Source organism: Oncorhynchus clarkii, chromosome 27 (assembly GCF_045791955.1).
Source record: "Oncorhynchus clarkii lewisi isolate Uvic-CL-2024 chromosome 27, UVic_Ocla_1.0, whole genome shotgun sequence".
Classification (NCBI taxonomy): domain Eukaryota; kingdom Metazoa; phylum Chordata; class Actinopteri; order Salmoniformes; family Salmonidae; genus Oncorhynchus; species Oncorhynchus clarkii.
The window spans coordinates 45565886-45624297 of NC_092173.1; the positions used below are offsets into that span (position 1 = coordinate 45565886).

The following is a 58412-nucleotide window of genomic DNA, read 5'->3' on the forward strand; positions in this document are numbered from 1 at the left end:
AAAGAAAGAGAGAAAGAAAGAAAGAAAGAAAGAGAGAAAGAAAGAAAGAGAGAAAGAAAGAAAGAAAGAAAGAAAGAGAGAAAGAGAGAAAGAAAGAAAGAGAGAAAGAAAGAAAGAAAGAAAGAAAGAAAGAGAGAAAGAAAGGAAAAGAGCCTCTGGTTTTAGCTAGTCTTAATGTCTGGACTCCTTTTCTGTTCTGATGAATGGAATGTTAAAAAACCAATAGAAAGATCTGGAAACAGTTACCATCCTGTGAAACACTGCGTTCCCCTGGTCATAACATCACCGCAACGATAGTGTTCAGAGGGACAGAGGATAGTGGAGGTGATGAATACTAAGGCTCTACGTCCCAAATGGCACCCTAATCCCCCTAGATAGTGCACTACATTTAGACCAGGACCCATAGGTCTCTGGTTAAAAGTAGTGCGCTATATAGGGGAATTAGGGTGCCATTTGGTACGCAAACCTGTAAATACAATGGTATAAGGAGCTAACAGCCAACCACACAAACCATCTGACAAGCTAAATAAAAATAGTTTGCGTGTTCTTTCGTCCTCAGTCATCAAATTATATTTGTAACTTTTTCCCCCTTTTTTTGTAATTTCTCAAGGTGTTTTTTTTGGGAGGTTTTACTTACTGATTCTGTTTATCAATCAGTTGTGTAGATTCAAGTTTAGACTGTTTCTTTTGTTGCTTTTCAACACTGTAAAATTACAATGCTAGTGTTTATTTGGCACAGGCGAGTGACAGATATATAGGCTTATATTGCATAGCCTGAATCTATGGCTCTGGTCCGTAGCATATAAATAAAAATTGAATGAAGAGCCTGATGTTTGTTATTGTACTTCCAGAGTTAGTGGTGATGAGGATGGTTTTAAAGGGTTGGATAACTAACATGGTTTTAAAGGTTTGGATAACTAACATGGTTTTAAAGGGTTAGGGTTGGATAACTAACGTGGTTTTAAAGGGTTGGATAACTAACGTGGTTTTAAAGGGTTGGATAACTAACGTGGTTTTAAAGGGTTGGATAACTAACGTGGTTTTAAAGGGTTGGATAACTAACGTGGCAGGTAAATTATAGTTGGAAGAGTGATGAGGATGGTTTTAAAGGGTTGGATAACTAACATGGTTTTAAAGGGTTGGATAACTAACGTGGTTTTAAAGGGTTGGATAACTAACGTGGCGGGTAAATTATAGTTGGAAGAGTGATGAGGATGGTTTTAAAGGGTTGGATAACTAACATGGTTTTAAAGGGTTGGATAACTAACGTGGTTTTAAAGGGTTGGATAACTAACATGATTTTAAAGGGTTAGATAACTAACGTGGTTTTAAAGGGTTGGATAACTAACGTGGCAGGTAAATTATAGTTGGAAGAGTGATGAGGATGGTTTTAAAGGGTTGGATAACTAACATGGTTTTAAAGGGTTGGATAACTAACGTGGTTTTAAAGGGTTGGATAACTAACGTGGCAGGTAAATTATAGTTGGAAGAGTGATGAGGATGGTTTTAAAGCCACTACTGTGGGACTCAGTGGCGGTTGGTGCCATTTAAGTTAAGGGAGGACAATTTATTTTATTTTTTTCATGAGCATGGCCTTATTTCTATTACAGCATATTGGATGACTCTCATTCATATTCTATTCACCCAGTTCAATGTAACATCGATAGGTTTAGGTTACTGTCATTCATATCCACCCAGTTCAATGTAACAGCGATAGGTTTAGGTTACTGTCATTCATATTCACCCAGTTCAATGTAACAGTGACAGGTTTAGGTTACTGTCATTCATATTCAGTTCAATGTAACAGTGATAGGTTTAGGTTACTGTCATTCATATTCACCCAGTTCAATGTAACAGTGATAGGTTTAGGTTACTGTCATTCATATTCAGTTCAATGTAACAGCGATAGGTTTAGGTTACTGTCATTCATATTCCATTCACCCAGTTCAATGTAACAGTGATAGGTTTAGGTTACTGTCATTCATATTCAGTTCAATGTAACATCGATAGGTTTAGGTTACTGTCATTCATATTCACCCAGTTCAATGTAACAGTGACAGGGTTTAGGTTACTGTCATTCATATTCACCCAGTTCAATGTAACAGTGATAGGTTTAGGTTACTGTCATTCATATTCACCCAGTTCAATGTAACAGCAATAGGTTTAGGTTACTACATGATACTAGAATGTTCCCCTGTACCCATCATGAGGTTGATACAACCTAGACTATGACTGAAAGTTTACAATGTAGGTGCACACAGGCCGAGAGGCAAGTTGGAGTAATCAAGGTGACAGACGGTGACACTTTCAATACCGGCTTGCACACTCTTACCGGCATCTAGCTGATCTGCTGTGTAACGAGAGTTTCTGTTGGACAAATTCAGGTAAGGTCCCTTCCCTGTTTCGTTCCGCCTTGCTTCCATTTAAGAAAAGTTTTGCTACAGAATTGGCAGAATGAATACACCCCTGATCATCTGCACTCACAGTTCACTTTCATGGTAGCCACATACAGCATCATCACTTTGATTGTTGAAACTTCATTCTCTCCTCCTCCTCTCTCCTTTTCCTTTCGCTTGTGGACTTCAGTGCACAACAAAACAGCTGTCTGTGACCAGGCGCAAACACCTCTCCAAGCCAAACCTTCATATCATAACCGCTAACCGCTACACAACCTACATTGCTGTCACCATATTAACGTTATAGTCACCAAACTAGAACTAACGCGTTAGTAAACCCACAATCCAATTGTAACGAGTGTGCTGAGAGCCGGGAAGCAAGTTCAGGGAGTGAGTGTTTTAATAAAGAAACACAACATAATACAAAACAAGAAACACGAACAACTCACAGGCATGAAACGGAAACAATGACACCTGGGGAAGGAACCAAAGGGAGTGACATATATAGGGAAGGAACCAAAGGGAGTGACATATATAGGGAAGGAACCAAAGGGAGAGACATATATAGGGAAGGAACCAAAGGGAGAGACATATATAGGGTAGGAACCAAAGGGAGGGACATATATAGGGCAGGAACCAAAGGGAGAGACATATATAGGGAAGGAACCAAAGGGAGTGACATATATAGGGTAGGAACCAAAGGGAGAGACATATATAGGGTAGGAACCAAAGGAAGTGACATATATAGGGAAGGAACCAAAGGGAGAGACATATATAGGGTAGGAACCAAAGGGAGTCATATATATATAGGGTAGGAACCAAAGGGAGTCATATATATATATAGGGTAGGAACCAAAGGGAGTGACATATATAGGGAAGGAACCAAAGGGAGAGACATATATAGGGTAGGAACCAAAGGGAGAGACATATATAGGGTAGGAACCAAAGGGAGAGACATATATAGAGAAGGAACCAAAGGGAGAGACATATATAGGGAAGGAACCAAAGGGAGGGACATATATAGGGAAGGAACCAAAGGGAGTGACATATATAGAGAAGGAACCAAAGGAGTGACATATATAGGGAAGGAACCGAAGGGAGTGACATATATAGGGAAGGAACCAAAGGGAGGGACATATATAGGGAAGGAACCAAAGGGAGTCATATATATATAGGGTAGGAACCAAAGGGAGTCATATATATATATAGGGTAGGAACCAAAGGGAGTGACATATATAGGGAAGGAACCAAAGGGAGAGACATATATAGGGTAGGAACCAAAGGGAGTCATATATATATAGGGTAGGAACCAAAGGGAGTCATATATATATAGGGTAGGAACCAAAGGGAGTGACATATATAGGGAAGGAACCAAAGGGAGAGACATATATAGAGAAGGAACCAAAGGGAGAGACATATATAGGGAAGGAACCAAAGGGAGTGACATATATAGAGAAGGAACCAAAGGGAGTGACATATATAGGGAAGGAACCAAAAGGAGTGACATATATAGGGAAGGAACCAAAGGGAGGGACATATATAGGGAAGGAACCAAAGGGAGTGACATATATAGGGAAGGAACCAAAGGGAGAGACATATATAGGGAAGGTAATCAGGGAAGTGATGGAGTCCAAAAGTTAGTCTGACGACGCTCGTAACGATGGTGACAGGTGTGCGCCATAACGAGCAGCCTGGTAACCGGAGGCCGGAGAAGTAGCACACGTGACACCAATCCATGTGTACAATCACGCAGTGCAGTGTACAGCAAGCAGTTTAGCAGTAACACCTACGGGCCTTGTTGGCAATAAAAATTAATAAAACTGAACGCTTACCTTGACTTGGAAGACTTGCAGTGTTGGATAGCCTTAGCCAGCTAGCTAACATAAATGACACTCCTCTCAGTTTGACTCAGGTTGTTGAGGAGGCTAAATTAGCTGCATTAGCTAAGCATGTGAAAGATAAACTAAGAAGAAGAAAGAGTACAATGAAATATAGCTAGCTCTCTCTCTCTCTCTGCTGCTTCTGATTAATTTGTTCAAACTGTTCAACTATTGTTTTTCTCTCTCTTTGAGTCAACTACTCACCACATTTTATACACTGCAGTGCTACTTACCTGTAGCTGATGCTTTCAGTACTAGATTCATTATCTGATCCTTTAATTTCGTGGACAACATGTCAGTTCATGTTGCAAGAACTCTGATAGGTTGGAGGACGTCCTCCGGAAGTTGTCATAATTACTGTTTGGGTTCATGAAAGGGGGTGAGAACCATGATCCTCCTAGGTTTTGTATTGAAGTCAATGTACCCAGAGGAGGACGGAACGTAGCTGTCCTCCGGCTAAACCATGGTGCTACCCTAGAGGGTGTTGTTGAGGCTACTGTAGACCTTAATTGCAAAGCAGTGTGTTTTAATCAGTTATTTGGTGAAGTGAATATATTTATTCGAGATTTATCTAAAAAGGATAACATTTTTAGTGTTTCACTATAAAAAAAAGTGTATAAAATGAAACACTGAGTAGCATGGTCCTCCCCTTCCTCCTCTGAGGAGCCTCCACTGGTAGGACGACAGTATTTCTTGCCTGTATAGACAGTAGTCATACAAGGCATTGTTTTATTCTAATGTGGCTGTGTATGCTTACACTTTTTGGATTTGAAAAAAAAGGAGAACAGATGATTAAATGTTTATTGTAATGTCAATATTGACAGAACAGAGGTCAGTACTCCGTACTTTCCCGCAGTACTCACTTCTTACACATGGGGGCGTAATACTCCCAACTATTTGTATTTTATTTAACTTTATTTAACTTTTTTTTAACAGTAAAACCTTCCCTTCTATACCTGCCTATTCCATTCTATTCTAATACATTCTATTCCATTCTAATACATTCTATTCGATTCCATTCTAATAAATTATATTCCATTCTATTCTAATACATTCTATTCCATTCTATTCTAATACATTCTATTCCATTCTAATAAATTATATTCCATTCTATTCTAATACATTCTATTCCATTCTATTCTAATACATTCTATTCCATTCTAATAAATTATATTCTATTGTAATAAATGATATTCCATTCTACTCTATTCCATTCTACTCTATTCCGTTCTATTCCATGGTTTATCAATATTGACTACATGTCAATATTAGGGCACATTCCTACAGGACCGAAGTAACACATTCTAGCCTACTCAACAAGCGTCAAACGTCCTGGAAAATGCCTATGGAATGAAATCTAAACGTTGTATGGGAACAGACATTATTGGCAGGGAAAGCTGCTTCCGTTGGTCTTCTATTTGACACATTTGGGAACTCTCTTTTCTTTTATTCTTTCTCGCTCTGAGTAAAGACAACGCCTTCTTCCGTCGAAACTTGACAAGGGAAAGTCACCTGGGACAACCCAGCTGGGCAGGGCAGAAAGGAATAGTCCAATGGAAGTCGTATCACAACGCTGATTAGACTACAACAATATTTTCATAACTTATCATGTACGTCAGTATTGATTAAATCTTCGTTATTGAATATAGCCTACTGTCTTGAGACTGATAAAGGGTCAAATCGTCTCATAGTTCCGGGTTTGTGGAAATTATTCCCGAGTATTGTAATAACTTGAGAAACATGGACAGCATCGAGTTACAGCCGGTTCAATGCTCTGTAAGCCTTGACAACAACAATCACCATGCTGAAAATACCTCTAAGCAACAGGTGAGTTTAAATCGAATCGATGAATGCCATATTCATAAATAGAAAGAAAAAAGGTAGGCTGTTATTGAAAGTCGATAAGTTTCGGTTCAGTTGTAGGCTACGTCAACCTTGACAACACAACGCAGCTTTTCAAATGCACAAAAGTCCAATATGGTGTATTGCAGACCGACATTCGGCGCGTTTCTTGAATTGGGCGTTCCTTGATGTCAGGAAACGCCCATTAGTGCATGCCATTGTTCAGTTCATTGATTGGTTGGTCAGTTCAGGTTTTACGTTACTGATGGTTTGTACCATTGTGACTACAATTACAGCTCTATCTAGTTGTCGCATTTGGGATAACAGTTGTTGACAACAGTAGCATTGTTGCTAAACCTAACCCTTTTCTTAACCTTAACCTCAGTCTCCTAACCTGCTACGTTAGTTCTCCTAACCTGCTACGTTAGTTCTCCTAACCTGCCATTTTAATTCTCCTAACCTGCCATGTTAATTCTCCTAACCTGCTACATTAGTTCTCCTAACCTGCTACGTTAGTTCTCCTAACCTGCCATTTTAATTCTCCTAACCTGCCATGTTAATTATCCTTACCTGCTACATTAGTTCTCCTAACCTGCTACGTTAGTTCTCCTAACCTGCCACGTTAGTTCTCCTAACCTGCTACGTTAGTTCTCCTAATCTGCCACGTTAATTCTCCTAACCTGCTACGTTAGTTCTCCTAACCTGCTACGTTAGTTCTCCTAACCTGCTACCTTAATTCTTCTAACCTGCCACGTTAATTCTCCTAACCTGCCACGTTTTTTCTCCTAACCTGCTACATTAGTTCTCCTAACCTACTACGTTAGTTCTCCTAACCTGCTACGTTAGTTCTCCTAACCTGCTACATTAGTTCTCCTAACCTGCTACGTTAATTCTCCTAACCTGCTACATTAATTATCCTAACCTGCTATGTTAATTCTCCTAACCTGCCACGTTAGTTCTCCTAACCTGCTACGTTAGTTCTCCTAACCTGCTACGTTAATTCTCCTAACCTGCTACGTTAGTTCTCCTAACCTGCTACGTTAGTTCTCCTAACTTGCTACGTTAGTTATCCTAACCTGCTACGTTAGTTCTCCTAACCTGCTACGTTAACAAACCATTAGTGTTATGAGACTAATAGTTTCTCGACACAGATGATTTGATTACATAGCAGGTTAGGATGATTAAAGTGGCAGGTTAGGTGAATTAGCATGGCAGGTTAGGTGAATTAGCATGGCAGGTTAGGTGAATTAGCATGGCAGGTTAGGTGAATTAGCATGGCAGGTTAGGATGATTAAAGTGGCAGGTTAGGTGAATTAGCATGGCAGGTTAGGTGAATTAGCATGGCAGGTTAGGTGAATTAGCATGGCAGGTTAGGATGATTAAAGTGGCAGGTTAGGTGAATTAGCATGGCAGGTTAGGTGAATTAGCATGGCAGGTTAGGTGAATTAGCATGGCAGGTTAGGTGAATTAGCATGGCAGGTTAGGTGAATTAGCATGGCAGGTTAGGTGAATTAGCATGGCAGGTTAGGTGAAAAGAGGTTAAGGTTAGGACAAGAGAGAGGGTTAGGCTAAGCTATAAATGCTACAGTTGTCGTCAACTGTTGTCCACGACGCAAAAGAAACGGCCACAGACCAAATAGCGAGCATCAATGCATGTCATTTCACATCAAGAAACGGCCATTACACCCTTCTCCAAAGACGGTGAACATGGGGCCTAAATAAGACAGGCTGCAATGCCGAGGTCGGCAGATATTGGGTGAACATTTTGAACCTGTTTCCTGAAGATCCTGTTACCTGCCACGTATCGATGTCCTATATAGTTCTAAGTTAAAAAAAATATATATAAAAAAACTAAAATGTCACATTTCATTACCGCATTTTGTGAAATTAGGGAACATTTACTTTCCGGAACTTTCCCAAATGAGGGATTTAGAGTGTTTACCAAAACCTTGTAGTCCTGAGTGACTGTCTGACCTTCCTTAAATATCTCCTGCTAAATTAATTAAACAATTAAACAACACCTCTTAGAAACATTTTGTCACAGCCGTCGTCGGAATGAGACCAAGGTGCAGCGTGGTGAGCGTACATTTTCTTTTATTTGTTAAAATGTCGCCAAACAAAACAAGAAATAACAAAAACGACCGTGAAGCTTACATAGGGCAACTAACAAAGACAACTTCCCACAATGGCAGGAGGGAAAAAGGGCTGCCTACGTATGGTTCCCAGAGACAACGATAGACCTCTGATTGGGAACCATGCCCGGCCAAAACATAGAAACACAAAAACATAGAAATCAGAACATAGAATGCCCACCCAAATCACACCTTGACCAACCCAAATAGAGACATAAAAAGGCCCTCGAAGGTCCGGGCGTGACACGTTTGGAGTCCAATCTGTCATATTATTAAACAGCAATACCGTTAGTCTACATTGTTGACTTGTTGCATTGGGTCCCTAATGATACGTCTATTTGTCACCCCGTTATAGAAGATTGAATTTGTTCACCAATGGTTTCTGATGCAGCCATACAGGCCTTATGATGGGGTTTATCAATGATTCATTTACCTTTAAAATATATGTTTTAACTCATCTTCCACAGGTATGTAGATAAGAGGTAAGAATGAGACATTATAGTTAACGATGTCTCCTAGTCTAAAAGAGATTGTAGTTACTGATGTCTCCTAGTCTGAATGAGATTATAGTTCCTGATGTCTCCCAGTCTGAATGAGATTGTAGTTACTGATGTCTCCTAGTCTGAATTAGATTATAGTTATTGATGTCTCCTAGTGTAGTGTAAAAGTGTATATGATCTTTCAGAAAGATATCAACTCATTCTGCATGCTATCAGCCCTGTAAAGGCTGTGTTAGGATTCATCTCCTGTCCTGGTTGTGGGTGGAAAGACCGTAAGAACGGTAGCTGAAAACCCACTACTCTGGGGACACCACCATGACGTTCGTGGTCAAACATGAACCCAATCAGTCTCACCGCGATGCCGGCACGATTTGGACTCATAAACCCCTTCTAAACAGTGTTGGAGCTACAGACTTGAATTTGTCTATTGTTTTCTGAATCCATTGGTAGCAACATTTTTAACAGGTTTTTAACAGGTCTTTGTTTTTAATAGTTTTGTGTTCTGTTCTACATGAGGCCCTGCTTGTCCTAAAAGGAAACTGGTACAAACACATTCATAGAGGAGCTAAATATAAGGGCTGCAAATGCAGATAAATGAATGTCAGATAAATGAAAAGCCAATTACTTCGGGGGGATGGGGTCTCGGGACTCATACGGTTAACATTGATTGACAAGGCATGAGTTCAGAGTTATCATCTTCATCAAATTAACTAACTCAAAACAACACAGCCTGGTCTCTGTTTTGTTGAAACCTTCTATCACCCAAGGATGTATTGAAGGATAAACATGATCAGATTAATAGTAATGTGTATTGTATTGATGTATAGTTTTACCCAGCTGTTCCTGATTGGTGAAAACAAACCAGCCTGCTGTGAATGAGATGTAACTTGAGAGCCTCTATACCATTGAACAAGGACTTGTCTGCTTCGCAGCATTAAGAGAGAGGATGTCATGTCAGGACAGGCAAGGCATCTGAACTCCCACTACATAATCACTGTATTTTGCCCAGTAACAACCCAAGGTTGTTTCTTTCTGCTCACATTGATTGCTCCATAGTTTCATAATGTCATTGATTGTTGCCACAGAAGTGCTAGACATTGTTTTGGCAACATTCACTTGTCTTGCAATCCAGAGTCATACATTTGTCCATGATCAGAGGACATTCTTGCAGAAACGTGCATGTGTTTCAGTTGGAACATGCAGCCAGGTGGACAAACATTTGATTTGGCTTCTGCATATCATTCAGGGAGTGTAATAAAAACTTGGCTTCTGTAAACATCCTCTCACATATCCTTTTCAAAAACATGCAGCTCATAAGTACCTTTTTTATTTAGGCAGAACAGCTAATAGAATACTGATTGAACAAGTATTCAATTAGAATGTCCATTAGAATGTCCATTAGAGTGTCAATTAGAACATTAGAATGTCCATTAGAATATTAGAATGTCCATTAGAACATTAGAATGTCCATTAGAATGTCCATTAGAATATTCATTAGAATGTCCATTAGAATGTTCATTAGAACATTAGAATGTCCATTAGAATGTCCATTAGAACATTAGAATGTCCATTAGAACATTAGAATGTCCATTAGAATGTTTGTATAATTCCATATTCCATATTGCAGATGACTTCAGGTAATAGACCTATGCTGACCACCAATGACGCAGCAGAGGAAGGAAACCCCCTGCTTTCTCCTGAACAGGTGGGTCATCACTGCCATTTGGTGGCTGAAGTACTTTCTCCCTCAGCAACACAGTGGCCTTTTTGTATACAGCACAGGGAAAAATATGTCTAGCCTACTGTTGGAAGGACTACTGTCTAATTGTAACCACAACCACATCCTCACTGTCATAAGTGTCATTGTAGCAGTGATGGTGCAGTATGTAAACAGCCAAGGGGGTATGGTGTCATTGTAGCAGTGATGGTGCAGTATGTAAACAGCCAAGGGGGTATGGTGTCATTGTGATGGTGCAGTATGTAAACAACCAAGGGGGTATGGTGTCATTGTGATGGTGCAGTATGTAAACAGCCAAGGGGGTATGGTGTCATTGTAGTGGTGCAGTATGTAAACAGCCAAGGGGGTATGGTGTCATTGTGATGGTGCAGTATGTAAACAGCCAAGGGGGTATGGTGTCATTGTGACGGTGCAGTATGTAAACAGCCAAGGGAGTGTGGTGTCAGGGAAGTGGCACATGACTAAAGGAACATCTGACTTTGATGAGAAACAGAAAGTGAAAATGAATGTTTTCAGTGTGCATGACAGACAGACAGACAGACAGACAGACAGACAGACAGACAGACAGACAGAGACAGACAGACCACTCTGATGAAGGTGAGTGATTAGTAGTGATACACATTATAATATCTGAAGTGTCAATGTGAAGGAACTAGGTTTCAAAGTTGAACAAGGAGCAGGTCAGGTTTCTCATTCAGCGTTAGGCTGGGTTGGCATGCTACAACATCATGATATCATGATATAACATTCAGGGTAAGACAATAACCCTGTCTCCACATCATTGTTTAGTGTTGTGGAGGAAACTGACGTGCGTGGTGTGTGTTCTCAGGTTCCTGTCGATAATGGCGGGCATCATTGGGTTGATGGACAAGAGGTCAACCAAGAGTCGATCTCTCTCAACGTACAGAACAGCATCGCCAACAAAGAAATGGTACTAAGGTGTCACAGCTTTTCATGTCTCTCTCAACAACCCCTTGGTCATGATTGAATCCAGGATCTTTGATTCAAATCGAAAAATGTTAACATCTCATTGTTGTTGTTGTTGGTGGGTGACCATGCAGATGGTGTAACTCTGAGAAAGGTTCACATCAACAAGCCAACTTCTTTGCAGTGCTAAGGAAGTGGTGAAATACATATATAGATGTGTCTGTAAAGAATTCTAGTCACAGAATCCTCAGCATGCGTTGTCGTATCTGTTCTTCACCAGACTGTGGTTGGCTTCCATCCTGTCTTTAACCCAGTTAGGAACAAGTTAACAGCAGGTAACATTTAGGTAGCAGGTAACATTTAGGTAATAGGCAACAGTTAGGTAACAGGTAACAGGTAACAGTGAGACAGTAGTTAGGTACCAGGTAAAATTTAGGTAACAGGTAACAGTGAGACAGTAGTTAGGTACCAGGTAACATTTAGGTAAAAGTAACATTTAGGTAGCAGGTAACATTTAGGTAGCAGGTAACATTTAGGTAGCAGGGAACATTTAGGTAACAGGTAACAGTTAGGTAACAGGTAACATTTAGGTAACAGGTAACAGTGAGACAGTAGTTAGGTAACAGGTAACAGTTAGGTAACAGGTAACAGTTAGGTAACAGGTAACATTTAGGTAACAGGTAACAGTGAGACAGTAGTTAGGTAACAGGTAACAGTTAGGTAACAGGTAACAGTGAGACAGTAGTTAGGTAACAGGTAACAGTGAGACAGTAGTTAGGTAACAGGTAACATTTAGGTAACAGGTAACAGTTAGGTAACAGGTAACATTTAGGTAACAGGTAACAGTGAGACAGTAGTTAGGTAACAGGTAACAGTTAGGTAACAGGTAACATTTAGGTAACAGGTAACAGTTAGGTAACAGGTAACAATGAGACAGTAGTTAGGTAACAGGTAACAGTTAGGCATCAGTTAACTAATAGGTAACAGTTAGCTATCAGATAACAGTCAGGTAACAGTTAGGTAACAGGTAACAGTTAGGTAACAGGTAACAGTTAGGTAACAGGTAACAGGTAACAGTTAGGCAGCAGTGAACAGTTAGGTAACAGTTAGTTAACAGTTCATTAGCAGGTGACATTTTGGTAGCAGGTAACAATTATGGAACAATTAGGTAAGAGTTGGTAACAGTTAGGTAACAGTTAACAGTTCGGTAGCAAGTAACAGTTATATAACAGGTAACAGTTAGGTGACAGGCAAAAAATATGTAGAAGGTAACAATTAGGTATCAGATAACAGTTAGGTAACAGGTAACAGTTAGGGCAAAGGTGACAGTTAGGTAACAGGTAACAGAAAACAGTTAGGTAGCAGGTAACAGAAAACAGTTAGGTAGCAGGTAATAGAAAACAATTAGGTAGCAGGTAACAGAAACAGTTAGGTAGCAGGTAACAGAAAACAGTTAGGTATCAGGTAACAGTTGGGTAATGGGTAATAGTTAGATAACAGTTAGGTTGCAGGTAACAGGTAACAGTAAGAAGGTAACAGTAGAAGGTAACAGTTAGGTAGAAGGTAACAGTTAAGTAACAGGTAACAGTTAGGTAACAGGTAACAGTTAGGTAACAGGTAACATTTAGGTAGAATGTAACAGTTAGGTAACAGGTAACATTTAAGTAACAGGTAACAGTTAGGTAACAGGTAACAGTTAGGTAACAGGTAACAGTTAGGTAACAGGTAACATTTAGGTAGAAGGTAACAGTTAAGTAACCGGTAACAGTTAGGTAACAGGTAACAGTTAAGTAACAGGTAACAGTTAGGTAACAGGTAACAGTTAGGTAACAGGTAACAGTTAAGTAACAGGTAACAGTTAGGTAACAGGTAACAGTTAGGTAACAGGTAACAGTTAGGTAACAGGTAACATTTAGGTAGAAGGTAACAGTTAAGTAACAGGTAACAGTTAGGTAACAGGTAACAGTTAAGTAACAGGTAACATTTAGGTAGAATGTAACAGTTAGGTAACAGGTAACATTTAAGTAACAGGTAACAGTTAAGTAACAGGTAACAGTTAGGTAACAGGTAACAGTTAAGTAACAGGTAACATTTAGGTAGAATGTAACAGTTAGGTAACAGGTAACATTTAAGTAACAGGTAACAGTTAAGTAACAGGTAACAATTAGGTAACAGGTAACAGTTAGGTAACAGGTAACAGTTAGGTAACAGGTAACAGTTAGGTAACAGGTAACAGTTAGGTATCAGGTAATAGTTGGGTAACAGGTAACAGGTGAGTTAGGTATCAGGTAACAGTTAGGTAACAGGTAACAGTTAGGTATCAGGTAATAGTTGGGTAACAGGTAACAGGTGAGTTAGGTGTCAGGTAATAGTTGGGTAGCACCGTTACCAGATCTCACAACGCCTGCAGAACGGTCTGGCTCTGTGACAGCAGTTTTGGTATTTGACTTCAGACTTTACATGCAAATTCATCATGGGGCTACGACAAACAAACCACTCATTCATTCAAATCAATTTACAGTAGGCCTGTAAGTCCTGTACTCTCCATTGCAATCAGTTGAATTAAATTGCATTCCAATAGACAGAATTGTGTTGTTGACTGTTGTGTGTTGCTATCTGTTTGTCTGTAGATTGAGTCGTGTTGTTCTGTTTGTCTGCTAAATGACCAAAATGTAAAATGGTTTGCTGTGTGTAGTGTAAAGTGTATTGTGTTGTTTGTAGACCTGCATGGTGCACAGAAGACGGTGGATGATCCTCATCTTCCTCATCTTCCTCATCCTGCTGGTGATTGGAGTCTCCTTCGCTGTGTGTTTAGGTACAGCGTTTCTGTTTCCGCTTCTATTGTTAATGCCCTGGTTGTCCTTACCATATTTCATCCGTGTCTTTACCACAATAGAGTGGAATAGAGCAGAGTGGAATAGAGCAGAATGGAATAGAGCAGAGTGGAATAGAGCAGAGTGGAATAGAGCAGAGTGGAATAGAGCAGAATGGAATAGAGCAGAGTGGAATAGAGCAGAGTGGAATAGAGCAGAATGGAATAGAGCAGAATGGAGCAGAATGGAATAGAGCAGAGTGGAATAGAGTGGAATAGAGCAGAGTGGAATAGAGTGGAATAGAGCAGAATGGAATAGAGCAGAGTGGAATAGAGTGGAATAGAGCAGAGTGGAATAGAGTGGAATAGAGCAGAATGGAATAGAGTAGAATAGAGTGGAATAGAGCAGAATGGAATAGAGTGGAATAGAGCAGAATGGAATAGAGCAGAGTGGAATAGAGTGGAATAGAGCAGAGTGGAATAGAGTGGAATAGAGCAGAATGGAATAGAGTAGAATAGAGTGGAATAGAGCAGAATGGAATAGAGCAGAATGGAATAGAGCAGAATGGCATAGAGCGGAAATAGAGCAGAATGGAATAGAGTGGAATAGAGTGGAATCGAGCAGAGTGGAATAGAGCAGAATGGAATAGAGCAGAGTGGAATAGAGCAGAGTGGAATAGAGCAGAATGGAATAGAGCAGAATGGAGCAGAATGGAATAGAGTGGAATAGAGCAGAGTGGAATAGAGTGGAATAGAGCAGAGTGGAATAGAGTGGAATAGAGCAGAATGGAATAGAGTAGAATAGAGTGGAATAGAGCAGAGTGGAATAGATTGGAATAGAGCAGAATGGAATAGAGCAGAATGGCATAGAGCGGAAATAGAGCAGAATGGAATAGAGTGGAATAGAGTGGAATCGAGCAGAGTGGAATAGAGCAGAATGGAATAGAGTAGAATAGAGTGGAATAGAGCAGAATGGAATAGAGCAGAATGGCATAGAGCGGAAATAGAGCAGAATGGAATAGAGTGGAATAGAGTGGAATAGAGCAGAATGGAATAGAGTAGAATAGAGTGGAATAGAGCAGAATGGAATAGAGCAGAATGGAATAGAGCAGAATGGCATAGAGCGGAAATAGAGCAGAATGGAATAGAATGGCATAGAGTGGAATAGAGTGGAATCGAGCAGAGTGGAATAGAGCAGAATGGAATAGAGTAGAATAGAGTGGAATAGAGCAGAATGGAATAGAGCAGAATGACATAGAGCGGAAATAGAGCAGAATGGAATAGAGTAGAATAGAGTGGAATAGAGCAGAATGGAATAGAGCAGAATGGAATGGAGCAGAATGGCATAGAGCGGAAATAGAGCAGAATGGAATAGAGTGGAATAGAGCAGAGTAGAATAGAGTGGAATAGAGCAGAATGGAATAGAGTAGAATGGAATAGAGTAGAATGGAATAGAGTAGAATAGAGCAGAGTGGAATAGAGTGGAATAGAGCAGAGTTGAATATAGTTGAATAGAGTGGAATGGAATAGAGTGGAATAGAGCAGAATAGAGCAGAATGGAATAGAGTGGAATAGAGCAGAATGGCATAGAGTGGAATAGAGCAGAGTGGAATAGAGCAGAGTGGAATAGAGCAGAATGGAATAGACAAAAATAGAATTGGAGACAATAAAATAGATTGTGGACATGTGCCTTAAAACTTGCTTCATATATAATGCATGTGACTAAAAATAGCAGTTGTAGATCGTGTGTTATCTGTCTGGTTCTGGCACTGTCTGGTTGAACAGTGATTCATGACACTGTCTGGCTCTTCTTCTCTCTGGTTGAACAGGGATCCATGACACTGTCTGGCTCTTCTTCTCTCTGGTTGAACAGGGATCCATGACACTGTCTGGCTCTTCTTCTCTCTGGTTGAACAGGGATCCATAACACTGTCTGGCTCTTCTTCTCTCTGGTTGAACAGGGATCCATGACACTGTCTGGCTCTTCTTCTCTCCGGTTGAACAGGAATCCATGACACTGTCTGGCTCTTCTTCTCTCTGGTTGAACAGGAATCCATGATGACATAGACGAGAAGTACGATCCAGCGTTGTTTGAGCTGCCGCGATGTTTCAACGGAAGCTTCAGACTGACCAATCAGATATTCATACCAGATCTGCTATCCCCAGCGTCCAATCAGAGTAAGACCCTGTCCAGCCAGCTGCAAGAGAAGGTACCTCGCATTTATGACTTTCAGGAATGTTTCAAAATCTCACTGTAAATCTATTTATGACCTTCAACGCATCAGGAATGCATGTTTGAAGCGTGTTTGTTTCATAACAAGTGAGTTACTACAACATATCATCTGGCTGGGAATGTTTTATTTTACATTTTAACATTTAAATTTTTTACCTTTATTTAACTAGGCTAGTCAGTTAAGAACAAATTCTTATTTTCAATGACGGCCTAGGAACAGTGGGTTAACTGCCTGTTCAGGGGTAGAACGACAGATTTCCACCTTGTCAGCTCGGGGGTTTGAACTTGCAACCTTCCTAGTCCAACGCTCTAACCACTAGGCTACCCTGCCGCCCCGATTCTACGGAAGAGGATTGGGGCCTAATGAAGAGGGGGAAAAAGGCTAACGTGGTGGTACTTAGTTTATTATTTAATTTTTAAAATGTTGAGAATAAAGTGTCAAAATGTTTTAAATCAAGTCACAGTTACAGCCTATTTCAACATATCTCCCTGGTTCCCTGTTGCACGCCACTGTTGAAATGCCTGAGTTAGATGACCTGGTGAAACTATACTTTAGAATTGGATTTAGTAGCAAGGAAATCCTTGCTCTCTTAGCACATAATAACCATATTACTGAAAGTAGGACCTGAAAGAGGGTTACGCCACAGATTCATTTCAGAATGAGGAACCGCACAGAGTCGGATGAGGTATGTGAAAGACACATTTCAGTTGAATACATTCAACTAGGTATCATCCCCGTTTGCTTCCGTTTTTAGTCTAGTTTTTCAACATAGAATAGGCACAATCACCCGCCGATCAAATGCAAACACAGTTCACTTTCATAGCAGCCACACACAAAACAGCTTGTCGTATATATCATTCCTTCACGCATCTATCTACTTCGCTCTCTCCCTCCTCTCACCTTTTCCCTTCACTTGTGGACTTCAGTGCACAACACATTTAGCTGTCTGCGACCAGGCAACAACAAAAAAACGTTATAAGCAAAACCTTCATATCATAACCGCTACACACAGCCTACATTGTTGTCACGTCATGGTCAACATAGCTACTAGAACTAACGCTTTAGTTAATGTGTGGAATTTCTTTCCTCCTTAATGTGTTTGAGCCAATCAGTTGTGTTGTGACAATGTGTGGGTTATACAGAAGATAACCCTATTTGGTAAAATACCAAGTCCATATTACGGCAAGAATAGCTGAAATAAGCAAAGAGAAACGACAGTCCATCATTACTTTAAGACATGAAGGTCAGTCAATATGGAACATTTCAAGAACTTTGAAAGTTTCTTCAAGTGCAGTCGCAAAAACCATCAAGCGCTATGATGAAACTGGGTATCATAAGGACCGCCACAGGAAAGGAAGACCCAGAGTTACCTCTGCTGCAGAGGATCATTTTGTTGGAGTTACCAGCATCAGAAATTTCAGCTCAAATAAATGCTTCAGAGTTCAAGTAACAAGACACAACTCAACATCAACTGTTCATAGGAGACTGTGTGAATCAGGTCTTCAAGGTCGAATTGCTGCAAAGAAACCACTAATGAAGGACACCAATAGGTGGTGTCCTTCAGAGACTTGCTTGGGCCAAGAAACACAAGTAGAGCGGTGGAAATTTGTCCTTCGGTTTGGAGTCCAAATGAGAGATTTTTGTTTCCAACCGTGTGGTTGAACAGATGATCTCTGCATGTGTGGTTCCCACCGTGAAGCATGGAGGAGGAGGAGGTGTTATGGTGCTTTGCTGGTGACACTGTCTTTTGATTTATTTAGAATTCAAGGCACACTTAACCAGCATGGCTACAACAGCATTCTGCAGCGATACGCCATCCCATCTGGTTTGGGCTTATATACTTCACACTTCTCCTGGAGTTGTATATTTCACGTATCTGATATAATTGAGTTGAAAACTACGTACGATATCATTTAAACAGTAATTTTCTTCATAGTGTCTTCATCATTTTGATGCTATATGTTTTAGTGGTCCTGTTTTTCAACAGGACAATGACACACCACACCTCCAGGCTGTGTAAGGGCTATTTGACCAAGAAGGAGAGTGATGGGGTGCTGCATCAGGTGGCCTGGCCTCCACAATCACCCGACCTCAACCCCTAAAAAATGTGAGATAATGTCTAGATGCTTTTTATAGTGGAGATCAAGTTTATAAATTGCCTGGCTGGGCTGATGAGAGAGTGGATTGCAGCAGTCAAATGGAACAGAGTAAATAGGCATTTTAACATCATAGATTTAGCCGGTGGTAACTTGTGGAATAGACACCAGCTGGAATGCGGTTTTAACCAATCAGCTTTCAGAATTAGACCCACCCTTTGTATATCACACACTACAGTTGAGGAACAATGGGAAAGTAATTCTGCTTTGAAAGTTGATAAACCTGTAACCCCACTTTGGAGAAAATGGCCTTTGAATGTTTTGGTAAAGTACACCTACTGGAGAGCTCTTCTTTGTCTACACCCGTTCAGCATCGTTCACACCCTCTTAAGCCTGAGCCCCGCCCATCTCTTTCTCCTCACATGTGAGGTCATGTGCTAAACAGAGTAAGTATGCTGGGTACTAAAATCAGAGATTTCAAGTTTAAAGGATGGTTTATACTATATCTGTAGACAGTTGTCACAGAACATTCTGTCATTAGACATCAAACTCGTCATTGTCTTTATGGAAAGTATAAACATAAAAACCAACAGGCTGCATGACATCAGCAACATCAACTGGTGTATAAATAAACCCATCAGTTTTAAAATGAATTCAGTAAATGTTATTTATTTATTCATTATTATTCATTATTCATTTAGGTCAATCTAGCAAACCAGGCAACTAAAAGCAACTTTAAAAAAAAATGTATGGATCATTTCTAGCTTGTTAGCTAGCTAATGTTAAGTTAGCTAGCTAGCTAATGTTAAGTTAGCTGGCTAGCTAATGTTAAGTTAGCTGGCTAGCTAATGTTAAGTTAGCTGGCTAGCTAATGTTAAGTTAGCTGGCTAGCTAATGTTAAGTTAGCTGGCTAGCTAATGTTAAGTTAGCTAGCTAGCTAATGTTAAGTTAGCTAGCTAGCTCATGTTAAGTTAGCTAGCTAGCTAATGTTAAGTTAGCTGGCTAGCCAGTTCAAATAATGACCATATCATATAGCTTACAATATCTTCACTTTAGCTAATTTGTTTTTGTTATTATATATACATATATATATATTCTACCGGGATAATTTTAGAACTTGGACACTGCCTCGTTGGCCCTAATGCTATATCCTAATATGACTTTGATGCAGGTCATTTTGTTCTTCACATTACCGTCTCTGGTAAAAAAACACAGTATATCAAATAAAATCAAGGTTTATTTGTCACATGCACAGGATACAGAAGGAGTAAACGTTACAGTGAAATGGTTACTGGCAGAGTGGAGTCTTTTGTTTAGACATGTAGCTAGCTAGCAAACAATTAAACATAATCCCAACTCATAATGTTACTACGTACGCTTCATGAATCTGCTGGTAGCTAACCAACCAGTTTCAGCTAGCTATCATTAGGCAAAAATTACTCCACTTTGTCTCTATACTGACAATTCGCTTGTTTCACGTAGACTACTAGCCTATAGCCGTTAGGATAGTTGCCAATAGGGGGAAATACTACTGTTAGGTAAGCACCCCGAATAGCTGCCAATATTCATGTATTTTTGTGTTCGCCTAGGCTACGCGGCATTATGTTGTAGCGAATTCAGATGTCAGACTGACAGGCACTCAGCCCCAGTTCTCTTCAGTCAGTGACAGACAGGGACTCAGCCCCAGTTCTCTTCAGTCAGTGACAGACAGGGACTCAGCCCCAGTTCTCTTCAGTCAGTTACAGACAGGGACTCAGCCCCAGATCTCTTCAGTCAGTGACAGACAGGGACTCAGCCCCAGTTCTTTTCAGTCAGTGACAGACAGGGACTCAGCCCCAGTTCTCTTCAGTCAGTGACAGACAGGGACTCAGCCCCAGTTCTCTTCAGTCAGTGACAGACAGGGACTCAGCCCCAGTTCTCTTCAGTCAGTGACAGACAGGGACTCAGCCCCAGTTCTCTTCAGTCAGTGACAGACAGGGACTCAGCCCCAGTTCTCTTCAGTCAGTGACAGACAGGGACTCAGCCCCAGTTCTCTTCAGTCAGTGACAGACAGGGACTCAGCCCCAGTTCTCTTCAGTCAGTAACAAAGGCAATCAAGTTTTTTTGTTTGTGCTCATAATGCACCGGCCGGTTAGAAGAGTTTATGCCTATAGTCTGAAATTGCCACGGGGAAACATGGTGTGTACGTGCAGGTTATTAGATTTGGGGCGGCAGGTAGCCTAGCCTAGTGGATAGAGGAGACAGGTAGCCTAGCCTAGTGGTTAGAGGAGGCAGGTAGCCTAGTGGTTAGAGGAGACAGGTAGCCTAGTGGTTAGAGGAGGCAGGTAGCCTAGTGGTTAGAGGAGACAGGTAGCCTAGTGGTTAGAGGAGACAGGTAGCCTAGTGGTTAGAGGAGACAGGTAGCCTAGTGGTTAGAGGAGACGGGTAGCCTAGTGGTTAGAGGAGGCAGGTAGCCTAGTGGTTAGAGGAGGCAGGTAGCCTAGTGGTTAGAGGAGGCAGGTAGCTTCGTGGTTAGAGGAGGCAGGTAGCCTAGTGGTTAGAGGAGGCAGGTAGCCTAGTGGTTAGAGGAGGCAGGTAGCCTAGTGGTTAGAGGAGACAGGTAGCCTAGTGGTTAGAGGAGGCAGGTAGCCTAGTGGTTAGAGGAGGCAGGTAGCCTAGTGGTTAGAGGAGGCAGGTAGCCTAGTGGTTAGAGGAGGCAGGTAGCCTAGTGGTTAGAGGAGAGGTAGCCTAGTGGTTAGAGGAGGCAGGTAGCGTAGTGGTTAGAGGAGGCAGGTAGCCTAGTGGTTAGAGGAGGCAGGTAGCCTAGTGGTTAGAGGAGGCAGGTAGCCTCGTGGTTAGAGGAGGAAGGTAGCCTAGTGGTTAGAGGAGCCAGGTAGCCTAGTGGTTAGAGGAGCTAGGTAGCCTAGTGGTTAGAGGAGGCAGGTAGCCTAGTGGTTAGAGGAGACAGGTAGCCTAGTGTATATAAACCTGTCGTTCTGCCCCTGAACAAGGCAGTTAACACACTGTTCCCAGTAGACCGTCATTGGAAATAAGAATTGGTACTTAACTAACTTGCCTATTTAAATAAGGGTTAAGCAATACAATGTGTAAATAAATTTGATCTGTAGATTGAGTGAACAAGGTTATTATTAGATCACTAGGTTGATGGCTGTTTGTTGTTGCCCCTACTTTTTACTGCCCACACACACACACACACACACACACACACACACACCCCGCCCATCTCTACCTTTGTATGTAACCGCGGTTCCTCCTTCTGAAAATAATAAGTTTCACAACCTTCTCCAGGTCCTGATACTTATAATATTATATATTATTGTTTTATAAAAGAGCAAGGATATATAGTTTCCACAGGTCATTTAACTCAGGCATTTCAACAGTGTTGCCAGGGAGTCACGCACTTAATAACCAAATATCTTACATTAATCTTGAAGTAAACTGCGACTTTATTCTCAAAATGTTGACTTTATTCTCAAAATTTAATTTTGAGTTTATTCTCAAAATATTACCACTCTTTTTGTTAAACAGTACTATCATGCAAAACATAATAATTCAAGTGCCACCATCTGTTTCTGTTTATTTATTGTTCTGTCACACTTGCCTAGCGTATTCTGGTGTTGTCAGTTTAAGTTAGAATGTGGAAGGAATCTGAAAGAGGAGGGTTTAACTGGAACAAGGGAACTTCCATAGTAGTGAGAGGTAGTTGAGTTCCAAGGAAAGACATTCACACTCTCATTCTTACTCTTTTTTTCTCCCTCCCTCCCTCTCTCTCTCTCCCTCCCTCCCTCCCTCCCTCCCTCCCTCCCTCCCTCCCTCCCTCCCTCCCTCCCTCCCTCCCTCCCTCCCTCCCTCCCTCCCTCCCTCCCTCCCTCTCTCTCTCTCTCCCTCCCTCCCTCCCTCCCTCCCTCCCTCCCTCCCTCCCTCCACTCAGTTGTCTGACCTCTACAGTTCATCTCCGGCCCTGGGTCGCTACTTCTCCAGTGTTGAAATCTCTGACTTCAGGTAACACATAGTAAATCATTGAACACATATTTTTACTGTGTTCATTGAAAGGCTGTCTATTTCCAGTACGGTGCAGTCCTTTCCACTATACTCTGCATTTAATGAGAACCAGATGGAAATATTATATTTATTTCCCATGGTTCATTGCAATCATATATAATTACAGTAAAGCCTATTTTTCTTGGTCAAGTCTTCTGGGAAAACTCTTGGTCCTAGCGAGGACATGATGATTCAAATCAAATCAAATTTACATCAGCTGATATCTCAACGTGCTGTACAGAAACCCAGCCTAAAACCCCAAACAGCAAGCAATGCAGGTGTAGAAGCATGGTGGCTAGGAAAAACTCCCTAGAAAGGCCAAAACCTAGGAAGAAACCTAGAGAGGAACCAGGCTATGAGGGGTGGCCAGTCCTCTTCTGGCTGTGCCGGATGGAGATTATAACAGAACATGGCCAAGATGTTCAAATGTTCATAGATGACCAGCAGGGTGAAATAATAATAATCACAGTAGTTGTCGATTGTGCAACAGGTCAGCACCTCAGGAGTAAATGCCAGTTGGCTTTTCATAGCCGATTCAGAGTATCTCTACCGCTCCTGCTGTCTCTGGAGAGTTGAAAACAGCAGGTCTGGGACAGGGAGTGTCGTGGAGAATCGTAACAAAATTTAACACTTACAAGAACTTGTGAATTCAATATAGGTTTTTAATACAAACATATCAGAAGCCTAGATGGTCCGCGGAACACACCCTTTTCCAGAGCTCTGGCTCTGATTTATACACATACAACATATGAGTCCATCCCACATGCAAATGAAGTTATTTCCCTCAGTCCATCTGCCACCATTATCTTTCAATCTGTGCTTCCTGCTTGTTCACGCCCAATAACGCCCATATCTGCTTTCAGTCAAGTTATAATGGTGACATGACCTCTTCATGTCCCAAAAATAATACATGCCCATCTTATCCTATGTTCAGCTTGGTGTGGTCTTTGGTATGTCTGTCCTTATTAGGACTAGTAGACTATGTGTCTCTTCTCTTCATGTCCTAAAAATATATGTCCTATGTCTATAGTCCATCAGTTGGTCATTTGGCTGACCCCCTCCTTTGTATGTCCCTCTGACCTTGGTTTGTCCAGCTGTCCTATGCTTTCATGGCCTTACTTTGGCTTCCTGTCCTATACAATAGACAATGCATTTTTACCAGAATGGCAAATGCACTCTAAGTGTATCTTTCTCTTGTGGTACAGTATTACATTTCTCCCTATATGTACATCTTTCTCCCACAGTAGCACGTCCGGTGAACAGGTCAGGGTTCCATAGCCACAGGCAGAACAGTTGAAACTGGATCAGCAGCACGGCCAGGTGGACTGGGGACAAGCAAGCCTGGTAGTCCTGGGGCATGGTCCTAGGGCTCAGGTCCCCCGAGAGACAGAAAGAGAAACAAACTGACCCTAGCCCCCCGACACATAAACTACTGCAGCATAAATACTGAAGGCTGAGACAGGAGGGGTCAGGAGACACTGTGACCCCATCCAATGATACCCCCGGACAGGGCCAAACAGGCAGGATATAACCCCACCTACTTTGCCAAAGCACAGCCCCCAAACCACTAGAGGGATCTCTTCAACCACCAACTTACCATCCTGAGACAAGGCTGAGTATAGCCCACAAAGATCTCTGCCACGGCACAAACCAAAGGGGGGGCAGCAACCCAGACAGGAAGATCACGTCAGTGACTCAACCCACTCAGGTGACACACCCCTCCTAGGGACGGCATGGAAGAGCACCAGTAAGCCAGTGACTCAGCCCCTGTAATAGGGTTAGAGGCAGGGAATCCCAGTGGAAAGAGGGGAACCGGCCAGGCAGAGACAGCAAGGGCGGTTCGTTGCTCCAGAGCCTTTCCGTTCACCTTCACACTCCTGGGCCAGACTACACTCAATCATATGACCCACTGAAGAGATGAGTCTTTAATAAAGACTTAAAGGTTGAGACCGAGTCTGCGTCTCTCACATGGGTAGGCAGACCATTCCATAAACATGGAGCTCTATAGGAGAAGGCCCTGCCTCCAGCTGTTTGCTTAGAAATTCTAGGGACAATTAGGAGGCCTGCGTCTTGTGACCGTAGCGTACGTGTAGGTATGTACGGCAGGACCAAATCAGATAGATAGGTAGGAGCAAGCCCATGTAATGCTTTGTAGGTTAGCAGTAAAACCTTGAAATCAGCCCTTGCCTTAACAGGAAGCCAGTGTAGAGAGGCTAGCACTGGAGTAATATGATCAAATTTGTTGGTTCTAGTCAGGATTCTAGCAGCCGTATTTAGCACTAACTGAAGTTTATTTAATGATTTATCCGGGTAGCGCATTGAGAGTAAATCATTGCAGTAGTCTAACCTAGAAGTAACAAAAGCATGGGTTCATTTTTCTGCCACATTCTTTGGACAGAAAATGTCGGATTTCTTCTTTGTGTAATGTTACGTAGATGGGGAAAAAAAAGCTGTCCTTGAAACAGTCTTGATATGTTCGTCAAAAGAGAGATCAGGGTCCAGAGTGACGCCGAGGTCCTTCACAGATTTATTTGAGACCGCTGTATGATTGACTGTCTGGTCTGATCTTCCTCTCAGAAACGGCTCTGTGCAAGCTGACTACCGGCTGAGGTTCCTGATGCCCCGGAATAATACTGAGTTGGAGCAGTTCACTCTGAGCAGAGAGATGGTGTATAATGTCTTCAGACAGTCTCTCTATGACCAAGACCCTGAGCTCAACCACCCACTGTATATACACCCGGCTTCACTGGACATGCAGGGTGAGACACACACACACACTGGACATGCAGGGTGAGACACACACACACACTGGACATGCAGGGTGAGACACACACACACACACACACACTGGACATGCAGGGTGAGACACAACACACACACTGGACATGCAGGGTGAGACACACACACACACACACACACACTGGACATGCAGGGTGAGACACAACACACACACTGGACATGCAGGGTGAGACACACACACACACATTGGACATGCAGGGTGAGACACACACACACACTGGACATGCAGGGTGAGACACACACACACACACACTGGACATGCAGGGTGAGACACACACACACACACACTGGACATGCAGGGTGAGATACAAACACACACACTGGACATGCAGGGTGAGATACACACACACACTGGACATGCGGATGAGACACACACACTGGACATGCAGGGTGAGACACACACACACTGGACATGCAGGGTGAGACACAACACACACACTGGACATGCAGGGTGAGACACACACACACACACACACACACACACACTGGACATGCAGGGTGAGACACACACACACACACTGGACATGCAGGGTGAGATACAAACACACACACTGGACATGCAGGGTGAGATACACACACTGGACATGCGGATGAGACTCACACACTGGACATGCAGGGTGAGACGCACACTGGACATGCAGGATGAGACACACACACTGGGCATGCAGGGTGAGACACACACACTGGACATGCAGGGTGAGACACACACACACACACTGGACATGCAGGGTGAGACACAACACACACACTGGACATGCAGGATGAGACACACACACTGGGCATGCAGGGTGAGACACACACACTGGACATGCAGGGTGAGACACACACACTGGACATGCAGGGTGAGACGCACACTGGACATGCAGGATGAGACACACACACTGGGCATGCAGGGTGAGACACACACACTGGACATGCAGGGTGAGACACACACACTGGACATGCAGGGTGAGACGCACACTGGACATGCAGGATGAGACACACACACTGGGCATGCAGGGTGAGACACACACACTGGACATGCAGGGTGAGATACACACACTGGACATGCGGATGAGACTCACACACTGGACATGCAGGGTGAGACGCACACTGGGTATGCAGGGTGAGACACACACACTGGACATGCAGGGTGAGACACACACACTGGACATGCAGGGTGAGACACACACACACTGGACATGCAGGGTGAGACACAACACACACACTGGACATGCAGGGTGAGACACACACACACACACACACACACACACTGGACATGCAGGGTGAGACACACACACACACACTGGACATGCAGGGTGAGATACAAACACACACACTGGACATGCAGGGTGAGATACACACACTGGACATGCGGATGAGACTCACACACTGGACATGCAGGGTGAGACGCACACTGGACATGCAGGATGAGACACACACACTGGGCATGCAGGGTGAGACACACACACTGGACATGCAGGATGAGACACACACACTGGGCATGCAGGGTGAGACACACACACTGGACATGCAGGGTGAGACACACACACACACACTGGACATGCAGGGTGAGACACAACACACACACTGGACATGCAGGGTGAGACACACACACTGGACATGCAGGGTGAGACACACACACTGGACATGCAGGGTGAGACACACACACTGGACATGCAGGGTGAGACACACACACTGGACATGCAGGGTGAGACACACACACTGGACATGCAGGGTGAGATACACACACTGGACATGCAGGGTGAGACACACACACTGGACATGCAGGGTGAGATACACACACTGGACATGCAGGGTGAGACACACACACTGGACATGCAGGGTGAGATACACACACTGGACATGCAGGGTGAGACACACACACTGGACATGCAGGGTGAGATACACACACTGGACATGCAGGGTGAGAGTGGCACACATGCGAGCACATACCCTCACAATATAACAATATTATCTGTTGCGTAAATATAAACAAATGAATTTAAATTCTGAAATGTCCCTGTGATGTTATTCTTAGCGCCATCTCTTTATTCCTTGTCCTTTGCAGTTGGCTCAGTGACTAGTGAGAGCAGAAGTGGCGTGCTGTATTGGTGACGACTAAGCAATACTCTGGGGGTAGGTCATTATAAGCAATACTCTGGGGGTAGGTCATTATCATGAAACAGTCTGACTGTCTGTAGTGTTGTGATGTTTTTGCTGTCATGATGATGCATCAAGCCATATCTCAGAGGAAGTGACACGAGGATGAGGAAGTGGCATGAGGATGAGGAAGTGGCATGAGGATGAGGAAGTGACATGAGGATGTGACATGAGGATGAGGAAGTGACATGAGGATGAGGAAGTGGCATGAGGATGAGGAAGTGACATGAGGATGAGGAAGTGGCATGAGGATGAGGAAGTGACATGAGGATGAGGAAGTGACATGAGGATGAGAAAGTGGCATGAGGATGAGGAAGTGACATGAGGATGAGGAAGTGGCATGAGGATGAGGAAGTGGCATGAGGATGAGGAAGTGGCATGAGGATGAGGAAGTGACATGAGGATGAGGAAGTGACATGAGGATGAGGAAGTGGCATGAGGATGAGGAAGTGGCATGAGGATGAGGAAGTGGCATGAGGATGAGGAAGTGACATGAGGATGAGGAAGTGACATGAGGATGAGGAAGTGACATGAGGATGAGGAAGTGACATGAGGATGAGGAAGTGACATGAGGATGAGGAAGTGGCATGAGGATGAGGAAGTGACATGAGGATGAGGAAGTGACATGAGGATGAGGAAGTGACATGAGGATGAGGAAGTGACATGAGGATGAGGAAGTGGCATGAGGATGAGGAAGTGGCATGAGGATGAGGAAGTGGCATGAGGATGAGAAAGTGGCATGAGGATGAGGAAGTGGCATGAGGATGAGAAAGTGACATGAGGATGAGGAAGTGACATGAGGATGAGGAAGTGACATGAGGATGAGGAAGTGACATGAGGAAGTGACATGAGGATGAGGAAGTGACATGAGGATGAGAAAGTGGCATGAGGATGAGGAAGTGGCATGAGGATGAGGAAGTGACATGAGGATGAGGAAGTGACATGAGGATGAGAAAGTGGCATGAGGATGAGGAAGTGACATGAGGAAGTGACATGAGGATGAGGAAGTGACATGAGGAAGAGGCCACAGCCAGAAAGAGGGGAAATATGTTTACGTTCTAGTGTTGTAAATACAAAAATGTGTTTCTATATTTTAAGAGTTTCCCAGCAAAGAGATTTGAGCAGATCCAAGAGACCCATCTGATTGAGTGGAATATCTGACGGCTACGTAGAACCCATGGACCAACCCAGACACACACACACACAATGAAACCCTGTGAAACTGGATCACTACTGCTGTGTCAGTGGCATGTACAACCTGACAGACTGTATGACAAATAGACATTGATGAGACTTTTCTGCACATTCCAATCATTCCATCTATCTCAAGTAGCCAAGAGAATGGAAAGGCCTAAGTGTACTTTTGGAATGAGGATAATGGGGTGTTGACATTAAGTGTTTGTCTGACGGTGAATTATTTTGTTTGCATGTTAAGTGTCAAAGTGGATTAACAATGTCTGTGGCCAAGCCAGATGTTTTTATCCAAGATGATTTTATCCAAGATGTTTTTATCCAATATGTTTTTATCCAAGATGTTTTTTATCCAAGATGTTTTTTATCCAAGATCTTTTTTATCCAAGATCTTTTTTTATCCAAGATCTTTTTTTATCCAAGATCTTTTTTTTTTAATCCAAGATCTTTTTATCAGTTGTAATATGACTTCCTGATACCTACTCTATAGTCTATATATCATGTCTGAGAGAACTAACTATTCCAATTTGAGGCATTGCTTCAATCTCTATATTCTTTCACATTTTACATTTTACATGAATCGATTGGAAACTGTATTTTGTAATTTTGTGAAATAAATGTTTTGTTTTTTATTGTACTCTGCAAGGAGTTGTCCTAGTTAGCAACAGGGTTGTCCTAGTTAGCAACAGGGTTGTCCTAGTTAGCGGGTTGTCCTAGTTAGCAACAGGGTTGTCCTGTTAGCAACAGGGTTGTCCTAGTTAGCAACAGGGTTGTCCTAGTTAGCAACAGGGTTGTCCTAGTTAGCAACAGGGTTGTCCTAGTTAGCGACGGGGTTGTCCTAGTTAGCAACAGGGTTGTCCTAGTTAGCAACAGGGTTGTCCTAGTTAGCAACAGGGTTGTCCTAGTTAGCAACAGGGTTGTCCTAGTTAGCAACAGGGTTGTCCTAGTTAGCGACGGGGTTGTCCTAGTTAGCAACAGGGTTGTCCTAGTTAGCAACAGGGTTGTCCTAGTTAGCAACAGGGTTGTCCTAGTTAGCGACGGGGTTGTCCTAGTTAGCAACAGGGTTGTCCTAGTTAGCAACGGGGTTGTCCTAGTTAGCAACAGGGTTGTCCTAGTTAGCAACAGGGTTGTCCTAGTTAGCAACGGGGTTGTCCTAGTTAGCAACGGGGTTGTCCTAGTTAGCAACGGGGTTGTCCTAGTTAGCAACGGGGTTGTCCTAGTTAGCAACGGGGTTGTCCTAGTTAGCAACGGGGTTGTCCTAGTTAGCAACGGGGTTGTCCTAGTTAGCAACGGGGTTGTCCTAGTTAGCAACGGGGTTGTCCTAGTTAGCAACAGGGTTGTCCTAGTTAGCAACGGGGTTGTCCTAGTTAGCAACAGGGTTGTCCTAGTTAGCGACGGGGTTGTCCTAGTTAGCAACGGGGTTGTCCTAGTTAGCAACAGGGTTGTCCTAGTTAGCAACGGGGTTGTCCTAGTTAGCAACAGGGTTGTCCTAGTTAGCAACGGGGTTGTCCTAGTTAGCAACGGGGTTGTCCTAGTTAGCAACGGGGTTGTCCTAGTTAGCAACAGGGTTGTCCTAGTTAGCAACGGGATTGTCCTAGTTAGCAACAGGGTTGTCCTAGTTAGCAACGGGATTGTCCTAGTTAGCAACAGGGTTGTCCTAGTTAGCAACGGGGTTGTCCTAGTTAGCAACGGGGTTGTCCTAGTTAGCAACAGGGTTGTCCTAGTTAGCAACGGGGTTGTCCTAGTTAGCAATGGGGTTGTCCTAGTTAGCAATGGGGTTGTCCTAGTTAGCAACGGGGTTGTCCTAGTTGAGTGACCACGATATTCACCTGCAGGAAGTTGCATTTTTGTTGTTTTCCTGTAAATAAGTTGTTGTTGTTTACAAGTACAGAAGTTGTCCGTGATCCACATTTCTGATCACTAGGTGTTGATAATGTGTCGCTGAACCTCTACTGTCCCTACTGTCTCTACTGTCCCTACTGTCTCTACTCTCCCTACTGTCTCTACTGTCCCTACTGTCTCTACTGTCTCTACTCTCCCTACTGTCCCTACTGTCTCTACTGTCCCTACTGTCTCTACTGTCCCTACTGTCTCTACTGTCCCTACTGTCTCTACTGTCCCTACTGTCTCTACTGTCTCCTGATGTCCCATGTGTCTCTGTACCACTACTGTCTTTACTGTCTCTACTGTCTCTACTGTCCCTACTGTCTCTACTGTCCCTTCTGTCCCTACTGTCTCTCCTGTCTCTACTGTCCCTACTGTCTCCTGATGTCCCATGTGTCTCTGTACCACTACTGTCTCTACTGTCTCTACTGTCCCTACTTTCTCTACTGTCTCAAATCAAATGTATTTATATTGCCCTTCTTACATCAGCTGATATCTCAAAGTGCTGTACAGAAACCCAGCCTAAAACCCCAAACAGCAGGCAATGCAGGTGTAGAAGCACTGTGGCTAGGAAAAACTCCCTAGAAAGGCCAAAACCTAGGAAGAAACCTAGAGAGGAACCAGGCTATGAGGGGTGGCCAGTCCTCTTCTGGCTGTGCCGGGTGGAGATTATAACAGAACATGGTCAAGATGTTCAAATGTTCATAAATGACCAGCATGGTCAAATAATAATAATCACAGGCAGAACAGTTGAAACTGGAGCAGCAGCACGGCCAGGTGGAATGGGGACAGCAAGGAGTCATCATGCCCGGTAGTCCTGAGGCATGGTCCTAGGCCTCAGGTCCTCTGAGAGAGAGAAAGAAAGAGAGAATTAGAGAGAGCAGACTTAAATTCACACAGGACACCGGATAAGACAGGAGAAGTACTCCAGATATAACAAACTGACCCTAGCCCCCCGACACATAAACTACTGCAGCATAAATACTGGAGGCTGAGACAGGAGGGGTCAGGAGACACTGTGGCCCCATCCGATGATACCCCCGGACAGGGCCAAACAAGAAGGATATAACCCCACCCACTTTGCCAAAGCACAGCCCCCACACCACTGGAGGGATATCTTCAACCACCAACTTACCATCCTGAGACAAGGCCAGGTATAGCCCACAAAGATCTCCGCCACGGCACAACCCAAGGGGGGGGGGGGGCGCCAGGCAGTCTCTACTGTCTCTACTGTCTCTACTGTCCCTACCTTCTCTACTGTCTCTACTGTCTCCTGATGTCCCATGTGTCTCTGTACCACTACTGTCTCTACTGTCCCTACTGTCTCTACTGTCCCTACTGTCTCTACTGTCTCCTGATGTCCCATGTGTCTCTGTACCACTACTGTCTCTACTGTCTCTACTGTCTCTGTCTCCTGATGTCCCATGTGTCTCTCTACCACTACTGTCTCTAATGTCCCTTGTGTCTCTACTGTCTCTACTGTCCCTACTGTCTCTACTGTCCCTACTGTCTCTACTGTCCCTACGGTCTCTACTGTCCCTATGGTCTCTACTGTCTCTACTGTCTCTACTGTCCCTACGGTCTCTGCTGTCTCTACGGTCTCTACTGTCCGTACTGTCCCTATGGTCTCTACTGTCTCTACTGTCCCTACGGTCTCAACTGTCTCTACTGTCTCTACTGTCTCCTGTTGTTCCATGTGTCTCTGTACCACTACTGTCTCTACTGTCTCTACTGTCCCTACTGTCTCCTGATGTCCCATGTGTCTCTGTACCACTACTGTCTCTACTGTCCCTACTGTCTCTACTGTCTCCTGATGTCCCATGTGTCTCTGTACCACTACTGTCTCTACTGTCTCTGTCTCCTGATGTCCCATGTGTCTCTGTATCACTACTGTCTCTACTGTCTCTACTGTCCCTACTGTCTCTACTGTCCCTATGGTCTCTACTGTCCCTATGGGCTCTACTGTCCCTACGGCCTCTACTGTCCCTACGGTCTCTACTGTCCCTACTGTCTCTACTGTCTCTACTGTCCCTACTGTCTCTACTGTCCCTACGGTCCCTCCTGTCTCTCCTGTCTCTACTGTCCCTATAGTCTCTAAGGTCTCTCCTGTCTCTACTGTCCCTACGGTCTCTCCTGTCGCTACGGTCTCTACTGTCTCTACTGTCTCCTGTTGTTCCATGTGTCTCTGTATCACTACTGTCTCTACTGTCTCTACTGTCCCTACGGTCTCTACTGTCTCTACTGTCCCTACGGTCTCTCGTGTCTCTACTGTCCCTATGGTCTCTACGGTCTCTCCTGTCTCTCCTGTCTCTACTGTCCCTACGGTCTCTACTGTCTCTACTGCCCCTACGGTCTCTCCTGTCTCTACTGTCCCTATGGTCTCTACGGTCTCTACTGTCCGTACTGTCCCTATGGTCTCTACTGTCTCTACTGTCCCTACGGTCCCCACGGTCTCTACTGTCTCTACTGTCTCCTGTTGTTCCATGTGTCTCTGTACCACTACTGTCTCTACTGTCTCTACTGTCCCTACTGTCTCCTGATGTCCCATGTGTCTCTGTACCACTACTGTCTTTACTGTCCCTACTGTCTCTACTGTCCCTACTGTCTCCTGATGTCCCATGTGTCTCTGTACCACTACTGTCTCTACTGTCTCTGCCTCCTGATGTCCCATGTGTCTCTGTATCACTACTGTCTCTACTGTCTCTACTGTCCCTACTGTCTCTATTGTCCCTATGGTCTCTACTGTCTCTACTGTCCCTACGGTCTCTACTGTCTCTACGGTCTCAACTGTCTCTATGGTCTCTACTGTCCCTACTGTCTCTACTGTCCCTATGGTCTCTACTGTCTCTACTGTCTCCTGTTTTCCATGTGTCTCTGTACCACTACTGTCTCTACTGTCTCTACTGTCCCTACTGTCTCTACTGTCTCTACTGTCCCTACGGTCTCTACTGTCTCTACTGTCCCTACGGTCTCTCCTGTCTCTACTGTCCCTATGGTCTCTACGGTCTCTCCTGTCTCTACTGTCCCTACGGTCTCTCCTGTCGCTACAGCCTCTACTGTCTCTACTGTCTCCTGTTGTTCCATGTGTCTCTGTACCACTACTGTCTCTACTGTCCCTACGGTCTCTACTGTCTCTACTGTCCCTACGGTCTCTCCTGTCTCTACTGTCCCTATGGTCTCTACGGTCTCGCCTGTCTCTACTGTCCTTACGGTCTCTACTGTCTCTACTGTCCCTATGGTCTCTCCTGCCTCTCCTGTCTCTACTGTCCCTATGGTCTCTACGGTCTCTCCTGTCTCTACTGTCCCTATGGTCTCTACGGTCTCTCCTGTCTCTACTGTCTCTACGGCCTCTACTGTCCCTACGGTCTCTACTGTCTCTACTGTCTCCTGTTGTTCCATGTGTCTCTGTACCACTACTGTCTCTACTGTCTCTACTGTCTCCTGATGTCCCTCCTGTCTCTCCTGTCTCTACTGTCCCTAATGTCTCTACTGTCCCTATGGTCCCTCCTGTCTCTCCTGTCTCTACTGTATCCTGATGTCCCATGTGTCTCTGTACCACTACTGTCTCTACTGTCTCTACTGTCTCTGTCTCCTGATGTCCCATGTGTCTCTCTACCACTACTGTCTCTAATGTCCCTTGTGTCTCTACTGTCTCTACTGTCCCTACTGTCTCTACTGTCCCTACTGTCTCTACTGTCCCTACGGTCTCTACTGTCCCTATGGTCTCTACTGTCTCTACTGTCTCTACTGTCCCTACGGTCTCTGCTGTCTCTACGGTCTCTACTGTCCGTACTGTCCCTATGGTCTCTACTGTCTCTACTGTCCCTACGGTCTCAACTGTCTCTACTGTCTCTACTGTCTCCTGTTGTTCCATGTGTCTCTGTACCACTACTGTCTCTACTGTCTCTACTGTCCCTACTGTCTCCTGATGTCCCATGTCCCATGTGTCTCTGTACCACTACTGTCTCTACTGTCCCTACTGTCTCTACTGTCTCCTGATGTCCCATGTGTCTCTGTACCACTACTGTCTCTACTGTCTCTGTCTCCTGATGTCCCATGTGTCTCTGTATCACTACTGTCTCTACTGTCTCTACTGTCCCTACTGTCTCTACTGTCCCTATGGTCTCTACTGTCCCTATGGGCTCTACTGTCCCTACGGCCTCTACTGTCCCTACGGTCTCTACTGTCTCTACTGTCCCTACGGTCTCTACTGTCTCTAATGTCTCCTGTTGTTCCATGTGTCTCTGTACCACTACTGTCTCTACTGTCTCTACTGTCCCTACTGTCTCTACTGTCCCTATGGTCCCTCCTGTCTCTCCTGTCTCTACTGTCCCTACTGTCTCTACTGTCTCTACTGTCCCTACGGTCTCTACTGTCTCTACTGTCCCTACGGTCTCTCCTGTCTCTCCTGTCTCTACTGTCCCTATAGTCTCTAAGGTCTCTCCTGTCTCTACTGTCCCTACGGTCTCTCCTGTCGCTACGGTCTCTACTGTCTCTACTGTCTCCTGTTGTTCCATGTGTCTCTGTACCACTACTGTCTCTACTGTCTCTACTGTCCCTACGGTCTCTACTGTCTCTACTGTCCCTACGGTCTCTCGTGTCTCTACTGTCCCTATGGTCTCTACGGTCTCTCCTGTCTCTCCTGTCTCTACTGTCCCTACGGTCTCTACTGTCTCTAATGCCCCTACGGTCTCTCCTGTCTCTCCTGTCTCTACTGTCCCTATGGTCTCTACGGTCTCTACTGTCCGTACTGTCCCTATGGTCTCTACTGTCTCTACTGTCCCTACGGTCCCTACGGTCTCTACTGTCTCTACTGTCTCCTGTTGTTCCATGTGTCTCTGTACCACTACTGTCTTTACTGTCCCTACTGTCTCTACTGTCCCTACTGTCTCCTGATGTCCCATGTGTCTCTGTACCACTACTGTCTCTACTGTCTCTGCCTCCTGATGTCCCATGTGTCTCTGTATCACTACTGTCTCTACTGTCTCTACTGTCCCTACTGTCCCTACTGTCTCTACTGTCCCTATGGTCTCTACTGTCTCTACTGTCCCTACGGTCTCTACTGTCTCTACGGTCTCAACTGTCTCTACGGTCTCTACTGTCCCTACTGTCTCTACTGTCCCTATGGTCTCTACTGTCTCTACTGTCTCCTGTTGTTCCATGTGTCTCTGTACCACTACTGTCTCTACTGTCTCTACTGTCCCTACTGTCTCTACTGTCTCTACTGTCCCTACGGTCTCTACTGTCTCTACTGTCCCTACGGTCTCTCCTGTCTCTACTGTCCCTATGGTCTCTACGGTCTCTCCTGTCTCTACTGTCCCTACGGTCTCTCCTGTCGCTACAGTCTCTACTGTCTCTACTGTCTCCTGTTGTTCCATGTGTCTCTGTACCACTACTGTCTCTACTGTCTCTACTGTCCCTACGGTCTCTACTGTCTCTACTGTCCCTACGGTCTCTCCTGTCTCTACTGTCCCTATGGTCTCTACGGTCTCGCCTGTCTCTACTGTCCTTACGGTCTCTACTGTCTCTACTGTCCCTATGGTCTCTCCTGTCTCTCCTGTCTCTACTGTCCCTATGGTCTCTACGGTCTCTCCTGTCTCTACTGTCCCTATGGTCTCTACGGTCTCTCCTGTCTCTACTGTCTCTACGGCCTCTACTGTCCCTACGGTCTCTACTGTCTCTACTGTCTCCTGTTGTTCCATGTGTCTCTGTACCACTACTGTCTCTACTGTCTCTACTGTCTCCTGATGTCCCTCCTGTCTCTCCTGTCTCTACTGTCCCTACTGTCTCTACTGTCCCTATGGTCCCTCCTGTCTCTCCTGTCTCTACTGTCCCTACTGTCCCTACGGTCTCTACTGTCTCTACTGTCCCTATGGTCTCTCCTGTCTCTCCTGTCTCTACTGTCCCTATGGTCTCTACGGTCTCTACGGTCTCTACTGTCTCTACTGTCTCTACTGTCTCTACATCTCCTGTTGTTCCATGTGTCTCTTTACCACTACTGTCTCTACTGTCTCTACTGTCTCCTGATGTCCCTCCTGTCTCTCCTGTCTCTACTGTCCCTACTGTCTCTACTGTCCCTATGGTCCCTCCTGTCTCTCCTGTCTCTACTGTCCCTACTGTCCCTACGGTCTCTACTCTCTCTACTGTCCCTACTGTCTCTACTGTCCCTATGGTCTCTACGGTCTCTACTGTATCAACTGTCCCTACTGTCTCTACTGTCTCCTGTTGTTCCATGTGTCTCTGTACCACTACTGTCTCTACTGTCTCTACTGTCTCCTGTTGTTCCATGTGTCTCTGTACCACTACTGTCTCTACTCTGCTCTCTGAACCAATAGGGAGGGTGTACTGTAATTTCAGACACAGTACTTTCCAAAAAACTGCACTAATACTCAAAAGTAATGCGCTACTTAACTCCAGTATAATTGTGTTTTTTGGGATATAGTACTTGCAACATCAATGATGTCATCAGTGTGCTTGTATATGCCCTGAAGAGGCTAATGGTTAATTTCCTCCTCCTCCTCCTCCTCCTCTTCCTCCTCCTCCTCCTCCCGGTCATTAAGCAGTGGTGTGTTCGTAGCTCCAGGAAACGTCCAGATCCTCTGTTTAAGCCTGAGCCAGTTGACATCTGACTTTGTAATTGATTGACATTTGTTGCCACAGTTACGGACAATTACATGTCACCAGAGTTTAAAGGTTAATGTGGATCCAACAACAAGTGTTTAAGACCGTTAAGGATGGACGGCAGATAATGGAAAAGGAAATTATTTCTTAGTAAGACTTTTTAATTTTTTACAAAAAAATTTACAGTAGCAAAAATTGTCTAGTAAAATCTGAGTTTGACGCACAAGCAGAAGAGTTGGAAAAGTGTTGACTAACGGAATAGTAAACTTAGGAAAAAATGAAGATTGTCGCATGTTCTTTATCTGTAATAGGTGTTAACCACCAGGTTCAGAGATGATCAGGTATCTCCTTCGAAAGGCCAAATGGTTATTACACAATAGTAACTTGTGTATTGCCTGTTCAATTGTGTTCAACCATTTTAAGTGGCCTAAATACCAGAAATGTACCCTTTTTTTTTTACTACAATTTATAAATACCAGGTAAAATACTGGAAACAGTACCTTTAAAATAAAGTGCTATTTGGAGCTCACCTGGCTGTGTTCCCACGGGCTAAGTCTGCCACCAGAGGACTGGATCCTGGGATTAGATGAGTATAATAGGTTTATATGTCTCAGCAGACTATAAATGGATGTAGATTCTTCTAGAAGATTTTATTAAAGGTCCAGTGTAGATTTTTATTTTTTTAATGTCAATATCAAATCATTTGTAGTTAACAAGTACCTACTGTGATTGTTTTCAATAAAAAAAATATATTGAAAATGAACAAAAATAGCTTCTTAGCAAAGAGCAATTTCTCAAGAAGGAATTTTGCTCGGACTGTCTGGGAGTGGTCTGAGAGGGGCGGGGAAAACTGGAAACTAGCTGTTATTGGCTGAGAGGTTTAGAACTCTCTTTCTTATTGGTCTATTAACTAATTTACCGCCTGGTTATGTCACGAGGCGGGCCAAAACTCCGCCCCACCGAAACAGGCTGAAACAGCTCTTACAATAAAAGGGTATTATCATAATTTTCACAATTTCACATTTTTATTTCAATCTCATAGTGTGGAAATATATATATATATAAAAGACAGGACAATCTCAGTTTTTCATCCACTGGGCCTTTATATTATATTTGAGGCTACATCCGGATGTTTCCAGGTCAAGCTGATGCTGAATGCTCCGACTGGATTGGAGGAGATTGAGAATACTGATCATACAGATGGAATACTGTAGAAACTGGTTTCAGGTCAAAGAGGAAGAAAGACCAAGATATTATAGAATCGACTGTTAATTCATAGGCAGGTAGTCTAGGGGTTAGAGGAGGCAGGTAGTCTAGTGGTTAGAGGAGGCAGGTAGTCTAGTGGTTAGAGGAGGCAGGTAGCCTAGTGGTTAGAGGAGACAGGTAGTCTACTGGTTAGAGGAGACAGGTAGCCTAGTGGTTAGAGGAGGCAGGTAGCCTAGTGGTTAGAGGAGGCAGGTAGCCTAGCGGTTAGAGGAGACAGGTAGCCTAGCGGTTAGAGGAGGCAGGTAGCCTAGTGGTTAGAGGAGGCAGGTAGCCTAGTGGTTGGAGGAGACAGGTAGCCTAGTGGTTAGAGGAGGCAGGTAGTCTAGTGGTTAGAGGAGGCAGGTAGTCTAGTGGTTAGAGGAGGCAGGTAGTCTAGTGGTTAGAGGAGGCAGGTAGTCTAGTGGTTAGAGGAGGCAGGTAGCCTAGTGGTTAGATGAGGCAGGTAGCCTAGTGGTTAGAGGAGGCAGGTAGCCTAGTGGTTAGAGGAGACAGGTAGCCTAGTGGTTAGAGGAGGCAGGTAGCCTAGTGGTTAGAGGAGCCAGGTAGTCTAGTGGTTAGAGGAGGCAGGTAGTCTACTGGTTAGAGGAGACAGGTAGCCTAGTGGTTAGAGGAGGCAGGTAGCCTAGTGGTTAGAGGAGGCAGGTAGCCTAGTGGTTAGAGGAGGCAGGTAGCCTAGCGGTTAGAGGAGGCAGGTAGCCTAGTGGTTAGAGGAGGCAGGTAGCCTAGCGGTTAGAGGAGGCAGGTAGCCTAGCGGTTAGAGGAGGCAGGCAGCCTAGTGGTTAGAGGAGGCAGGTAGTCTAGTGGTTAGAGGAGGCAGGTAGCCTAGTGGTTAGAGGAGACAGGTAGCCTAGCGGTTAGAGGAGGCAGGTAGCCTAGCGGTTAGAGGAGACAGGTAGCCTAGCGGTTAGAGGAGACAGGTAGCCTAGCGGTTAGAGCGTTGGACCAGTAACTGAAAGGTTTGCTGGATCGAATCCCCCAAGCTGACAAGGAAACAATCTTTCGTTCCGCCCCCTGAACAAGGCTGTTAACCCACTGTTCCCCGGTTGGGCCGTCATTGTGAATAAGAATTTGTTCTTAACTCACTAGCCTAGTTAAATAAAAAATATTTTTAATAATTATCCCATGCTGTGAGAGCGAAGGATCCCCTGGTAGTAAGCCTAATTCCTAGTATTACTCCATGCCAAGAGCTCATAGACATTGGCTGTCAGAATCGTTTGTCTGTGTCGGCTGGCCTGGCATGTTGGCTGGCCTGGTGTGCCTTCCTGCCTGCCTTCCTCTTAATCCTGTTTTTAACAGGACTGATCTTCTAAAGGCAGATTTACTATAACAGGGGTGTGGATGCCTGATTTACTATAACAGGAGATATAGATGCCTGATTTACTATAACAGGAGAGATAGATGCCTGATTTACTATAACAGGGGTGCTGGATGCCTGATTTACTATAACAGGGGTGCTGGATGCCTGATTTACTATAACAGGGGTACTGGATGCCTGATTTACTACAACAGGAGCGATGGATGCCTGATTTACTATAACAGGAGAGATAGATGCCTGATTTACTATAACAGGAGAGATAGATGCCTGATTTACTATAACAGGAGAGATAGATGCCTGATTTACTATAACAGGAGAGATTGATGCCTGATTTACTATAACAGGAGAGATAGATGCCTGATTTACTATAACAGGAGAGATAGATGCCTGATTTACTATAACATGAGAGATAGATGCCTAATTTACTATAACATGAGAGATAGATGCCTGATTTACTATAACATGAGAGATAGATGCCTGATTTACTATAACAGGAGAGATAGATGCCTGATTTACTATAACAGGAGAAATAGATGGAGTTAAACACTATTATTGAGTTCATGTGACTTGTTAGGCAAGTTTTTACTCCCGAACTTATTAATTTAATTTTTTGTATTAATGACCTGAGACCAGTACTAATCTACACCTGACCTGAGACCAGTACTAATAAACACCTGAACTGAGAACAGTACTAATATACACCTGACCTAATAGCAGTCCAATAGGATTCTAATAGGATTTTGATCGGAGTTCAATAGGATTATAATAGGATTCTGAAAGTAGTCCAATAGGATTCTAATGGGATTCTGATAGGATTCTAATAGGAGTCCAATAGGATTCTAATAGGAGTCCAATAGGATTCTAATGGGATTCCGATAGGATTCTGATCGGAGTCCAATAGGATTCTACTAGGATTCTAATAGGAGTCCAATAGGATTCTAATGGGATTCTAATAGGAGTCCAATAGGATTCTAATAGGAGTCCGATAGGATTCTAATGGGATTCTAAAATGATTCTAATTGGAGTCCAATAGGATTCTAATGGGGTAATAATAGGATTCTAATAGGAGTCCAATATGATTCTAATAGGAGTCCAATAGGATTCTAATAGGATTCCAATAGGATTCTAATAGGATTCCGACAGGACTCTAATAGGATTCTGATAGGAGTCCAATAGGATTCTAATGGGATTCTGATAGGAGTCCAACAGGATTCTAATGGGATTCTGATACGAGTCCAATAGGATTCTAATGGGATTCCGATAGGATTCTAATAGGATTCCGACAGGACTCTAATAGGATTCTGATAGGAGTCCAATAGGATTCTAATGGGATTCCGATAGGATTCCGATCGGAGTCCAATAGGATTCTAATAGGATTCTAACAGGAGTTCAATAGGATTCTAATGGGATTCTGATAGGAGTCCAATAGGATTCTAATGGGATTCAGATAGGATTCTGATCGGAGTCCAATAGGATTCTAATGGGATTCTGATAGGAGTCCTATAGGATTCTAATGGGATTCCAATAGGATTCCCATCGGAGTCCAATAGGATTCTAATAAGATTCTAATAGGAGTCCAATGGGAGTCCAATCTGATTCTAATAGGAGTCCAATAGGATTCTAACGGGATTCGGATATGATTCTGATCGGAGTCCAATAGGATTCTAATAGGTTTCTAATAGGAGTCCAATAGGATTCTAATAGGAGTCCAATAGGATTCGAATAGGAGTCCAATAGGATTTGAATAGGAGTCCGATAGGATTCTGATAGGATTCTAATAGGATTCTGATAGGATTCTGATCAGAGTCCAATAGGATTCTAATGGGATTCTAATATGATTCTAATAGGAGTCCAATAGGATTCTAATAGGAGTCCAATAGGATTCTAATGGGATTCTGATGGGAGTCCAATAGGATTCTAATGGGATTCCGATAGGATTCTGATCGGAGTCCAATAGGATTCTAATAGGAGTCCAATAGGATTCTAATATGATTTTGATCGGAGTCCAATAGGATTCTACTAGGATTCTAATAGGAGTCCAATAGGATTGTAATGGGAGTCCAATAGGATTCCAATGAGATTCCAATAGGATTCAACTAGGATTCCGATAGGATTCTAATAGGATTTTAATAGAGGTGACACAAAAAACTGTAGGATTGTATCCGTATCACCCGTAAGCTACACTGCTGCTGTCGTCCTTACTTCTAAGCATTCATTGAAATTGGATGATGTAATCAATAGGATTCTAATAGGAGTCCAATAGGATTCTAATGGGATTCCGATAGGATTCTGATGGGATTCTAATAGGAGTCCAATAGGATTCTAATAGGAGTCCGATAGGATTCTAATAGGATTCTGATAGGAGTCCAATAGGATTCTAATGGGATTCTAAAATGATTCTAATTGGAGTCCAATAGGATTCTAATGGGATAATAATAGGATTCTAATAGGAGTCCAATATGATTCTAATAGGAGTCCAATAGGATTCTAATAGGATTCCGATAGGATTCTAATAGGATTCCGACAGGACTCTAATAGGATTCTGATAGGAGTCCAATAGGATTCTAATGGGATTCTGATAGGAGTCCAACAGGATTCTAATGGGATTCTGATACGAGTCCAATAGGATTCTAATGGGATTCCGATAGGATTCTAATAGGATTCCGATAGGATTCTAATAGGATTCCGACAGGACTCTAATAGGATTCTGATAGGAGTCCAATAGGATTCTAATGGGATTCCGATAGGATTCCGATCGGAGTCCAATAGGATTCTAATAGGATTCTAACAGGAGTTCAATAGGATTCTAATGGGATTCTGATAGGAGTCCAATAGGATTCTAATGGGATTCAGATAGGATTCTGATCGGAGTCCAATAGGATTCTAATGGGATTCTGATAGGAGTCCTATAGGATTCTAATGGGATTCCAATAGGATTCCCATCGGAGTCCAATAGGATTCTAATAGGATTCTAATAGGAGTCCAATGGGAGTCCAATAGGATTCTAATAGGAGTCCAATAGGATTCTAACGGGATTCGGATATGATTCTGATCGGAGTCCAATAGGATTCTAATAGGTTTCTAATAGGAGTCCAATAGGATTCTAATAGGATTCTAATAGGAGTCCAATAGGATTCGAATAGGAGTCCAATAGGATTTGAATAGGAGTCCGATAGGATTCTGATAGGATTCTAATAGGATTCTGATAGGATTCTGATCAGAGTCCAATAGGATTCTAATGGGATTCTAATATGATTCTAATAGGAGTCCAATAGGATTCTAATAGGAGTCCAATAGGATTCTAATCGGATTCTAATAGGAGTCCAATAGGATTCTAATGGGATTCTGATGGGAGTCCAATAGGATTCTAATGGGATTCCGATAGGATTCTGATCGGAGTCCAATAGGATTCTAATGGGATTGTAATAGGATTCTAATAGGAGTCCAATAGGATTCTAATAGGAGTCCAATAGGATTCTAATATGATTTTGATCGGAGTCCAATAGGATTCTACTAGGATTCTAATAGGAGTCCAATAGGATTCTAATGGGAGTGCAATAGGATTCCAATGAGATTCCAATAGGATTCAACTAGGATTCCGATAGGATTCTAATAGGATTTTAATAGAGGTGACACAAAAAACTGTAGGATTGTATCCGTATCACCCGTAAGCTACACTGCTGCTGTCGTCCTTACCTCTAAGCATTCATTGAAATTGGATGATGTTTTGATGCCGACTGCAGTCGCACCATTGGAAGACATAGCTTGAACTGTAGCTTACAAAAGCCTATTCCTTCTCTTTTCCTGCGATCCATCAAACGCATTTGGTGTGTCATCATAGTGGTCGCTGATTAGTGGTCAGACTCGTTTAGGCGGGAAAAAACTTCAACTGGCACCTTTAAAAAAAAATTGTACCCACAAAACACCAGTCTCAACGTCAACAGTGAAGAGGCGACTCCGGGATGCTGACCTTCTAGGCAGAGTTGCAAAGAAAAAGCCATATCTTAGACTGGCCAATAAAAATAAAAGATTAAGATGGGCAAAAGAACACAGACACTGGACAGAGGAACTCTGCCTAGAAGGCCAGCATCCCACGTTGAGACTGGTGTTTTGCGGGTACTATTTAATGAAGCTGCCAGTTGAGGACTTGTGAGGTGTCTGTTTCTCAAACTAGACACTATAATGTACTTGTCCTCTTGCTCAGTTGTGCACCGGGGCCTCCCACTCCTCTTTCTATTCTGGTTAGAGCCAGTTTGCTCTGTTCTGCGAAGGGAGTAGTACACAGCGTTGTACGAGATCTTCAGTTTCTTGGCAATGTCTCGCATGGAATAGCCTTCTTTTCTCAGAACAAGAATAGACTGACGAGTTTTAGAAGAAAGGTATTTTTTTCTGGCCATTTTGATCCTGTAATCAAACCCAAAAATGCTGATGCTCCAGATGCTCAACTAGTCTAAAGAAGGCCAGTTTTATTGCTTCTTTAATCAGAACAACGGTTTTCAGCTGTGCTAACATAATTGCAAAAGGGTTTTCTAATGATCAATTATCCTTTTAAAATGATAAACTTGGATTATCTAACACAACGTGCCGTTGGAACACAGGAGTGATGGTTGCTGAAAATGGGCCTCTGTACGCCTATGTAGATATTCCATACAAAAATCAGCCGTTTCCAGCTACAATAGTAATTTACAACATTAACAATGTCGACACTGTATTTGTGATCAATTTGACATGATTGTAATGGACAAAAAATTTAGCTTTTCTTTCAAAAACAAGGACATTTCTAACTTTAATTTTTTTCTAACTTTTTAACGGTAGTGTATGTATTGATAAAGATCTTTTACATCAGCTGATATCACAAAGTGCTGTACAGAAACCCAGCCTAAAATGCCGGTGTAGAAGCACGGCGGCTAGGAAAAACCTCCCTAGAAAGGCAGGAACCTAGAAAGAAACGTACTACTTAAATTCACACAGGAATCCGGATAAGACAGGAGACCCACTTTCCCGAGACAAGGCCGAGTATAGCCCACGAAGATCTCCCCCCACGGCACGAACAGGTTATGGTCAATAATACCAAAGGTAGCACGGAAATCTATAGTGCAGCTCTCATAATCTTCTTATTTTCAATTTATTTCAACCAGTCATCGGTCATTTGTGTCAGTGTTGAGTGCCCTTCTCTATAAGCATGCTGAAAGTCTGTTGTTAATTTGTTTACAGAGAAATAGCACTGTATTTGGTCATACACTATTTTTTTAAACAAAAGTTTGCTAAGAGCTGGCAGCAAGCTGATAGGTCGGCTGTTAGAGCCAGTAAAGGCTGCTTTACCACTCTTGGGTAGCAGAATGACTTTGGCTTCCCTCCAGGCCTGAGAACAAAGACTTTCCTCTAGACTCAGATTAAAGATGTGACAGATAGGAGTGGCTATAGAGTCAGCTACCATCCTCAGTAGCTTTCCATCTAAGTTGTCAATGCCAGGAGGTTTGTCATTATTGATTAATATCAATATTTTTCCACCTCTCCCACACTACCGTTACAAAATTCAAGCTTGCAAAGCTTTTCTTTCATTATTTGTTTTTTTATGCATGAATATGATGTTGTTGACACTTCCTGCCCATGAATATGATGTTGTTGACACTTCCTGCCCGTGAATATGATGTTGTTGACACTTCCTGCCCATGAATATGATGTTGTTGACACTTCCTGCCCATGAATATGATGTTGTTGACACTTCCTGCCCGTGAATATGATGTTGTTGACACTTCCTGCCCATGAATATGATGTTGTTGACACTTCCTGCCCGTGAATATGATGTTGTTGACACTTCCTGCCCATGAATATGATGTTGTTGACACTTCCTGCCCGTGAATATGATGTTGTTGACACTTCCTGCCCATGAATATGATGTTGTTGACACTTCCTGCCCATGAATATGATGTTGTTGACACTTCCTGCCCATGAATATTATGTTGTTGACACTTCCTGCCCATGAATATGATGTTGTTGACACTTCCTGCCCATGAATATGATGTTGTTGACACTTCCAGCCCATGAATATGATGTTGTTGACACTTCCTGCCCATGAATATGATGTTGTTGACACTTCCTGCCCATGAATATTGTGTTGTTGACACTTCCTGCCCATGAATATGATGTTTTTGACACTTCCTGCCCATGAATATTATGTTGTTGACACTTCCTGCCCATGAATATGATGTTGTTGACACTTCCTGCCCGTGAATATGATGTTGTTGACACTTCCTGCCCATGAATATTATGTTGTTGACACTTCCTGCCCATGAATATGATGTTGTTGACACTTCCTGCCCGTGAATATGATGTTGTTGACACTTCCTGCCCATGAATATGATGTTGTTGACACTTCCTGCCCATGAATATGATGTTGTTGACACTTCCTGCCCATGAATATGATGTTGTTGACACTTTCTGCCCGTGAATATGATGTTGTTGACACTTCCTGCCCATGAATATGATGTTGTTGACACTTCCTGCCCATGAATATTATGTTGTTTACACTTCCTGCCCATGAATATGATGTTTTTGACACTTCCTGCCCATGAATATGATGTTGTTGACACTTCCTGCACATGAATATGATGTTGTTGACACTTCCTGCCCATGAATATGATGTTGTTGACACTTCCTGCCCATGAATATGATGTTGTTGACACTTCCTGCCCATGAATATTATGTTGTTGACACTTCCTGCCCATGAATATGATGTTTTTGACACTTCCTGCCCATGAATATTATGTTGTTGACACTTCCTGCCCATGAATATGATGTTGTTGACACTTCCTGCGCATGAATATGATGTTGTTGACACTTCCTGCCCGTGAATATGATGTTGTTGACACTTCCTGCCCATGAATATGATGTTGTTGACACTTCCTGCCTAAGTTTGCCCACTTTGCCAATGAAATAATCATTAAAATAATTGTCAACATCAAATAGTTTTGTGATGAATAAGCCATCTGATTGGATGAAAGATGGAGTTGAATTTGTCTTTCTGCCCATAATTTCATTTAAAATACTCCAAAGTTTTTGTTTTTTCCATCATTATAAACACCATGGTGGCTGGGCAGACCATGTGGTCAACCGTGGTTTGACCTTGAGAGAGAGGCTGGGCAGACCATGTGGTCAACCATGGTTTGACCCTGAGAATGGCTGGTTAGACCATGTGGTCAACCAAGGTTTGACCTTGAGAGTGGCTGGGCAGACCATGTGGTCAACCATGGTTTGACCTTGAGAGTGGCTGGGCAGACCATGTGGTCAACCGTGGTTTGACCTTGAGAGAGTGGCTGGGCAGACCATGGTTTGACCTTGAGAGTGGCTGGGCAGACCATGGTTTAACCTTGAGAGAGGCTGGGCAGACCATGGTTTGACCTTGAGAGAGGCTGGGCAGACCATGGTTTGACCTTGAGAGTGGCTGGGCAGACCATGGTTTGACCTTGAGAAAGGCTGGGCAGACCATGGTTTGACCTTGAGAGAGGCTGGGCAGACCATGGTTTGACCTTGAGAGAGGCTGGGCAGACCATGGTTTGACCTTGAGAGAGGCTGGGCAGACCATGGTTTGACCTTGAGAGAGGCTGGGCAGAGAGTGCAGACCAATCTGAGCCGCTTCACCGTAGTGCCCATCATCTGGACGTTCCACAATGAGAAGAGGTTTGTACCGCAGACATTGGACCTCTCTACTACTTTTACTACTTGATAGTAGTACAAACATAAAGCACAGTAAAGACTGTAGATTCCAATACGTACTGTAAGGGTTGTTTCATGTCTTACTGTATGTATATGAAACTGGGAGCGATACTACTCTGTAACATGTTTATATTGTGAAGTGTTTACTGTAATGTACGGCATTTTGTTTTTGTTAGAACTGAAAGACGATGACCAACGAAGACCACATGGCGGTAAAACGCGTCTGTTTACAGACTATCAGGAAGCTGCCATTGTGCCAACGGTAGTTGGTAGTTGCCAACGGTGGTTGGCTGGTAGTTGCCAACGGTGGCTGGTAGTTGCCAACGGTGGTTGGTAGTTGCCAACGGTGGTTGGTAGTTGCCAACGGTGGTTGGCTGGTAGTTGCCAACGGTGGTTGGTAGTTGCCAACGGTGGTTGGTAGTTGCCAACGGTGGTTGGCTGGTAGTTGCCAACGGTAGTTGGTAGTTGCCAACGGTGGTTGGTAGTTGCCAACGGTGGTTGGTAGTTGCCAACGGTGGTTGGTAGTTGCCAACGGTGGTTGGTAGTTGCCAACGGTAGTTGGTAGTTGCCAACGGTGGTTGGCTGGTAGTTGCCAACGGTGGTTGGTAGTTGCCAACGGTGGTTGGTAGTTGCCAACGGTGGTTGGTAGTTGCCAACGGTGGTTGGTAGTTGCCAACGGTAGTTGGTAGTTGCCAACGGTGGTTGGCTGGTAGTTGCCAACGGTGGTTGGTAGTTGCCAACGGTGGTTGGCTGGTAGTTGCCAACGGTGGTTGGTAGTTGCCAACAGTGGTTGGCTGGTAGTTGCCAACGGTGGTTGGTAGTTGCCAACGATGGTTGGTAGTTGCCAACGGTGGTTGGTAGTTGCCAACAGTGGTTGGCTGGTAGTTGCCAACGGTGGTTGGTAGTTGCCAACGGTGGTTGGTAGTTGCCAACGGTGGTTGGCTGGTAGTTGCCAACGGTGGTTGGTAGTTGCCAACAGTGGTTGGCTGGTAGTTGCCAACGGTGGTTGGCTGGTAGTTGCCAACGGTGGTTGGTAGTTGCCAACAGTGGTTGGCTGGTAGTTGCCAACGGTGGTTGGTAGTTGCCAACGGTGGTTGGTAGTTGCCAACGGTAGTTGGTAGTTGCCAACGGTGGTTGGTAGTTGCCAACAGTGGTTGGCTGGTAGTTGCCAACGGTGGTTGGTAGTTGCCAACGGTGGTTGGTAGTTGCCAACGGTGGTTGGCTGGTAGTTGCCAACGGTGGCTGGTAGTTGCCAACGGTGGTTGGTAGTTGCCAACGGTGGTTGGTAGTTGCCAACGGTGGTTGGCTGGTAGTTGCCAACGGTGGTTGGTAGTTGCCAACGGTGGTTGGTAGTTGCCAACGGTGGTTGGCTGGTAGTTGCCAACGGTAGTTGGTAGTTGCCAACGGTGGTTGGTAGTTGCCAACGGTGGTTGGTAGTTGCCAACGGTGGTTGGTAGTTGCCAACGGTGGTTGGTAGTTGCCAACGGTAGTTGGTAGTTGCCAACGGTGGTTGGCTGGTAGTTGCCAACGGTGGTTGGTAGTTGCCAACGGTGGTTGGTAGTTGCCAACGGTGGTTGGTAGTTGCCAACGGTGGTTGGTAGTTGCCAACGGTAGTTGGTAGTTGCCAACGGTGGTTGGCTGGTAGTTGCCAACGGTGGTTGGTAGTTGCCAACGGTGGTTGGCTGGTAGTTGCCAACGGTGGTTGGTAGTTGCCAACAGTGGTTGGCTGGTAGTTGCCAACGGTGGTTGGTAGTTTCCAACGATGGTTGGTAGTTGCCAACGGTGGTTGGCTGGTAGTTGCCAGGAGTCCAATAGGATTCTAATAGGAGTCCGATAGGATTCTAATAGGATTCTGATAGGAGTCCAATAGGATTCTAATGGGATTCTAAAATGATTCTAATTGGAGTCCAATAGGATTCTAATGGGATAATAATAGGATTCTAATAGGAGTCCAATATGATTCTAATAGGAGTCCAATAGGATTCTAATAGGATTCCGATAGGATTCTAATAGGATTCCGACAGGACTCTAATAGGATTCTGATAGGAGTCCAATAGGATTCTAATGGGATTCTGATAGGAGTCCAACAGGATTCTAATGGGATTCTGATACGAGTCCAATAGGATTCTAATGGGATTCCGATAGGATTCTAATAGGATTCCGATAGGATTCTAATAGGATTCCGACAGGACTCTAATAGGATTCTGATAGGAGTCCAATAGGATTCTAATGGGATTCCGATAGGATTCCGATCGGAGTCCAATAGGATTCTAATAGGATTCTAACAGGAGTTCAATAGGATTCTAATGGGATTCTGATAGGAGTCCAATAGGATTCTAATGGGATTCAGATAGGATTCTGATCGGAGTCCAATAGGATTCTAATGGGATTCTGATAGGAGTCCTATAGGATTCTAATGGGATTCCAATAGGATTCCCATCGGAGTCCAATAGGATTCTAATAGGATTCTAATAGGAGTCCAATGGGAGTCCAATAGGATTCTAATAGGAGTCCAATAGGATTCTAATGGGATTCGGATATGATTCTGATCGGAGTCCAATAGGATTCTAATAGGTTTCTAATAGGAGTCCAATAGGATTCTAATAGGATTCTAATAGGAGTCCAATAGGATTCGAATAGGAGTCCAATAGGATTTGAATAGGAGTCCGATAGGATTCTGATAGGATTCTAATAGGATTCTGATAGGATTCTGATCAGAGTCCAATAGGATTCTAATGGGATTCTAATATGATTCTAATAGGAGTCCAATAGGATTCTAATAGGAGTCCAATAGGATTCTAATCGGATTCTAATAGGAGTCCAATAGGATTCTAATGGGATTCTGATGGGAGTCCAATAGGATTCTAATGGGATTCCGATAGGATTCTGATCGGAGTCCAATAGGATTCTAATGGGATTGTAATAGGATTCTAATAGGAGTCCAATAGGATTCTAATAGGAGTCCAATAGGATTCTAATATGATTTTGATCGGAGTCCAATAGGATTCTACTAGGATTCTAATAGGAGTCCAATAGGATTCTAATGGGAGTCCAATAGGATTCCAATGAGATTCCAATAGGATTCAACTAGGATTCCGATAGGATTCTAATAGGATTTTAATAGAGGTGACACAAAAAACTGTAGGACATTTCTAACTTTAATTTTTTTCTAACTTTTTAACGGTAGTGTATGTATTGATAAAGATCTTTTACATCAGCTGATATCACAAAGTGCTGTACAGAAACCCAGCCTAAAATGCCGGTGTAGAAGCACGGCGGCTAGGAAAAACCTCCCTAGAAAGGCAGGAACCTAGAAAGAAACGTACTACTTAAATTCACACAGGAATCCGGATAAGACAGGAGACCCACTTTCCCGAGACAAGGCCGAGTATAGCCCACGAAGATCTCCCCCCACGGCACGAACAGGTTATGGTCAATAATACCAAAGGTAGCACGGAAATCTATAGTGCAGCTCTCATAATCTTCTTATTTTCAATTTATTTCAACCAGTCATCGGTCATTTGTGTCAGTGTTGAGTGCCCTTCTCTATAAGCATGCTGAAAGTCTGTTGTTAATTTGTTTACAGAGAAATAGCACTGTATTTGGTCATACACTATTTTTTTAAACAAAAGTTTGCTAAGAGCTGGCAGCAAGCTGATAGGTCGGCTGTTAGAGCCAGTAAAGGCTGCTTTACCACTCTTGGGTAGCAGAATGACTTTGGCTTCCCTCCAGGCCTGAGAACAAAGACTTTCCTCTAGACTCAGATTAAAGATGTGACAGATAGGAGTGGCTATAGAGTCAGCTACCATCCTCAGTAGCTTTCCATCTAAGTTGTCAATGCCAGGAGGTTTGTCATTATTGATTAATATCAATATTTTTCCACCTCTCCCACACTACCGTTACAAAATTCAAGCTTGCAAAGCTTTTCTTTCATTATTTGTTTTTTTATGCATGAATATGATGTTGTTGACACTTCCTGCCCATGAATATGATGTTGTTGACACTTCCTGCCCGTGAATATGATGTTGTTGACACTTCCTGCCCATGAATATGATGTTGTTGACACTTCCTGCCCATGAATATGATGTTGTTGACACTTCCTGCCCGTGAATATGATGTTGTTGACACTTCCTGCCCATGAATATGATGTTGTTGACACTTCCTGCCCGTGAATATGATGTTGTTGACACTTCCTGCCCATGAATATGATGTTGTTGACACTTCCTGCCCGTGAATATGATGTTGTTGACACTTCCTGCCCATGAATATGATGTTGTTGACACTTCCTGCCCATGAATATGATGTTGTTGACACTTCCTGCCCATGAATATTATGTTGTTGACACTTCCTGCCCATGAATATGATGTTGTTGACACTTCCTGCCCATGAATATGATGTTGTTGACACTTCCAGCCCATGAATATGATGTTGTTGACACTTCCTGCCCATGAATATGATGTTGTTGACACTTCCTGCCCATGAATATTGTGTTGTTGACACTTCCTGCCCATGAATATGATGTTTTTGACACTTCCTGCCCATGAATATTATGTTGTTGACACTTCCTGCCCATGAATATGATGTTGTTGACACTTCCTGCCCGTGAATATGATGTTGTTGACACTTCCTGCCCATGAATATTATGTTGTTGACACTTCCTGCCCATGAATATGATGTTGTTGACACTTCCTGCCCGTGAATATGATGTTGTTGACACTTCCTGCCCATGAATATGATGTTGTTGACACTTCCTGCCCATGAATATGATGTTGTTGACACTTCCTGCCCATGAATATGATGTTGTTGACACTTTCTGCCCGTGAATATGATGTTGTTGACACTTCCTGCCCATGAATATGATGTTGTTGACACTTCCTGCCCATGAATATTATGTTGTTTACACTTCCTGCCCATGAATATGATGTTTTTGACACTTCCTGCCCATGAATATGATGTTGTTGACACTTCCTGCACATGAATATGATGTTGTTGACACTTCCTGCCCATGAATATGATGTTGTTGACACTTCCTGCCCATGAATATGATGTTGTTGACACTTCCTGCCCATGAATATTATGTTGTTGACACTTCCTGCCCATGAATATGATGTTTTTGACACTTCCTGCCCATGAATATTATGTTGTTGACACTTCCTGCCCATGAATATGATGTTGTTGACACTTCCTGCGCATGAATATGATGTTGTTGACACTTCCTGCCCGTGAATATGATGTTGTTGACACTTCCTGCCCATGAATATGATGTTGTTGACACTTCCTGCCTAAGTTTGCCCACTTTGCCAATGAAATAATCATTAAAATAATTGTCAACATCAAATAGTTTTGTGATGAATAAGCCATCTGATTGGATGAAAGATGGAGTTGAATTTGTCTTTCTGCCCATAATTTCATTTAAAATACTCCAAAGTTTTTGTTTTTTCCATCATTATAAACACCATGGTGGCTGGGCAGACCATGTGGTCAACCGTGGTTTGACCTTGAGAGAGAGGCTGGGCAGACCATGTGGTCAACCATGGTTTGACCCTGAGAATGGCTGGTTAGACCATGTGGTCAACCAAGGTTTGACCTTGAGAGTGGCTGGGCAGACCATGTGGTCAACCATGGTTTGACCTTGAGAGTGGCTGGGCAGACCATGTGGTCAACCGTGGTTTGACCTTGAGAGAGTGGCTGGGCAGACCATGGTTTGACCTTGAGAGTGGCTGGGCAGACCATGGTTTAACCTTGAGAGAGGCTGGGCAGACCATGGTTTGACCTTGAGAGAGGCTGGGCAGACCATGGTTTGACCTTGAGAGTGGCTGGGCAGACCATGGTTTGACCTTGAGAAAGGCTGGGCAGACCATGGTTTGACCTTGAGAGAGGCTGGGCAGACCATGGTTTGACCTTGAGAGAGGCTGGGCAGACCATGGTTTGACCTTGAGAGAGGCTGGGCAGACCATGGTTTGACCTTGAGAGAGGCTGGGCAGAGAGTGCAGACCAATCTGAGCCGCTTCACCGTAGTGCCCATCATCTGGACGTTCCACAATGAGAAGAGGTTTGTACCGCAGACATTGGACCTCTCTACTACTTTTACTACTTGATAGTAGTACAAACATAAAGCACAGTAAAGACTGTAGATTCCAATACGTACTGTAAGGGTTGTTTCATGTCTTACTGTATGTATATGAAACTGGGAGCGATACTACTCTGTAACATGTTTATATTGTGAAGTGTTTACTGTAATGTACGGCATTTTGTTTTTGTTAGAACTGAAAGACGATGACCAACGAAGACCACATGGCGGTAAAACGCGTCTGTTTACAGACTATCAGGAAGCTGCCATTGTGCCAACGGTAGTTGGTAGTTGCCAACGGTGGTTGGCTGGTAGTTGCCAACGGTGGCTGGTAGTTGCCAACGGTGGTTGGTAGTTGCCAACGGTGGTTGGTAGTTGCCAACGGTGGTTGGCTGGTAGTTGCCAACGGTGGTTGGTAGTTGCCAACGGTGGTTGGTAGTTGCCAACGGTGGTTGGCTGGTAGTTGCCAACGGTAGTTGGTAGTTGCCAACGGTGGTTGGTAGTTGCCAACGGTGGTTGGTAGTTGCCAACGGTGGTTGGTAGTTGCCAACGGTGGTTGGTAGTTGCCAACGGTAGTTGGTAGTTGCCAACGGTGGTTGGCTGGTAGTTGCCAACGGTGGTTGGTAGTTGCCAACGGTGGTTGGTAGTTGCCAACGGTGGTTGGTAGTTGCCAACGGTGGTTGGTAGTTGCCAACGGTAGTTGGTAGTTGCCAACGGTGGTTGGCTGGTAGTTGCCAACGGTGGTTGGTAGTTGCCAACGGTGGTTGGCTGGTAGTTGCCAACGGTGGTTGGTAGTTGCCAACAGTGGTTGGCTGGTAGTTGCCAACGGTGGTTGGTAGTTGCCAACGATGGTTGGTAGTTGCCAACGGTGGTTGGCTGGTAGTTGCCAACGGTGGTTGGTAGTTGCCAACAGTGGTTGGCTGGTAGTTGCCAACGGTGGTTGGTAGTTGCCAACGGTGGTTGGTAGTTGCCAACGGTGGTTGGCTGGTAGTTGCCAACGGTGGTTGGTAGTTGCCAACAGTGGTTGGCTGGTAGTTGCCAACGGTGGTTGGCTGGTAGTTGCCAACGGTGGTTGGTAGTTGCCAACAGTGGTTGGCTGGTAGTTGCCAACGGTGGTTGGTAGTTGCCAACGGTGGTTGGTAGTTGCCAACGGTAGTTGGTAGTTGCCAACGGTGGTTGGTAGTTGCCAACAGTGGTTGGCTGGTAGTTGCCAACGGTGGTTGGTAGTTGCCAACGGTGGTTGGTAGTTGCCAACGGTGGTTGGCTGGTAGTTGCCAACGGTGGCTGGTAGTTGCCAACGGTGGTTGGTAGTTGCCAACGGTGGTTGGTAGTTGCCAACGGTGGTTGGCTGGTAGTTGCCAACGGTGGTTGGTAGTTGCCAACGGTGGTTGGTAGTTGCCAACGGTGGTTGGCTGGTAGTTGCCAACGGTAGTTGGTAGTTGCCAACGGTGGTTGGTAGTTGCCAACGGTGGTTGGTAGTTGCCAACGGTGGTTGGTAGTTGCCAACGGTGGTTGGTAGTTGCCAACGGTAGTTGGTAGTTGCCAACGGTGGTTGGCTGGTAGTTGCCAACGGTGGTTGGTAGTTGCCAACGGTGGTTGGTAGTTGCCAACGGTGGTTGGTAGTTGCCAACGGTGGTTGGTAGTTGCCAACGGTAGTTGGTAGTTGCCAACGGTGGTTGGCTGGTAGTTGCCAACGGTGGTTGGTAGTTGCCAACGGTGGTTGGCTGGTAGTTGCCAACGGTGGTTGGTAGTTGCCAACAGTGGTTGGCTGGTAGTTGCCAACGGTGGTTGGTAGTTTCCAACGATGGTTGGTAGTTGCCAACGGTGTTTGGCTGGTAGTTGCCAACGGTGGTTGGTAGTTGCCAACAGTGGTTGGCTGGTAGTTGCCAACGGTGGTTGGTAGTTGCCAACGGTGGTTGGTAGTTGCCAACGGTGGTTGGCTGGTAGTTGCCAACGGTGGTTGGTAGTTGCCAACAGTGGTTGGCTGGTAGTTGCCAACGGTGGTTGGTAGTTGCCAACGGTGGTTGGTAGTTGCCAACGGTGGTTGGCTGGTAGTTGCCAACGGTGGTTGGTAGTTGCCAACGGTGGTTGGTAGTTGCCAACGGTAGTTGGTAGTTGCCAACGGTGGTTGGTAGTTGCCAACGGTGGTTGGCTGGTAGTTGCCAACGGTGGTTGGTAGTTGCCAACGGTGGTTGGTAGTTGCCAACGGTGGTTGGCTGGTAGTTGCCAACGGTGGTTGGTAGTTGCCAACGGTGGTTGGTAGTTGCCAACGGTGGTTGGTAGTTGCCAACGGTGGTTGGCTGGTAGTTGCCAACGGTGGTTGGTAGTTGCCAACGGTGGTTGGTAGTTGCCAACGGTGGTTGGTAGTTGCCAACGGTGGTTGGTAGTTGCCAACGGTAGTTGGTAGTTGCCAACGGTGGTTGGCTGGTAGTTGCCAACGGTGGTTGGTAGTTGCCAACGGTGGTTGGTAGTTGCCAACGGTGGTTGGTAGTTGCCAACGGTAGTTGGTAGTTGCCAACGGTGGTTGGCTGGTAGTTGCCAACGGTGGTTGGTAGTTGCCAACGGTGGTTGGCTGGTAGTTGCCAACGGTGGTTGGTAGTTGCCAACAGTGGTTGGCTGGTAGTTGCCAACGGTGGTTGGTAGTTGCCAACGATGGTTGGTAGTTGCCAACGGTGGTTGGCTGGTAGTTGCCAACGGTGGTTGGTAGTTGCCAACAGTGGTTGGCTGGTAGTTGCCAACGGTGGTTGGTAGTTGCCAACGGTGGTTGGTAGTTGCCAACGGTGGTTGGCTGGTAGTTGCCAACGGTGGTTGGTAGTTGCCAACAGTGGTTGGCTGGTAGTTGCCAACGGTGGTTGGTAGTTGCCAACGGTGGTTGGTAGTTGCCAACGGTGGTTGGCTGGTAGTTGCCAACGGTGGTTGGTAGTTGCCAACGGTGGTTGGTAGTTGCCAACGGTAGTTGGTAGTTGCCAACGGTGGTTGGTAGTTGCCAACGGTGGTTGGCTGGTAGTTGCCAACGGTGGTTGGCTGGTAGTTGCCAACGGTGGTTGGTAGTTGCCAACGGTGGTTGGCTGGTAGTTGCCAACGGTGGTTGGTAGTTGCCAACGGTGGTTGGTAGTTGCCAACGGTGGTTGGTAGTTGCCAACGGTGGTTGGCTGGTAGTTGCCAACGGTGGTTGGTAGTTGCCAACGGTGGTTGGTAGTTGCCAACGGTGGTTGGTAGTTGCCAACGGTGGTTGGTAGTTGCCAACGGTGGTTGGTAGTTGCCAACGGTAGTTGGTAGTTGCCAACGGTGGTTGGCTGGTAGTTGCCAACGGTGGTTGGTAGTTGCCAACGGTGGTTGGTAGTTGCCAACGGTGGTTGGTAGTTGCCAACGGTGGTTGGTAGTTGCCAACGGTGGTTGGTAGTTGCCAACGGTGGTTGGTAGTTGCCAACGGTAGTTGGTAGTTGCCAACGGTGGTTGGCTGGTAGTTGCCAACGGTGGTTGGTAGTTGCCAACGGTGGTTGGCTGGTAGTTGCCAACGGTGGTTGGCAGTTGCCAACAGTGGTTGGCTGGTAGTTGCCAACGGTGGTTGGTAGTTGCCAACGATGGTTGGTAGTTGCCAACGGTGGTTGGCTGGTAGTTGCCAACGGTGGTTGGTAGTTGCCAACAGTGGTTGGCTGGTAGTTGCCAACGGTGGTTGGTAGTTGCCAACGGTGGTTGGTAGTTGCCAACGGTGGTTGGCTGGTAGTTGCCAACGGTGGTTGGTAGTTGCCAACAGTGGTTGGCTGGTAGTTGCCAACAGTGGTTGGTAGGTGCCAACGGTGGTTTGTAGTTGCCAACGGTGGTTGGCTGGTAGTTGCCAACGGTGGTTGGTAGTTGCCAACGGTGGTTGGTAGTTGCCAACGGTAGTTGGTAGTTGCCAACGGTGGTTGGTAGTTGCCAACGGTGGTTGGCTGGTAGTTGCCAACGGTGGTTGGTAGTTGCCAACGGTGGTTGGTAGTTGCCAACGGTGGTTGGCTGGTAGTTGCCAACGGTGGTTGGTAGTTGCCAACGGTGGTTGGTAGTTGCCAACGGTGGTTGGTAGTTGCCAACGGTGGTTGGCTGGTAGTTGCCAACGGTGGTTGGTAGTTGCCAACAGTGGTTGGCTGGTAGTTGCCAACGGTGGTTGGTAGTTGCCAACGGTGGTTGGTAGTTGCCAACGGTGGTTGGCTGGTAGTTGCCAACGGTGGTTGGCTGGTAGTTGCCAACAGTGGTTGGCTGGTAGTTGCCAACGGTGGTTGGTAGTTGCCAACGGTGGTTGGTAGTTGCCAACGGTGGTTGGCTGGTAGTTGCCAACGGTGGTTGGCTGGTAGTTGCCAACGGTGGTTGGTAGTTGCCAACGGTGGTTGGCTGGTAGTTGCCAACGGTGGTTGGTAGTTGCCAACGGTGGTTGGTAGTTGCCAACGGTGGTTGGTAGTTGCCAACGGTGGTTGGTAGTTGCCAACGGTGGTTGGTAGTTGCCAACGGTAGTTGGTAGTTGCCAACGGTAGTTGGTAGTTGCCAACGGTAGTTGGTAGTTGCCAACGGTGGTTGGTAGTTGCCAACGGTGGTTGGTAGTTGCCAACGGTAGTTGGTAGTTGCCAACGGTGGTTGGTAGTTGCCAACGGTGGTTGGTAGTTGCCAACGGTGGTTGGTAGTTGCCAACGGTAGTTGGTAGTTGCCAACGGTGGTTGGTAGTTGCCAACGGTGGTTGGTAGTTGCCAACGGTAGTTGGTAGTTGCCAACGGTAGTTGAAAACAATGCCATAAGACTACAGGGAAATCCAACAACAGATGATTTTTTTTAAATAAAA

At 44.4% G+C, this 58412-nt stretch overlaps 1 protein-coding gene across 1 annotated transcript; it reads left to right on the forward strand.

Annotated features, from left to right (window-relative positions):
- The first annotated feature begins 5572 nt into the window (after positions 1-5572).
- On the forward strand, positions 5573-29367 carry LOC139386098 (TPA-induced transmembrane protein). The gene is made up of 9 exons (XM_071131522.1): positions 5573-6103; positions 10378-10455; positions 11318-11419; positions 14137-14230; positions 16277-16437; positions 22489-22559; positions 25176-25357; positions 27448-27515; positions 28638-29367. The coding sequence occupies exons 1-8, from the start codon at positions 6017-6019 to the stop codon at positions 27492-27494; spliced, it is 822 nt and encodes a 273-aa protein (XP_070987623.1). The 5' UTR covers positions 5573-6016; the 3' UTR covers positions 27495-27515; positions 28638-29367.
- The last annotated feature ends 29045 nt before the right edge of the window (positions 29368-58412 follow it).

Excerpts from the sequence above, each read along its gene's own strand:
- LOC139386098 (XM_071131522.1), top strand. The coding sequence starts at position 6,017 with ATGGACAGCATCGAGTTACAGCCGGTTCAATGCTCTGTAAGCCTTGAC. Across the intron at positions 6,104-10,377 it reads AAAATACCTCTAAGCAACAG|ATGACTTCAGGTAATAGACC; the intron begins GTGAGTTTAAAT and ends TCCATATTGCAG. Across the intron at positions 11,420-14,136 it reads GCATCGCCAACAAAGAAATG|ACCTGCATGGTGCACAGAAG; the intron begins GTACTAAGGTGT and ends TGTTGTTTGTAG.